Here is a 72,089-nt window from a genome sequence, read left to right as displayed (position 1 = left end):
ATATATTATTACCGTTATTTTACCTTATAAAAAAAAAGGCCGTATTATAAAACCGGGCTATTATATTCGTATAACGGATAAATTTGACGTTATTTATACGGCGTATTAAAAAAGTATTATTATTAACGTAATATAAAAAACGTAACCGTTTTAAGCGGTAATTATAATAATAATGGTAATAAAATTATATAATAATTCGCCCGTGGGTTTGTTTAAAATATAAATTAGTTCGAAATAAATTCTGTTTTTGTTTTAATTCTTACTCCTCCGTATTAACATATCGACGTTTAAAAACGTAATTATAAAGGGGTAGGCTAACGGCCCTGTAATTATTGGGTACCCAAATAAAGTTATTATTAAAACTAAAAAATAAAGGTATAAAACCGTTATTTGTTCGCGCTGGAAGGGAATTTATATAAGGGAGGGTCACTTGTGTCCCCTAGTTTTAATGCTTAGATCAAACCTCCCTGCGTTATAATCTCAAGGCTCATCCCTAAACGCGAGCTCCATTAATTAAACCGTGGTTTAATTCGTGGTTTTGCTTATACCTGTGGGTCCAACCAAAAATTACTTTGATTTAGGTTTGAGGACAATTTATTTATTTCGGGCTTAAATAAAGGTAATTTCGCCATTTTAAACAATTTTACTACGTAATAATTTTGCGATAATATATATTAAAAGCAATTAAATATATTATGAAAAATAAAAATTAGCAGGGTTTTTATTTTAAATTGAAAAATTCACGATATTTCCGCTCGATTAAAAATTTAATATAGGTTTTTTATTATTTTTAAATAAAGGTCGGTATTTTTTAAACCGTTAATAATATCGATATTAATTTTTTATTTTCCCTTAATTATATAAAATTCGTCGAAAATAATATATGGAAAATCGCAAAAACGAGGGTAATATTTACATATAAAGATATTTATTAACAAATAAAGGAATTTATTATTTTTAGTTCGTGGGGCGATATAATAACGTATATACGGTATAATTTTTAAAAAAAAAAAATTATTATTTTCCTAAACCTTTCGTTATATCGACGAAATTATATATACACCATATTTAAATATTTTTCCGTATATATTTTTTTTTAAACCAAATTAACGTAATTCCAAACAATTTTAATTTCGCCACCGGTTTAAACCACGGTTTAATTATTATTAATACCCTTCCGAAATTATATAAACAAATTAAAATATTAAATAATTTAATATTCCAATACAAATTTGTTTTTTTAATTGCCACACGTTTTTTAAATATATAAATATTACCTAATATTCCCCCGTAAATCTTTTATTACGATTAAATTAATTATATATACCGCGTTTTTTACTATATAATAAACGTTATATTATTCGCGAAAACGGATTACGGTAAAAATTTAATATTATAAACTATATCCGTTATTCGAAATAACGCGATTATTATCCAAATAATTTTATTAAATAAATTGGGGGAAAAATAATTCCGTAATATATAGCGGTATTCCGCCATTAGTTTTAAATTAATCGACCAATTTATAATAAATATAAATATAAATATTCCGGGCCAATTACCAAAATTTACCGTTTATAATACGATAATTTTTAAAATCCGTATATTATTTATAAATATATATATATTTTATTAGGTCCAAAATAAATTACCAATTATTAATTTTTTAAATTTTTACGAAATCCCATTTTCCACCAACGTATTGCGTTATTTACCATTAACGAATTTTATATAATTTTACAATAAAAAGATTTTAGGGAAACGTTTTTTATATTATATATAGTTCGTGTAATTATACCAAAAACCGTATTTATATTTAAATGTACCGTAATTTTTATAATAAAGGTTAAAATTTATATTTTCGATCAATTTTATTATAAAAGAATAATGTAATTTATCCGTATTTTTTTTAATAGGCCCGATATAAAAATTATAATATAATGTTTGGAACGTAAATTATTCGTTAATAATTATAAATATTTTTTTTCCTAACCGCGGATATTATTCTATTAACCGCCTTCCAAATTTCCAAAATTATCGTATATATAAATAATAAAAACCGTATTATTTAAATACGTTAATTTTTAATAAAAAACCTTATTTTCCGGGGTTTTAATAAATAAAACGCCATCGACATTATTATTCGGTATAATTTATCTACATTAAAAATTGACAAAACCAAAATTTATAAGGATTTTTTTAAACCGGAATTTAAAATCCGAATTATATTTGCGATTTTATTTTTAAATATGGGTATAAATATATAAAACGTGGAATACGTAATATAATATGGAGCGTTAATATTAAACGATCCCGCGGATTTGTGGTAAAGGTTTGGAAAAACCGCACGCGGGCTTAATTTTAAAAAAACCGCATATTTTTTTGCGTTTTATTAATATTTCGACATTTAAAATTTAACCGCGAAATATAAATTAACCAGGCCAAAATTTATAATTAAATTAGCCAAAACGCCCGCGGTATTACGAAAAAATGGTAATAATTTACAAACCACGTAATTAAATTTTTTAACGTATTTATAAACGCGATTTTTCCTTATAAATTTCTAAAATATATTTAAATTAAATTTAAACGAAAATAATAATTTATAACCGGTAAAATTCCCTTAAACCGGCCTTTTCGGCATATTTAAACCACGAATTTTTTTTATTAATCGTTATAAAATATAATTAATAAAAAAAAATTAAAATAATAAATATTAAATACATATATTTTCGCGAATATCCCTTATTTTCGGCGCGCCATTTTGGATTTTATATAAAAAACGATACCATCCAATATAATAAATTATTTTGAAAATTATTGTAACGTTTATTAATATAATATTGGGGTTTTATTAATTTTATTTGTAAGAAAATAATTGTATAAATTATTTAAAAAAGATTTTAAAAAAGCCTATATATTTTAATAATTGGAAAAATAGGGTATTTATTTCGTAATAATTACATTATTTCCAAACCCGCGACGCCTATATAATTTATTTTTATAATTGGCGTTATTATAACCAAAAACCGCCATTTTCGCCAAAATATTCGTTTATTTTTATAATAAAGCCTGAACGAAAAAAAATTTATTGGAATATTTTCCAATTATATAATTATATTTATAATTTAAATAATACGGCGATTATTTTTTAATTAGATTTCCCAAAATTTACGAATATGGCGTAAAAAATTACAAATTTTATATTTAATAAAAACGGGCGAAAAGGCGCGGAAATGTAAATATTGCAAGATTTTCGCAACCGGTTAATTAATTAAATAATTAAAACGGAAAAAAACGGCGTAAACGATAACGGATTAAACGATAAATATTATAATTATATATAAATTTGTTAATAATACGAAATTAATCATAAAATTATCGAACCAGGTATAATTTCGTAAAAATACGAGTATAAAATTCCGATTTTTTTTTATTAATAGCCTAATTTACTATTATATTTACGGGTAATACGGCGAATTTTTAAAAATTTTCCAACGGCTTTTCTAATATTGGTATTACGAAAAAATATTTATGGAAATTAATATATATTTTTTATATTTTCCATATAAATATATACGAAAACGTTAAAATATTATTTTTATATAACGGCGAAATTATTTTTTTAACGGTTTAATAAAAAAATAAAATATAGCCCAATTATAATAATCGTTACGGTATTTGTAATAATATAAAAATTGCGGAAAAACGGCCAATCGATTATATAAATTATATATATATAATCGTATTACGCCACGTTTTTATAAATAAATATAAATACGAAAGGAATTTTAAAAAAAATTAACGCCAATTTGTTTATAATTTCCAAAAAATAATATTTGCCCCGTTATATTTTTATTATATATATAATTTTATAATAACGCGAAATTATCCCGTATTTTATTTATAATCCGTTTTTTATATCCCATTTAAAAAAATCCAACGTTTTGGGTAAAAATAATTTATTTGCCGTTTTTATTATTACGGGGGTAAAAGGGTTAAACCCCTTATATACCATTTAAAAAAATCCAATATTTTAAATAGGAATAATTTTTTACCGTTTTTATTATTACGGGGGTAAAAAAATTGGGTACGGTTACGGGGTTTTTTACGCGAATAAATATTATTATATTATTAGTATTATATTAAATAAATTAGGTTTTATTTTCGCCGAAATTAACCGCCCAATCGTTTTAATTTTGGGCGTATATTTTGAAAATTTGAAATATTATATAAATTTAACGTGGCCGCGGCCCTATTTTTTTTTGGACGGATATTACAAATAATCGGAATATTATATGGGTTTTATATAACCGCGGCCCGTATTATTGCAACCGTTGTAAATAAATTTACCGTTCGTAAAAAAAACCACGGTAATATTAAAATTATTTAACGAAATAACGTTAATTTAATATTTTACGTTTTAAATATTTGGACAATTGCGGATAAATTTAATAGGAAAAAACACGTTTCCGGAATAAATTTTTATATTAATAAAAGATTTTATTTTTGCAAATTATAATAATTATTACGTTTAAACCTAATCGGGCCCACCGCCCTACCGGAAATATTATTTAAATAATTGGGGGCCCTATACCCTACCACGATTATAAATATTTTTTTTTTTTTTCCAATTTTTTTCTTTTTTTTTTATTATTAATTTGTTAATTATTATTAATTCGATTTTATAATTATTAATTTAAAATTATAACAATTAAACCAATATTTAAATTTATCGTTAAACGTAATAATTGTTATAATCGTAAAAATATTTTATATTAGCCGAATTAAAATTATTAGGTATTATTTAAATATATTTTAATTGGATAAAATTGTCCGTATTTACCCAATTATTAAAAAATTAATTTTATTATAACGAGGGTAGGGTTTTATTAACGCAGGCGTAATGTAATTATAACCCTTTTCGGTTAAATTTGGAACAATTTAGTTAATTTTATTGTAATAATAATTATAATTTTTGCATTAAACCCCAAAAAATTGTAATAATAATTATAATTATAATTGTAAATTGCGATATTTCCGAAAAAAGGCGGTAAAAAAAGTAAAAGGATTAACGCGTCCGTATAATTTATATCCGGGTATATTTTTTTAAATATAAATTTACCGACCGGTTTTATAATTATACCGCAAAAAATAATCCGAACGAAGATATTAAATTAAAATATAAAAAATTCAGGGTAATACAAACCAATTTACCGGATAGGTATAAAATTTTAAATTACGCGTAAAAACCGCGTTTTATTACAAAATTATTTTAATACGATAAACGTAACGTTAAATTTATTTTCCATTTTTAATTTTAAAAACGATAATATTACCGATAAAAGGGCCGGTGGTTTTAACGATAATAATGCGGGTTTTTCCAATACGTTTTAATAAATTAATAATATATAAATTAAATCCACCAATAATAAACCGGTTAATTATTTTACCATTAACGAGCCGGCCGATTATATTATTAATATGTAAGTCGATTCCGTTATTAACGAACCGGTTAATCCCACTAATAATAAACCGGTTAATCCTATTAATAACGAACCGGCCGATCCTATTATTAAAATACAGGTTAATTTTACCAATAATAAACCGGTTAATTTTACCATTAATACGCCGGTTAATTCCATTATTAATAAACCGGTTAATCCTATTATAAATAAACCGGCCGATCCTATTGTCGAAAACGGTATTAATTCCGGTACGGGTTTAATTAACGCGTTTAATTTTATTAACGAAAACGGTATTAGTTCCGGTATTAGTTTAACCAACGCGCCTAACCCCATTAACGTAAACGGTGCTGGCCAAAAATCGCCGTTATTTTAACGACGATTTAATAATATTATTTTACCCGTTAAAACCGTTTTTATAAAAATAATAAGGCTACGTTTTAAATCCGACGGTAATTTTAATAATAAACCGGTAAATTACGTTTAACCGGAATATTATTTTCCGTCGTATAAAGATACCGGTTTATTAAATTATTTACCCGCCCCGTTTTAAAAAAAATTCCAAATCGAAAAAAACGTAATATCGACGGTAATAATAATTACGGTTTAACGTAAAACCGGAAATATTAATATCGCTAAAATGGTTTATATCCATTTTTATTTGGGTTACGTTAATTATTTTAACGTTAATAATAATATCCGATTCCCGGTTTGGTTTGGAACCGGAAATAATATTTTTCGCAATATTTAAAAAATCCCAATCGCCCAAATACCCGAACGTATTTAATTAAACGTTGGAATTTCCGCGGCGAAGGCGCGCGTTAACGGCCAAATTTTGGTATATTATTTTAATAGCGATTTATTCAATATAAACGAAATTGTAATCGTTTTCGGTTATAAAACGACCAATATTTTAATATAATATATAAATATTTTAAATAAAAGTTTTTTACATTTTTTAAAAATTATAATAATTATTATATTTTATAAATTATAATTCCCCTTTTTATTATAATAATTATTATAATTTAAACTTTTTAATTTTTTAAATTTTTGTAATTATTATTATAATTTAAATTTTTTGGTTTTTTTTTTTGTAATAATAATTATAATTTACATTTTTTAATTAATTTTTATTTAATAGCGGACATATTTGGTTATTTGGCCTATTTTAAAACTAATAACCCTGGTAAATTTATTAAAAATAATAAAATGCCCGTTTGGTAAAAAATTTTGGTTTTTATCCCAAATATATTCCGCGATAGGGGTATTAAATTTATTTTTAACGATTTGGCCATTCGACGACGTTTATTCGCCATTTTTTTTATACGTTAAAACGATATTAACGCCCCCGGTTTAAAAATATTTGCGGAAAAATTTAAACCGGCTATAATTTTTATTATTTTCGTTACGATGTTATTTTATTTGCGGAAAATAATAATTGGTTTTAATTTCCGATCCGGAATTTTAAAATTTAAATTCGCGAATTTAAAATTTTATATATACGGCGATTTTTATATTAATAATTAATTTAAAACCTATTATTATTTTTTTTATTTTATATTTCGCCGGTAAGGTAAAATTATCGTCGGTAATAAAAAAAATTCCAGCGATTTCGGCGGGGATTACCGAAATTTATTTAAATTTAATATTAAATAATCGTTTATTTTATTTACCGCGGTTAATTATTTAATAATTACCGATAATATTATCGTTTTAAATAATTTTTATTTAATAAAATCTCAATATTGTTTAAATATTCGTTCGCGGATAAATTAAATTATCGACGTTATAAATTTGTCGGTTTTAAATTGTGTTTATTATAATAAAATAATAATAATGTTGGTTGTGGATATTTGGTCCCGTTTCAAACCCACCGAGGTTGGACGGTTGAAAAAAAAAAACGTACGGATTAGGTCTAAATATACCCGTTGGATTTACTAACGTTTAAAGGTATTATTAATAATTTATATTACGAGGGTTGTTTTTATTATTCCATTATTATTAAACCCAAAATTAATATTATTAAATTTTATTTTAAATTTTTTGGTAATAATTAATAGGTTTATTTTTTTAATTTTATATAAATTTAATCGATTATTACCGATTATTTGGCCGAAATTAGCCGCGGTAACGAGGAAATTTTTAAAAAGGCCCGCGTAAGGATTTTTAGGATATTATTGGCCTATTATATCCAATTTTTCATTTTAACCAAGGGTTACCCCTAGTTTGGTCGGGTATTTAATTCGGACGCGATTTAAGCTGCCGTCCAAAATTTGCAATTTTCCAAAAACGATTTTCCTGTTAACGGGTTGGACGTTAATGGTAAAGTAGGCCTTAATTATCCAAAAATTAAGGGCAAATACTTTTAATCGAATTGGGATTTTTCCGATACCTTTTTCGGTCGTTATTGGCTTTTTTATTAACTCGTTAATAAATTTTTTATATATTATTTATGGAAATTATAATTACAATTATAATTATTAGTTGTTTTAATTTTGTTTTTTCCTTTTTTTTAATAATTATTATTATAATTTTTAATTTTAGGGAATTAATTTTATTTATTTACAAATGTTTATACCTTTTTTAAATTCGAATAATCGGTTTTTAAAAATTGGTTATTTGCAAATAAAATAAGTATAGGTAAAACGACCATTTATTTTACGGTTATTTATATATAATATTTTCGCTGCCTATACGATAAAATTATTTAAAATTTTAACGGTTATTTTCCCATTTTAATTATTATTTCCGTTAATTTCGTTTCGTAAACTTTTAAAAAGGCCGTAACGAATTTTTCTATTTTCGACGTTAAATATTATTACGGTTTGGCGGAAACGTATATTACCAATCCGGCGCGGACGGCTGTTATTTTAACCCAATTGCAATTTTATAAAATATTAATAAAATTCGTTACTAATAAATCCAATTTTAAATCCGCCGGTACCGTAATTATTACGTTTTATTTAACCTTTTTTATCCGCGAAACCAAATAATTAAATAAAATTTATAACGTAAATAAAATATTTAATTTATAATATATAAACGAAATTATTAATACCATTTTTTAATTACGCGCCGCCGATATTAAAAAAATTAACGATAATTTTAACGTGGTTATTAATTTCCAATAAATTTTTTTTTCGTAATAATTATTATAATTTTATTTTTTAATAATATTTTATTTAAATTTAATAATTTTGTTAAATTCCGTTAACGTAAAAACGGCCGTAAAAACGATTTTTTTATTAGCGAAAATATTAAATAAATTCGACGTTTGGTTATATATTTTTTTATAAAACCTTATTTTAACGGATAATTGGAAATAAGGCCTAATATTTCCGTTACCGGGAATTTATAATATATCGCGCATTTTATTTCGTATTTTATATTAATTGGAATTTGGCCACCGCGATTCCGATTATTAATAAAATTAGGAACGTTATTGGGCCCGGTATATTAGTATGGGATAAAATTTAAATCTTTTTCGCCCGTTTTAAAGGTTTATTTTAAAAAAATATATTTTTAGCGACGTATATTTAAAACGGTAATAATTATTTTATCGTTTCGTATATTAATTTTAATATTAAAATTTCGTTAATAAAATTCGAATTAATAGGTTGTAAATAGTGGTTTTTTTATTTTCGTATTTTGGAATTTATTATATTTATAATAACGCCCGACGCCAAATTAATATTTATTATTTACCATACCGGTATTTTTATTATACGTTACGGTATAAATATTAAATTAACGTTACCGAACGGTATTATTATTTATCCCCGCGAAAAAATCCCTTTTTATTATATTATTACGGAAAAATTGTAATTTGGCCACCGATTCGAAAATGTAATAATAAATACGGAAATTATTTTAAAAAATATTTCCATTTTTTTCGTAGGCGAAAATATAAACGATATTAATACCGCCTTATTTAAAAATAATATAAACGGGAATAACGCGGATTTAAGGCGAAAAATTTCGTTTTTTTTAAATATGGGGTTAATTCGATTATTATAATTTTTAACGATAAATTATTTTTTTTAATTTATAATTTACGCCGAAAACGATATTTGGAATACGAATTTAACCGAATTAAATAAAATTTTGGCGTTAAAAAATGTGGAATTTAAAACTAAATACCGTAACGTTTAATAAAATTTTAAAAAAAGTTTATAAAAAAAAGAAATCCGCTTCGGATTAATTACCGTTAACGTTTTAATTTATATAACGGAAACGGTTTTTTTAATTGGGTTTATTCGAAAACTTATATTAATTTCCGAACGTTGCCTTTTTTTAATAGGGCCGAAATGGTTTATTTTATATTAAACGAATTTCCCTTTATTGCCCGCGTGGTGAAAATTTGTATAAAAAAAAAGAAAAAAGGTTAACGCGTTTTGGTTATAACGTCGAATTTATAGGTTTAATTGTAAATTATTTTTATTATAATAATAATTATAATCGCCTTTTTATTTTTTATTTATTTATAATAATTATTATAAATTCCAATTTTGGTTTTTTATATAACGATTATTATAATTTTAAATTTTATTATTAATTTTTTTAATTTAATCGTTATTATTTTGGAAAAGGCCAATTTCGGCGTAATTATTATCCGATTTGGTTTATTTTAAACCGAATATAATAAAATAATTACCGATTTTACCGAATCGAATTTTATTTTTAACGTTTGCGTTTTAAATATTAATATTTCGAACGCCGGTTTTAATTTACATGATAATTATTATACCGGTATTATTATTTTTTTAATATAAATCGTTAATATTTAATTGCAAATTTGTGGTTGGTGGATTTATTTGGGTTAATTTAAATTTATTATTTGGAGGATTTTCGAAATGCGGGGTACCTTTTTTAATTAAATAAAAAACCGGATATTCCGAAAAGTTAATTTTCCGAATTTTTTTTTTACGGATTTTATTAATATATATTAAATATTATTAAAATATATTACGCGTATACGTTTACCGGAAATTATTTTTTTTTTATTGTAAAATAGTTTTTGGCGTACGAGATAATAGCGGTTATATTTTTTTGGTTATTTAATTATTTTATTTAAATAACGGAACTTTTACAGCGTTTTAACCATTTTTATTCCGATAAGACGCGCCGTATGGGCGAATTTTATTTCCGTTTTATTTTTATGCTCGTTTTTAACATTTTTACCCCGTTTAACGAATAAAATTTAATCGAAAAAATCTTGGTATTTATTTTATTATTTAATCCAATATATATTAATTACCAATACCAGGATTAAAATGGTAAACGTAATACGATTAACGATTATATTAATCGTATATATTTATTTTATTTCGATTTTACTATTATAAATTAAAAATTTATAGTTAAATTAATAAAATGGATTAAAAATAATAACGGATATTACGAAATTGCCGAAAATATACGGATAATTGGGGCGTTTGTAAAGTATTTTAATATTTGGGTAATTAAACGTCGGAAAATTAACGCGTTTTTTAAAAAAAATATTTAAAATAACGGCGAATACGACTTTTTAACCGTTATTATTCCATTTTTTTCGTCGGTTAAATTTGGTAATAATTATTATAAAATTAATTTCAATTTATTTAAAAAACCCTATATACCCGTTTTGGCCGAAGGTAAAAAAAAGGGCGAAAAAACGTTTGGCTCGTTTACCCGAATTTCCATCCGTAAAAAAAAACGTGGCTTTAAAAATTCCATTTTTAAAAAAAAATTAACCGTTATTAAACGTTTTTTTTTTTTCTAATTTGTTTTTATTTTTTTTCGTGGTTTGGTATTGGGGTTTATTAATGGAAAAATAAAATTTATATATATATATATTATTATAATAAAAATTATAAATGGGGTTTTTTTTTATTTGGTTTTATTTTTGGGTTTATAATAAAAAAATTTAATAAAGGGGATAAAATTGGTAAAAGGACGGTTTATCGTTTTATTGGGGGTTTAAAGGGGGTAATATATATTTTGGTTATTATAACGGATTCGTGCTAAATGCACGTATTATATAACGTGTTAAAACGACGGGGATATACGTAACCATCCCTTATATAAATACCCTCCTAATACGAATAAATAACGGTTTTATATTTTTACCTTTTAATTTTAATAATAATTCCATTTGGAAACCTAATAATTACAGGGCCGTTGGTCTACCCTTTTATATTTATTAAAACTCGTTTTTTTCGATTATTTATAAATTTATTACTAATAATTAAAAATACCGTCCCAATAACGGGAATCGCCTTTTAAAAAATATGGCGGATAATTAATAAATTATAAAAAAAAATTTAATTTTTTTAATTAGGCGTTTTAATGGCGTTAATCGCGGCCGAAACCCTTTAAACCGCGTTATCGTTTCGACGGAAATTTTTTCGAAACCCCCTATTATACGCTAATTTATTAACGTTATTTACGGTTTAACGTTATATTATAAAATATAAATTACGGCGGAACGCGGATTTTATCGGTAATTACCGAAATTAATACAAATATTTTTGGGTAAATTTAAAATTTACCGTTTAAAAAATCGTCCGTTTTTATTATAAAATCGGCGGTAAAAATGGGGTTTATAATTACGTCGATTTTTTGGAATATTTGGAACGTATATACGATAATTTTTATAAACGTACCCAAATTCTTACCGAATTTAAATTATTAAAAATAAAATTAAATTAATTTTTCGTCCAATTTATTATAATTTTCGAAAGGATTTTAATAACGGCGGGCGGGTTTTTTTAATTGAATAAAATACGGATAAATTTTTTGCGTTTTAAAGTTTTGGCCCGAATTAAAAAAATATACGTAAAACGGGGTACCGTAAATAATTTATATTTTAACGCGGTGGTAATTTATCGCCAAATGGCCCAAAATTTGGAAATTTTCGATTTGGAAAAACGGTATAATTAATACCGTATTTAAATAATTATAATTCCGAAATTTATCAACGACGGGAATATTTTAATAATAAATATTAACGTTTTGGGAATAGGCAAATATAATTTACCCAAAAATAAACGTCGGTACGGACGTTTTCCGGTTTTAATAACGACGGGGGGCGAAGTAAAATAACGCGTTTTTTGGGTTTTATAGGAAAAATACCAGCGGCGGTGTAAATTAGGGGCGTATTTCCGTTACGGAAACATTATTTACCAAATAATAAATTATAGGTTTATAACGGTATTACGTCCAAATATAACGGTTACCGCGATATTATTTAAAAAATTTTAATAGGGAAATAAATAATTTTTAATACGAAATTTAATTAGGGATTTAAACCGGGTAATATAAAAAAAATAAAAGCCGTAAAAACGGTAAAAATAATAACCGACGGCGGCGAAAAAAAAATTTATTAAATTATAAATGGTTTATTTTTTTTTATCCCCGTTTTTTTAAATAATTTACAATTTATTAATATATAAATAAATTTAGGTTACGAATATTACGCGGCGAGAAACGAAAAATATACGGTTCGGTTACGGGTTAATAAATTTCCGTTATTTATTTCGCGTTAATTGGGCACCGTATTGGGTCGCGCGTCTTTAATAATACGGGAAATTACGAAATACGAAATAAACGTAAATAAATAAATAACGTTAATATTATTTTATATTATTCCGGATTTAATCCGGAACGTAATATTGGGTTTTTTTTAAATAATATATAAAAAATCTTTTTTTAAAACCAATTATAATAAATTCCGTATCGGGGTAATAAAGGGAATACTAATCCGTAAATTATCGGCGCGATAAATTTAAAATAAATTTACCGTAATTATCGGTAATATATTTTTGGCGGTTTATAAAAAAGCAAAACGAAATATCCCCGAATAAATAAAATTTGCAACGATTTTTTTACGCAAAATGGCCCAAATTTTAAAAATAAATACCATTATTATAAATAATTTCGGACCGATTAAATTATTTAGGAAATTGGCCGGTTTCGAAGATTTGTTCGACCAAATTAAAACGTTCGAATTTCCTTTATATAAAAAGTAATTTAATTATTATATTTAATTATAAAAAAACGATTAAAAATATATTCCGGTATTATTTTGGGGACGATTATACCATATATTTAAAAATTAATTGTTAAAATTACGGAAATAATTGGTAAATATAATGGATAAAAATTAAATCCGTATAAATTTTTTTTCGGCGGCGGTATTAATATTAATAATCCGTAAGGCGTCGGAAAGGTGGTATTTTTACGTCGATTACCGGGCATTTAATAATATTATAATATAAGATTATTACCCGTTACCGTTAATTAAAAAAATAATCCGTTTTTTAATAAAAATTAAATAATTTATAAAAATAAATGTGCGCGCCGTTTTTTATAAAATAAAAATGGTAAAAAGCGACGAATATTTAACGGCGTTCCGGATACGGTTCGGGTTTTTCAAATGGTTGGTATGTTTTTTTAATTTAATCGGGGTATTTATAACTTTTTAATATTACGTTAACGGGATATTGGAAATTATTTTGGATAATTTTACGTTAACGTATTTAAATAATATATTAATTTATTCGTTAAATTTTAAAAACGACTATTGGCGGAAAATCCGTTTAATTTTCCAAAAATTAAATAACGCCGGATTAAATTTGGATTTAAAAAAAAATATATTCGCGGTAAAAAAGGTAAAATATTTGGGATTTATTATTAAAATAAAAAAAGGGATTTAAACGGATCCGGAAAAAATCCGAACGATACGGAAATAAAAAATACCTATTCGGTTAAAAAATTTGCGAGGGTTTTTAAAATTTGTTAATTTTTACCGAAATTTTATCCAAAATTATTCCGTTTTAACCGAATTATTATTATTATTAATAAAAAAGGGGATATTTTTCCGTTAAATCCCAAAAATTAATAATATATTCGAAAAATTAAAAAAAACCTTTTTTTAAACCCTAATTTTCGCCCAATGGAACGATATAGTAAAAATTAAAATCGAAACGGATTATTTCGATTTGGTTTTGGACGGTTACCTATTTTAAAAAAAGGCGGACGGGTTATAAAAACTAATAATTTTTTATTCGGCGAAATTATTTTTAATATAAAAAAATTATACGATTTACGATAAAAAATTTTTAACGGTAATAATATATTTAAAAATTTAAAACGCGGAATTACGAAATATCCGTTAACCGTTTTTAATTTTAACCGATTATAAAATATTAAAATATTTTTTTAAATTAAAAAAAATATCCAAAAAATAAACGCGGTAGGTAAAAATATTTGCCAAATTTTATTATTATTTTCGTTTCCGTTTTGGGCGATGAGCGATAATTTCCGACGCGTTTACCAAAAAACAATAGGATAAATATTATAAATTAAAATTAATTACCGTATTATATTTTTTCCATCCGGTAACGATATTAATATTAAATTAAACCAGCCCCCGGTTTTAAACTAATATATTATTTACCACCCCGTTTTTATAACCGTATTTAACCGTTTTTTGGCAAAAAACGTTGCGGAAAAATTATATATATTACGTACGTTTAAAAACGGTTAATAATAACGCGTAACGTTTCCCCCTAAAAACCGAAACGAAAACGTAAATTGTAAATTACGCGGTTAACGCGTTAAATATATTTTTATACCGGGAACGTTTATAATTATTAAATTGGAAATTTTTAATTACCGTTATTTTTTAAAGGATTTATAAATTTTTTATCGTGGGCTATATAGGCCGAAATAATATTTTCGCCGTTTTGGTAAAAAATTATTATTAGGACGGAATGGTAAAATATGTAAAACAATTTATCCGTAATTATAATATATACCGAAAATTAAAATTTTTCCGACGTTTTCGATAAAAATTATTACAATTTTTACTAACGCCGGATAAATATTAAAAACAAATTTTTATAAATTTTATAACGGATTTATCCGGATACGATAAAACCGCCCCCCGGTATTTAATGGTAATAATTAATAAATTATTTAAATACGTATAATTAAAGGTAATATATTCGATAAAGGTAAAAGATTACGCGATTAGGTTTAAAACGGTATAATAGTAATTCCGGGGTTTTTCTAACCAAATTATTTTAAATAAAGGGTTAAATTGGGTGAACGAATTTTAAACGGAATTATATAAATAAATAAAAATTTAACAATTATTTTTTATAATATACCACCCTAAAACCGATGGTAATATAAAACAAATAAACCAAAAAATGCAATATTATTTACGAATTTATATGGCGTTCGACCAAAAGGATTAATCCAAATATTTAAACGCAGCCCAATTAATTTTTAATAACAGGAATTTCTTAATTACGGGTATTAATTCCAATAAATTATTATTAAAATTTAATATCGAAACTACCCCGTTCCGGTAACCCCCGTCGCCCGTTTTTTTTACAAACCCAAAAGGGCGTACGACCTATTTTATTAAATATTTACGCCAAAATACAAATATCGTCCAAATTATTATAATATATATATAATAATAATAAAAAATTGGGGCGAATTCGTTTCGGCGTTTAGTAAAAATATTTAAAATAAACGACGAGGTATATTTTAATTTTCGTAATATTTGTAATAATTAGCCGTATTACAAATTCGATTACGTTTATAAAAAATATATAATAATCGCGATATTTATATTATTAATAATTACGTTAAACGTACCGGGGAATATTTACCCGATTTTTTACGTAAAATTAATCGAACGCGTAATTACCGACCCGTTTTTTTTTTAATTACGTATTAATATTAGGCCGGGGCCGGTAATAATGGCGGACGAAAAAAAAAAAATAGGGAAAATAAATAGGAAATAAAGGAAATTTTATCCGTAAAAAACCGTAAAAAAAAAAGTTACGGCCGTATAATATTGGTTAAATAAATAAATTACGATAATTTTATATAAAAATGTTTAAAATATTTCGAAAACGTATAAATTATTAACCGATTTAAAATATAATAAAATAATATATATATAAATAACGGTGCGGGGGGTAAATAATTCCGACAAATTATTATAAAAAGTTAAAAAACCCGAAAATATATTTATAATATTAGGGTTACGTAAATTACGCGTTTTATAATATAAATATTAGGAAAAATAAAAAAAAATTTAAACTTTTAACGGGGCGAATATACGTTATATTAGCCCGAAAACCGGAAAAGATTTCCTATTAAAAATTAACGACGATATAAAGGCGTATAAAATATAATAAAAAAATAAATTCCACCTATTTACCTATTTACGGGATAAAAAGAAATCCACCCATTTATCCGGTAATTAAACTATTATAAAAATTCCATTACGGGTATATATTAGCGACGGTTATATTCGTTTATTTTTCGGTTTAATTTCCGGTTATTTAAATAATAATCCGGGGGCGAATCGAATTTAAAATTATTTAAAAAATTATTTTAAAAAAAATTCGCCTCCGGGGCGGAAATTTGCCAAAAATAGGAGGGAATTACGGTAAAACGGTTATAAAAAACGTTAAATTAATTATAAAAACCGCAACGACGAAAATCGCCGAACGCGCCGGTATTAGGGCGGCGGAAAAAAATACGGCCGAAATTATTTTTAACGGATTTGGAAATTTTAATATAACGGTAACGTTGGAAAAAATTACGGAAACGGATTAACGAACGCGAAACGGATTATAATTACCGGATAAAAACCGGCGTTTAATTTTGTTATTAAATAACGGCGAAAACGAGGATAATTACGTTAATTTCGCGTTAAACGGCGATAATTTTACGCGTATAACGCGCGTATATTTTAAAAATTTTAAAATAACGTTAATAATTACGTTTTTGGACGTTAATACGTTAATATAGAGGAATAAAAATAAAAGAAAAACGGGATTTATTTCGAAATAATTTATATTTTAAACAAATTTACGGGTAAATTATTACGTAATTTTATTATTACCGCCATTATTATAAATAATAATTATATTATTATTACCACGGTTATCGTTTAAAACGGTTACGTTTTCGATATTACGTAAACGATAATATTTTTTTAAATACGCCGTATAAACGACGTAAAATTTATCCGTTATACGGACGTAATGGCCCGATTTTATAATACAGCTTCCTTTTTTTTCGCAAAATATAATAATAGCGGCGATATATTAATTATAATATATAATTTTTTATAATTTACGAAATTTACGGCGGAAAAACGGATTTTTGGCGTATAGGAATTTTTTATAATTATAAACCGATTTTTTATTTTTGCAATATTTATTATAAACCGTACCGTTAAAACGGGGGACGTAATCGAAAATATTAATAATTTTTACCGCGTTAATATATAAAAAATAAGGCGGAAATTATTATTTAAACGTAATAAATAATTTATCGTTAAAATTATTTTTAACGACGATTACGTTTATAATATAACGGGATTTTTATACGATATATTAATAAAAAAAAATAAACGGAAGGAAAATACCGGTACAAATTTATTACGGGAATATTGGGATTATTATAACCATTCGATAAACCGAAAAAAAGTTAAAAAAATTTACCCTTTTTTTAAAAATACCGGTTATCGTACCATTTAATTTGGTAATAAATATAACGCGATAAAAATAAACGGCGGTATAATAATAAATATAAACGAAAAACGTATAAAAAACGGGCAAAAATTAAATTAAAGCCGAAAAAAAATTAACGACGAATTAAAAAATAAATTGCGAAAAATAAAACGTAACGGTAAAATTACGCGAAAATAAAAAATCGTAATTTAAAAAAAAAAAAAAGGTGGTAAAAAAAAATTAACCGAAAAAAAAACGAAAACGCGGAAAAAATAAATAGGGTAAAAAGTTTACTCGTAATTATAATAATAAATAAAAAATACGAAAAAAAAATAAATAACGGGCGGATAAATAAAAAAATTTATTTATTATTAAACCGTAAACGGGGCGATAAAAAGAAATTTACGCCCCGGGCCAATTTAAAACGCGTTTAGGTATAATCGCGGATTAAAAATAAATTAAAGACGAAATAAAAACGAAATAAAAATAAAATAAAAATGGAATAAAAAAGGGATAAAAAAGGTTTATAAAAAAGGAAAATACGCGAGGAAAAAACGGGTGGGAAATACGGACCACGGTTTTAACCAATATTATAAAAATGATAGCCCAAATAATTAAGTAAAACCGGTTAATATAATATCGAAATAAAAAAAGAGGTAATACGAATTACGGAACGCGATATTTTAAACCCGGGCCGATCCGCCCCGATTAAAAAGGGCGTCCAAAAAGGTTATATAACGGATTCGTATTAAATACACGTATTATATAACGTGTTAAAACGACGGGGATATACGTGACTTTTTTTTATATAAATATCCTTTTAGTACAAATAAATAACGGTTTTATACCTTTACCTTTTAATTTTAATAATAATTCCATTTGGGAATCCAATAATTATAAGGCCGTTGGCCTACCCCTTTATAATTATTATGGTTAGGATTATTATATGAATATATATTCCGATATTTTATTTTATTTCGTTATTCGCGGGGAAAATAATTTTCGGGCTTTTATTTACGTTTTATTTTAAATGGAAATTTGTTTATTTTTAATTAAGTTGCCTTTTATATTATGTTATTTATTTTTAAAATATTTATATCTTTTTTTCGTTAAATTTTACATATATTCCGTAAATTAATTTTTTTTTAATATTTATTATTTTATTTATATTTAATCCATTTGGCCTATTATTTTTTTTTCCAAATGTTTTTTTATTTTTTTAATATTTATTTGGTTTAACACGTTATTGGAACGTATAATATCTTGGTTAAACGCCGCCAATTTATTGTTTATTAGTTTTTTTATATTTAAATATAATAGGTCGGGGACGTTAAAATTAAAATTGGGCGTTATTTTATTTTTTTCGTTTTTTTAACCATTTTAAAATAATAAATACGTATAATATATAATGTCGTTATTGGTTAATATTATATGGTATTTATTATTAATGCGGATACGGGAAATGTTTTCCAAAATTTTATGCAACGTATTTGCAATTGGTTTTAAAATTGCGCAAATTATAAAGGTTTTTCGCAAATCGTACGTTAAATTGCGGTTATTTTTAATATTTAAAACGAAACTTTTATTAATATATTTAACTACCAAATTTGCTGGTTTATATTCGTTTTCGGCCGTGGTATATTTTAAAAAAATTCATTTTAAAATCGCCGTTCGTAACGGTTAATTTGTAATTTTTGGTCGCAATAGCCAAATTAAATATAATATTTCCGGTCCATAATTTTTGGTTTTATACCCGTAAAAAAATAGGATTAATTACGGTATTATAATTTTTAATATACCGTAATTTTCTTTTTGGAACGTATTAAATATTATTTATAAAAGGGCGATTATTTGCAAACAGCGGCGTTACGTGCGGAAAGCGAGGTTAATTTTGGATTTTAAATTCCATAATTTTGCATTTATTAAACCGTTAATATAATCGGTAAATATATTATTATAAACGCGGTTTATTATAAAAACGTATATATTAGGTGGCATATTGGTAAAAGCCTGTTTTAAGGCGTTTTTCAATATATAATTTTTTTTTAATAATTTATTTTGGATTAAAACGGTAATAATAATATATAAAATACGGGAATGGAAAATATTTTGTAAAAGCCGTAAAACGTGGTAAAATTTTTTTTTTATTTTTTTGAAATTTGTTGTTTTTTCCTAATCCCGTTATATTTATAAATATAATAGATATATACGTATACCAAAAATAATTAACAAAATTAAATTCGATATAAAAAATTTTTAATACGGGTAATATTTATTATTTTTTATCGAAAAATTAGGACGATTTAATATAGGTTTTTTATATAACGCGGATATATAATATTATTTTTTAATCTTTATAAACGAAAATCAAAACGGATAAATAATTAAAATGGGTGGTTTTTAGGTTTAGAAAATGTTTAAATAGGATTTTATAAATTTAAATAACGTTTATATAATTTTTTTCGTTTTTTATAATAACGGGAATTTAAATAAAGGAAAATATTGGTATAATTTGTGCGAATATAGGGTATTATAGGATTATATTGGGTAAAGAAAGGTTATCGGGGAATAAAAAACCGCAAATTTGGTTTAAAATATAATATTTGGCGTTTTTGTAATAAATATCCGGATATTGTAAAAAATTGGACGTTTGCAGCCATTTTTAGTGGAAAAATATAATGGCGTATTATTAAAATTACGTATATTTTTTAAATTTTGGCGTTAATATAAAAAGGTACGAGGTTAAATTTTGTATTTGGTTATATTTTTTATAACCGAAATTTTGCACTTTTTCCAAAAAATTAAAATTATTATATACGAAAAATAAAATTGGGTTACGGGCGATTTTTTTCAGGTTAGTTTATATATATATATATTATTATTATTATTTTTAGTGTTAAATATATAAAGAATTGTTATTTATTACGTATTTAGGTAATGGTAATAAATTATTACGTTTACCGTTTAATAGTTTTATATAATAAATATATTTTAAATCCGGATAACGTATTTATAATACGTTTTAAAATCCCGTTATATATAAAATATATCGCGAATACGCGTAATAAATAATTATTTTTTTACGGGGAATATCCGTGGGTTAAAATGGCCAATATTAACGTAATACGTTAATCCGTTAACGTTGGGGGGTTTATAGTTTTAAAAAGGGTATTCGGGGTTTAATATAGTAAATTCGCGGTTTATAATAATATATAAAACGGGCGGTGGTTTTAAAAATGCGAAAATAATAATATTATAAATATAAATAATATTGGGGCTTTGGTTAAAATATTTTGGAAAAATATATCGAATATTTATTTAAATTAATTTATATTATAAATATTTTTGGCGAAATATTTTTCCGTTTCCGGAAATTGGAAATTTATTGGTTTAAAATATTTAAAATTAAAAAAATATTATATTAAATCCCGGAATTTTTAACGAAATGGGGCGATATTAATAAAGCCAATTTTTTTTTTCGTTAAAACGGCATTTTACCCCGCTATTACGTAAACGTTTTTAAATGGTAAAATTTTTTAATATTTTTTTAAAATGGTATATTCGTCGTACGGCGGGACGGAAAATATTATAAATATTTAACGTTATTATCCAAACGTGGATAAATTAATAAAAACTGGTACGTCGGTTACCATTACGTTAAAATTTAAAAATATTTCGAATAAAAAGGATTTTGGAATTAGTTTCGGGAATAATATTATCGCGTTCGGAATTAAGTTTATTCGAAAATTAATATTATTTATATAAAAAACGCGTAAATTTTTATTTATTTTTTAATACGGGATTAGGTAATAAAAAAAGCGAAAATAAAAATAATAAGATATTTAAATTTAACGACGGAAGATAATATATTATTGGTTGCGTAAATGGAAATATTTCCGTAAATATTAAACTCGATATTATCGCCGATATGTTTTTTTTTAAAATATATAGCGAATTATTCGTATAAAATAATAAAAGGAATTTTGGTTTGGATTCGGTAATAGGTAATAAAAACGTAAATTTTTTTTTTTTTTTTTTTATAACGGGTGAAATTATTATTCGTAATATAGTAAAATTTATATTGTTTGCGACGAAAATCGACAAAATATTTTTAAATTAAAACGGGCGCGATTTTTTTGGCCAATTTAATTGGCCGAAAAGCCGTATGGTTAAAAAATATATGGAGCGTCCGGTCCACCACTGCGAAATAAGGGTGGTTTAGTTTAAATATTAAAATTAGAATATAATAACGAATATAATAACGATTTTATAATTAATTGTATAATTAATTATAAAAATAATACAAATTTCTACTATCCGCTAGCAGACGGTTATCTGCCATTCTACGGTTTAATTATCCCTATAAATAATCTCCAACTTTAAAACCTTAAAGCTACCTCGTAACCTCCCTTAAACGTAATACGATTAATAATTATATTAATTGTATATATTTATTTTATTTCGATTTTACCATTATAAATTAAATTAAAAATAATAACGGATATTACGAAATTGCCGAAAATATACGGGCAATTGGGGCATTTGTAAAAAATTTTGGTGTTTGGATAATTAAACGCCGGAAAATTAACGCATTTTTTACAAAAGATATCCAAAATAACGGCAGATATAACCTTTTGGCCATTATTATTCCATTTTTTTCGTCGGTCGAATTTAATAACGATTATAATAAAATCGATTTTAATTTATTTAAAAAACCTTATATACCCGTTTTAATTAAAGGTAAAAAAAAAACGAGGGAACGTTTGGTTCGTTTATCCGGATTTCCACCCGTAAAAATAAACGTGGTTTTAAAAATTCCACCTTTAAAAAAAAATTGGCCATTATTAAACGTTTTCTTTTCCTAATTTGTTTTTATTTTTTTTTGTGGTTTGGTATTGGGGTTTATTAGTGAAAAAATAAGGTTTATATATATATATTATTGTAATAAAGGTTATAAATGGGGTTTTTTTTTATTTGGTTTTATTTTTGGGTTTATAATAGGAAAATTTAATAAAGGGGATAAAATTGGTGGAAAAACGGTTCGTCGTTTTATGGGGGGGTTTAAAAGGGGTAGCATATATTTTGGTTATTGTGGTTAGAATTATTATATGGGTATATATTCCGGAATTTTGTTTTATTTCGTTATTCGCGGGGAAAATAACTTTTGGGCTTTTATTTACGTTTTATTTTAAATAAAAACCTGTTTATTTTTAATTAATTTGCTTTTTATATTATATTATTTATTTTTAAAATGCCTATATTTTTTTTTCGTCGGATTTCGCGTATATTACGTAAATTAATTTTTTTTAATATTTATTATTTTATTTATATTTAATTTATTTGGCCTATTATTTCCCTTTTCCAATTATCTTTTTTGCTTTTTTAATATTTATTTAATTTACCACGTTATTGGGACGTATAATCTTTTGGTTAAACGCCGTTAATTTATCGCCTATTAACTTTTTTATACCTAAATATAATAGGTCGGAAACGTTAAAATTAAAATTGGGCGTTATTTTATTTTTTTCGTTTCCCCAACCATTTTGGAATAATAAATACGTATAATATATAATATTGTTATTAATTAATATTATATGGTATTTATTATTAATACGAATACGGGAAATATTTTCCAAAATTTTACGTAATATATTTGTAATTGGCCCTAAAATTGCGCAAATTATAAAAAGTTTTCGCAAATTATATATTAAATTACGGTTATTTTTAATATTTAAAATAAAACTTTTATTAATATATTTAGTTGTTAAATTTGCTGGTTTATATCCGTTTCCGGCTGTGGTATATTTTATAAAAATTAATTTTAAAATCGCCGTCCGCAACGGTTAATTTATAATTTTTGGTCGCAATAACCAAATTAAATATAATAATTTCGGTCCATAATTTTTGGTTTTACATTTGTAAAAAAATAGGATTAATTGCGGTATTATAATTTTTAATATACCGTAACTTTTTTTTGGAACGCGTCAAATATTATTTATAAAAGGGCGATTATTTGCAAATAGCGGCGTTACGTGCGGAAAACGAGGTTATTTTTAAATTTTAAATCCTATAATTTTATATTTATTAAACCGTTAATATAATCGGCAAATATATTATCGTAAACGCGGTTTATTATAAAGGTATATATATTAAATGGTATATCGGTAAAGGCTTATTTTAGGGCGTTTTTCGATATATAATCCTTTTTTAATAATTTGTTTTGGATTAGGGCGGTAATAATAATATATAAAATACGGAAACGGAAGGTATTTTGTAAAAACCGTGAAACGTGGTAAAGATTTTTTTATTTTTTTAAAATTTGCTATTTTTTCCTAATTCCGTTATATTTATAAATATAATAAATATATACGTATGCCAAAAATAATTAATAAAATTAAATTCGATATGGAAAAATTTTAATACGGGTAATATCCATTATTTTTTATCGAAAAATTAGGATAATTTAATATGGAATTTTTATATAACGCGGATATATTATATCGTTTTTTAATTCCTATAAACGAAAATTAGGACGGATAAATAATCGAAATAAATGGTTTTTAAATTTAGGAAATATTTAAATTAAATTTTATAAATTTAAATAACGTTTATATAATTTTTTTTATTTTTTATAATGGCGGGAGTTTAAATAAAATAAAAAATGAGTGTAATTTGGACGAATATAAAATATTCTGGGATTATATTGGGTGAAAAAGGGTTATGAGGGAATAAAAAACCGCAAATTTGGCCCAAAATATAATATTTGGCGTTTTTATAATAAATATTTAAATATTATAAAAAATTGGACGTTTGCAACCATTTTTGGTGGAAAAATATAATAACGTGCCATTAAAATTACGTATATTTTTTAAATTTTAACGTTAATATAAAAAAATACGAGGTTAAATTTTATATTCGATTATATATTTTATAACCGAAATTTTGCATTTTTTCCAAAAAATTAAAATTATTATATACGAAAAACAAAATTGGGTTACGGGCGATTCTTTTCAAATTGGCTTATATATATATATATATTATTATTATTTTTGGTGTTAAATATATAAATAATTATTATTTATTACATATTTGGGCAACGGTAATAAATTATTACGTTTACCGTTTAAAAATTTTATATAATAAATATATTTTAAATCCGGATAACGTATTTATAATACGTTTTAAAACCCCGTTATATATAAAATATATTATAAATACGCGTAATAAATAATTGTTTTTTTGCGGAAAATATTCGTAAATTAAAATGGCTAATATTAACGTAACGCGTTAATCCGTCAATATTGGGGGATTTATAATTTTGAAAAAAATATTCGGGGTTAAATATGGCAAATTCGCGGTTAATAATAATATATAAAACGGGCGGTAATTTTAAAAATGCGAAAATAATATTATTATAAATACAAATAATATTGGAATTTTGGTTGGAATATTTTGGAAAAATATGTTAAATATTTATTTAAATTAATTTATATTACAAATATTTTTGGCAAAATATTTTTCCGTTCCCGGGAATTGGAAATTTATTAATTTAAAACGTTTAAAAATAAAGAAATATTATATTAAACCCCGGAATTTTTAACGAAATAGGGCGGTATTAATAAAATTAATTTTTTTTTTCGTTAAAACGGTATTTTACCCCGTTATTACGTAAACGTTTTCGGATAATAGGATTTTTTAATATTTTTTTAAAATAATATATTTACCGCGCGGCGGAACGGAAAATATTATGGGTATTTGGTATTATTATCCAAACGTGAATAAATTAGTGGAAATTAATATATTAGTTACCGTTACGTTAAAATTTAAAAATATTTTAAATAAAAACAATTTTGGAATTGGTTTTAAAAATAGTATTATCGCGTTTATAATTAAATTTGTTCGAAAATTAATTTTATTAATACGAAAAACGCGTAAATTTTTATTTATTTTCCAATACGGAATTTAATAATAAGAAAAACGAAAATATAAGGGGTAAAATATTTAAATTTAACGACGGAAAATAATATGTTATTAATTACGTAAATGGGAATATTTCCGTAAAAATTAAATTTAATATTATCGCCGATATATTTTTTTCAAAAATATATGGCGAATTATTTATATAAAATAATAAAAAGGACTTTAATTTAAATTCGGTAATAGGTAATAAAGGTATAAATCTTTTTTTTTTATATAACGGGTAAAATTATTATTCGCAATATAGTAAAATTTTTATTATTTGCGACGAAAATCGACAAAATGTTTTTAAATTAAAACGGGCGCGATTTTTTCGGCCAATTTAATTGGTCGAAAAGCCGTATAGTTAAAAAATATATGGAACGTCCGGTCCACCATTACGAAACAGGGGTGGTTTAATTTAAATATTAAGATTATTTGCGTTATAGGGTAAATTGGGCGTTTTATATTCTTTTTAGCCATACGGTTTTTCGACCAATTAAATTGGCCGAAAAAATCGCGCCCGTTTTAATTTAAGGATATATTGTCGATTTTCGTCGCAAGCGACGGAACTGCACAGTATACGCACTGTGCACGCACTGTATGCGCATTGGCGATACAATTAAAATATTGTATGTTTTTTTATTTACAAATATTTAATTAAATAAAAATGGTATAAATATAATACAAATATTAATATAAAGCTTAAAATTAGGGCTTTTTAACTGTTAAGCCCTTATACTTGTAATTATTATAATTGAATAAAAATAAAAATATATAATAATATTATTATTTTTAACGCCCTATTTAAAAATTTATATATAAATAATAATATATATAAATTCTTTATCTTTATATAATAATAAACATATTTATATTAATACCCACGTAAAATCTTTTCTGCCAAATTATCGTTCGTTAATTTTTTATTTATATAATTATATATTAAATTCAATAATTCATATAAATATTTAATAATTAATATATTTATAAATAATAGGTTTTATAATAAAAAGATTCGACATAATAAACCTTTATACTAATTATATATAATAATATAATAACGTTTATTTTTTTATTTAATTTAATATAAGTATAAAATAAAATTTAAAAATATATAAATTTTATTAAATTTATATATAAAATACGCAATTTAAATAATATTTAAGTTTTTTTTCAACGTGGACGTTTGTTTATACCGGTTATTTAATCGTTAAAATCTTAGTGTTAATATCGTTAAAACTGGTAAAATTATAAACCCGTTTTAATTACAAAATAAATTAAAAATATTAAATATTTTACCTATTCAAATATTTAAAATCTTATATTACGTAATATATTAATAAAAATTTATATATATAATATATACGTATATATTACCCCCCACGTGCATAAATTTTTAAATTATATTTACAAATAAAATTATAATTAAAAAAAATTAAAAAATTCTAATTTTTTTTAAAAACCCCACCTCCATTTGCGAATTAAAGCCACCCATATCCCAATTCGACCAATATAACGATTAAAAATATAAATTAAATCGTTATTAATTATTTTGCTATTTGCTATATCCAACGTACAAACCGTATATTTTTACGATTTTTATTTAATTAATTATAGGGCCACGTTAAAGATTACCCACGATTCCTTATCCAGCACCCTTTTTTAATCCACACAGCGTGAACACTGGTAGATACGGTTTCGAGACTTTTACCCACCCAAAGCCCACCCAACCCCGTCCAGCCCCATATTGCACCTGTAAATTACATTTTGCCATTAGGCGGTGAAAATTTTGCCGAAGGCGGTAAACCCGTTTTTTCGGCCAATAATTATATAAAGCTATTCCCAATTCCCAAACTACACCATTTATTATACCCACCTACTGCAATACCTACCACCTACCACCTACCGCAATACCTACCACCTACCACCTATTGCAATACCTACTATCTACCGCAATACTTACCACCTACCGTAATACCTACCATTTACCGCAATATCTACCACTTACCGTAATACCTACCACCTACCGCAATACCTACCATTTACCGCACCATTTACCCCTTTAAAATTCTGCCTGCCAAATAATTCAAATTACGTAACCACCCTAATTTTAACCCTTGATCTTGATTTTAATCCCTGTTGGCCAGGCCCACTGTTGTTAATTCATGCACTCTGTCCAATTTGGCCGAAAACCCCACCCAAAACGTACCCAGTGCAGACATCTGCTGTGTGGATCAAAAAAGGGTGCTGGCTAAGGAATCGTGGGTGATCTTTAACGTGGCCCTAATTATAACGGAATGTCGATCGCCAAATTGACGAAAGTACCTCCATTTGCGACGAAAATAAACAAATTATCCTCAAACCTGAACCAAAGCAATTTTTGGTTGGACCCACAGGTATAAGCAAAGCCACGAATTAAGCCACGGTTTAATTAATGGAGCTCGCGTTTAGGGATAAGCCTTAAAACTATGGTCCACTATTGCGAAACAGCGGTGGTTTAATTTAAGCATTAAAACTATTATATTTGTGGGTTTAATTAAAGATTACTTTGGTTTAAAACACGCGATTTTTTCGGCCAATTTAATTGGTCGAAAAGCCGTGTGGTTAAAAGGTATATAAAACGCCCGGTCCACCATTATAAAGCAGGGGTAGTTTAATTTAAACACTGAAAATATTTGAGGACATTGTTTCGATTATCGCCGCAAATGGAAATAATTATATAATATAAGCACTATGCACGTATTAAATGCGTAACGGCGATATAATTAAAATATTATATATTTTTTATTAACGAATATTTAATTAAATAAAAATCGTAAAAATTATTATATATAAACCGTTAAAAAGCCCTAAATTAGGGGTTTTTAATAAATTATAAAATTTAATAATAATAATATTATTATTATTAACGCCTTATCTAAAAAATTATATATAAAAATAATATATATAAATTTTTCATTTTTATAAAATAATATATATAATGGGCCACGTTAAAAATCACCCACGATTCCTTATCCAGCACCCTTTTTTAATCCATATAGCGTAAATATTGGTAAATATAGTTTCGAAATTTTTACCCACCCAAAACCCACCCCACCCCGTCCAACCCCATATTACACCTGTGGATTAAATTTTGCCATTAGGCGGTGAAAATATTACCGAAAGCGGTAAACCCGTTTTTTCGGCCAATAATTATATAAAATTATTTCCAATTTCCAAACCATACCATTTATTATATTTATTTATTATAATATTTACCACCTACCGTAATATTTACCACCTATTATAATACCTTCCATTTACCACATTATTTACCCCTTTAAAATTCTCCCAATTAATTTAAATTACGTATTTACCATAATTTTAACCTTTAATTTTAATTTTAATCCCTGTTGGCCAGGTCCACTGTTGTTAATTTATGCATTTTGTCCAATTTGAACGAAAACCCTACCCAAAACGTACCCAGTGCAAATATTTGCTATATGGATTAAAAAAGGGTGCTGGCTAAGGAATCGTGGGTGATTTTTAACGTGGCCCTATATAATTTTATTAACATCCACGTAAGAAGTTTTTTCTATAAATTATTCTTCGTTATTTTTTTATTTATATAAATATTTAATAATTAATATATTTATTAATATAGGGTTTAATAAACTAATATGTGAAGGGGTAGGCCAACGGCCTTGTGACGGTTGGGTTCCCAAATGGAGTTATTATTAAAGCTGAAGGGTAAAGGTAAAAGACCGTTATTTGTTCGCGCTGGGAGGGTGTTTATATAAGGGAGGGTCACGTGTGTCCCCGTCGTTCTAACACGTCATATAATACGTGCATTCAGCACGAATCCGTTACATTATATAATTATATACTATATTTATATATTGAAAATTTATTATGATAAATATAAATAAAATATAATATTTACTTTATTTTACATTTTATTATATAAAAATTATTAATATAATATATTTTTAAAACTTAATCTTACGTGGACGTTTGTTTATACCGATTATATAATTGTTAAAATTGGTAAAAATATAAACCCGTTTCGTTTACAAATTTATTAAAAATATTTATTATTTTACCTATTTAAATATTAAATATTTTATATTACGTGATATGTTAATTGGAGTTTATATATAAAATATATACGTATATATTAGCTCCCACGTGCAAAACTTCAAAATTATATCCAAAAATAAAAATATAATTAAAAGAAATTAAAAATATTTCAAAGTTTATTAAAAAACCAACTTCCATTTAAAAAATTAAAGGTAGTTATATCCTAATTCGACCAATATAACCATTAAAAATATGAAATAAATTAGTATATTTAACGTATAAACCGAATATTTTTACGATTTTTATTTAATTGTTTATAACGGAGTGTCGGTCGCCGAATTGGCGAAATCACCTTCACTTTAGCCGAAAATCGATAAGTTGTCCTCAAACTTAAACCAGAGTGATTTTTGGTTGGACCCACAGGTATAAAATAAAGCCACAAATTAAGCCATGCTCTATTAATGGAGTTCGCGGTTTAGGGATGAGCCCTGAAATTAATGGAGCGCTCGGTTCACCCTGTAACGCAGGGGGGTTTTATTTAAGCATTAAAACTATAATAATTCCGGTCGGTATTTCGAAGGTTTTTTTTAAAGTTTTTAATCCAAGGCCTATCAATTTATTACTAAGAATATTTAAAAAGCAAACTTAAATAAATAAATGTTAATTAAAACGTTTAATTTTGTTTTTTTAATATTAGGTATGGAAATCTTTCTAACATAATCATACGTTTACAATTACAAAATTATTTCAAAATTTAACCAGTAGCATATTTAAATACTCCCCACCCCTTATTTTCCCATTAGTCTTTCTTATTTAAACATCTAACGTTTTCATAACATTCAATAGCTATTTCAAAATGCAATTTTCCAATAGTCTCAGGGCTCATCCCTAAACGCGAGCTCCACCAATTGAGCCGCGTGGCTTAATTCGTGGCTTTGCTTGTACCTGTGGGTCCAACCAAAAATTACTTTGGTTCAGGTTTGAGGATAATTTGTTCATTTTGGGCTTAAGTGGAGGTAATTTCGCCAATTCGGCGACCGACACTCCGTTATAATTAATTAAATAAAAATCGCAAAAATAAACGGTTTGCACGTTGGATATAGGAATTAACGAAATAATTAATAACGATTTATTTTATATTTTTAATCGTTATATTGGTCGAATTGGGATATGGGTGCCTTTGATTTTCAAATGGAGGTTGGGTTTTTAAAAAAAATTGAAATTTTTTGATTTTTTTTAATTATATTTTTATTTTTAAATATAATTTAAAGATTTTTGTACGTAAAAGGTAGTATATACGTATATATTATATATATAAGTTTTTATTAATATATTACGTAATATAAGGTGTTAAATAATCGAATAGGTAAAATATTAAATATTTTTAATAAGTTTTGCAATCGAAACGGGTTTATATTTTTACCAATTTCAACGATATTAACACCAAAATTTAAACGATTATATAACCGGTATAAAGAAACGTCCACGTTAAAAAGAATTCTAAATATTATTTAAATTGCGTATTTTATATCCAAATTTAATAAATTTACTAATTTTTAAATTTTATTTTATATTTATTTTAAATTAAATAAAAAAACAAACGTTGTTAAATTATTATATATATTAAATATAAAGGTTTATTATACCGAATTATATTTTTATAAAACCTTTTATTAATAAATATATTAATTATTAAATTTAACGTATATTTATATAAATAAAAAATTAACGAACGATAATTTGGAAAAAAAAATCATACGTGGATATTAATATAAATATATTTATTATTTTATAAAAATAAATGGTTTATATATATTATTATTTATATATAAATTTTTAAATAGGGCGTTAAAAATAATAATATTATTATTTATTTGTATATTTATTTACTTATAACGATAATAAATATAGGGTTTTAACCGTTAAATAGCCCCAATTTTAAATTTTATACCAATATTTTTTTTATATTTATACGATTTTTATTTAATTAAATATTCATAAATAAAAAAATACACAGTATTTTTACTGTATCGCTATTGCACGTACAGTGTTTGCACTGTGCGTATACTGTGCGATAACCTCCACTTGCGGCGATAATCGACAACATGTCCTCAGACTAGAACGGGCGCGATCTTTTTGGCCAATTTGATTGGCCGAAAAGCCGTGTGGCTGAAAGGTACATGGAGCGCCCGGTCCACCCTGCAACGCAGGGGGGTCTAGTCTGAGCACTGAGACTAATTCTCCAACCTTTTCAAATCGGTTCTTTTTATAACCCTTGAAATTTCTACGGCGGCCTCTATACCAATTCATCACTCTACGAACGATATTATTAGTAATGTCGGTCATAAGCGCGTTAATTTCAATGTCGCAGCTGCTAATAACCCCGCAATTAACGCCAAGTGCTTGGGTAATTTGAATGCACCTGGTATATTCGCCCCAGAAGGTTTTCCAACCTCTTCAATTACCTTATAAACTCTCTTACGCGTTTGTTGATACGATTTTGCTAACGGATGTTCCTAAGGTACGGATATTGTAACCAATCGTGCAAAGGTTAATGGGCCAAACTACCTCAAAACGCGTGGTTTATTTGGCTCAAGGCGATGCAATGATTGCAAAACCGATCCCATAGGCAAATGTTCTGAACATTGTGTTAACTGTCAAGATCAAACGCAAAATTTCGGATGCAATTGCTTACAACATTGCGTATTTTGCCAAACGGACATAGAGGTTGGTAAATGTATACCATATCATTGTCCAGGATGCACCCCCACTTCTACATGTCAGCCACATCAGAAAACTATGGAAGGGTTTAGCGAGGAGGAAATAAAGGATGTTAAAAGCGGAAAAAAAGATCCAGCGGATATTCGCGATTATAGCAGGGCTATCAATTATGTAACACTTTACAAATAAATGCTATTCGCGTTTATATAGTTGATAAAACATGGACAAATACAGGACGAGCTTAAGGCGCAACGGGAGAAGTTTAAATCGCAATTTCACTGCCAAATAACATGTCTGCCCGTGAACCAAGAGATATGAGAGTTAAAGTGACCGAGAGTGCCCCTTTTTGGATCTCGTTTGGAGGGCTGACCAAGGTAGGTCAGCTGGAAATGTGTGAGCAAAATCTCTAAACAAGGGTCGAAGATTTCCATGACCGTCAGGAACATGAACTTCTTTAGCTGTTTTAGTTTGTGTGTACACGAAAAGGTCTTGGTCATTTCCAATTCAGGGTTGTTAATGGGTGTGGTCATTGGAACTCTAGCCCTTGGTAGCCTTGATGTCTGAGAGCTGGCACATCTTGTTGGACTATGATCCTGGATAAACGCGACCAGATCGTCCATCATGGCGTGCGCACCGGTCTTGACTATTGACACGGACGGGGCTCGTGTCGACGCATGGGCTGACCACATCTGGCAGCGCGGCTCGGATCCAGGTTTGAAGTCCAAACACGACGTGCTGGACGCCGGTGGGCTTGGCGCTGGAAGGCGCACAGGAGGCGGCGAAGAAGTTCGCCGGTGTGCTGTTCGTCTTTGAAGCATCTACCACTTTAAACCTCTCAAAAGGCTCCTAGGATCTCGGCAATCTTTCCGCACTTTAATTGATGAGGGATCGGAGTGATCATCGATTCGACAAGCAACCCTTGGCAGTATCGAAGAGAAGGAGTCGGCTACGAATGTATCTGGTGCATGTAGCCTGCGAATGACACCTTCGGGGCTGGCAATTGGCCCTGGATGCCGGACAAGACAGCCTCGACTAGCTGGGTGAGGGCAAGTCCGTCATACGGTGCCTGCGGCAGACGGAACACGAGTTGCCTTCCGGCAGCGGGGAGAGGAGGAACAGAGCAGAGCTTCTAGAAAGATTTGCCGAGTTTAAGTCCTTGAAATTCCGTTTTGCAACACAGATGAGAGGTGCTGAGAGGGTCTACGTTCTGATGCAGAGGGAGGTCGAGGGGAATTCAATCGAGGATGGCTTGCAGGAAAAGGAGTTGCCGTCTTTGATGAAAGCCGCTCATAGTACACCGCACTGCTACCAATGACCTGAAAAAGTTCAACGATACGTTTACGCCTCAATACAAAGGGGAAAGTCGAGATAGAAATGGTAAGCCCGGCCCAAGGGTGTCGAAAGAACCTTGTGGATACAATCCTTTTTAGAAGTTCGTCGTGGGCAGGGGATGAAATAAAGCGGCTCCTTGGACTTGACAACTGCAAGATGTTGTTTGAGGGCTGGTAGTGCAACAACCAGAGAGAATGGAGTTCACTCGATATATGTGGACCGGGCAGAATGAATAGACTTCGTCACAGGCAAACAGCAGCGGCCTTTCGAGGTGAACGGGCTGATTTATTTGTCGGCACGCTTTTGTTCAGGTACTTCAAGATAGGGCAGTCGGCTGTCCCCTCGTCTCTTGTGTGTACAATACATTCCAGGTTGTCCAGGCGCATAAGACCGCTCTCTGAGCGGACAGACAAGCTGCTTGTAGACCTGTTGGACCTGTGATTCCAAATGGAACCCGAGAGTCTTGGGACTGCTGCCCGCTTCTATCAAGTATGTCTCGACGACTTTTGGGAGGTTTTCGCTCCGTGGTCTCGCCAGCTAACGCTACCAAACAGGTCTGCAATTTTCAGCGGAACAATTCAACATCGGCCATGGACAAGAGAACCAATCGGTGTGGAGTGAGCGTGACGTATCCGCAAATGTCACGTCGCTGACCACGGTCTCAGGCTGGCCTCGGATAAAGAAGGCCGAACGCATGGGCATGATAGGCTGACCCTCGGCGAGGTTAGGTGGCAAACGACCTCGACTTCGCAGACCAAGACAATGCCAGCGGGGGGCCTTGACCTGCCTGGCACGTGCCCGGACGATGCCTCCAAGTTCAATGTCCTTGACGCGGTTGACAGGACTGGCAAATTGGTAGCCGTTGGGGAGGTGCACCAGGCACAGCAGGCCGCCCCTGATCGGCGACTGCATAACCGCGCTTCAAATGATGCCCCAGAACCCGAATATAGCAAAATAGATATTGAACTCTTCGGTCTGATAGACTTTGGACTATCCGACCGCCTTGTCAAAGGCCCGCACGCGCTCCTCGTTGGCCTTGACCGACTGAGAAAACCACAGGTCCGCCTCCAGCTCAACCTTGGCACCGTCTAACCACAGCTCCTGGTACACACAGTACAGCTCCTCACCTCGCGAGTCTTCCTCCTCGTGCACCAGCGAATATGGCGTTTTTGAGTGGTATTTCAAACGGAAATTGACAGGAACTCCGACGCTGAGTTTAGCAGCGTACAAGTACAGGCTCGCGCTTATTTTGTTGGAGAATATGGGCCTTTTGATCTCGAGAAGTACAGCATCCTGTTCAGGCGAAGTAGACCTGCGAATAGTTTCAAGTGCACTAAGTACCTGGATGAGAATGGAGCCATCCTTCTGATCGACTGGGCATTTGACTTTTTCCACCCAAAGTGATTCGGTTATTGTCCACAGCGGATTGAACTCAACTAATTTGGTCCCGCAAAATATGTGAGGGGCCTGGAGAAGGGCCTGCCGCCAATACTGGACGGCCTCGGCGAAGATAGCCAGCCGGAGGGAATCGCCGTCGAGCTTATCATAGGCCTTCCTGCCCTCATTTTTGTCACCTCCTTGTCGCTCCCGTCATGATCACCAGCCTTGTGCGTCGGGTGCGGCGTCAATGCCAGTCTGGGAGATACCCAGCCTGCGGCACAGCGTCTACATCATCGCGGTAGCTCTCCGCAAAAAGCCACTTAATCATGCCCTGGTTGATGCTGCCGAAGGGTTCCACGACCTCGCAAACGCCGCGCGTAGCGGCAGGGTCTTACAGGATTATGGTGCAACCGGCGTCACGTCCCATGACGGCCTCGAGGCTCTTCAACTGCCACAGCGAGTCCTTCTTCAACCATGTCTCGAAACTGGAGTCGAGGGCTGGCACGAAAGGCACCGGCTTCTTGCCACGCGCCTGTCACTGTGCCAGGTGCTAGTGCACGCAGTTCCTCACCGCCTGACATCTATCTTTGCACAGCGAGAGTGAAGTTATTTACACAAACTCATAAAGGACTTTGTGGAAAAGAACAGGTGGCTAGATCCGGCTACGTCAGCCACGTGGTTTAAACCGTATTGTAACATGCTTGTTGACTTTTGGTTAAAAATCAAGAAATTTAGGTTCAAAACGCAAAATGGTTGCGGAGTTGACTTGACGATATTTTTCAACAGCTGGGTTACCCACTTGCAATCCATGTAAAAAGCAGTTACTGTTTATTCGCGGGCAGACATGCGTGTGGGTAGATCACGTGTGGTAACACGTGATCTTAAAACACGTAGCAGAGATTTTAACCGATCTCTGCAGGATTGTAAATAGTTACAGAACGATAAATAATATGCATGAAAATACCGTTTATTTTTATTATATTGTTTTTACCGATCGTAACGATCATTTTATTTCTATTAATATTAATTAATATTGTTAATATAGGTAATATAAATAAGTTAAATAAAGGTATTTAAATTGTTAATTTTTTTAGCTAATATTATATTTGGGGTTAATAACGAAAAATATCATAACAATTATAAGCACCGTATACCAACGCGTTTAAAATTTGTGGATTATTGTTACGTAAATTTTTAAAAATACCGGTTAAATCGTTACAGTTTAAACTTTTTGGAACTTTTACCACCCGGGTTATACCGTTAACCAAACCCTTATTCCAAACCGTTATTTTAAAACGAAAAACGGCGTTATATCGGATATTAATACGATAAGTCCAGGTATACCGCCTATATTATTTATAATACCAAAAATATTCGAAAATTTTAACGAAAACGAGTTTTTAAATCGTATATTTAAAAAATTGGGGATCCGTTCCAATAATTAAAAAAAAATCGATATAAAGGCGTTAAAAACCGGGTTGGGAAATTTATCCGAATATTTAAACCAAATAATAATTACGTAAAAAAACGTATAAATTATTAAAATAATTTGCGATTTTGAAAAACTTATAATATCCAAAAAAGGTAACCGGTTATTGGAATATTATATTAAAAAATTTAAAAGTTAGAAAAAAAAGGATTTTAATAAATATAATAAAAAATTTATACTAATTTTAAAGGATTATTTACAAAATTATAAAATTATAATGCCAAGTCGAAAATACGGAAAAATAGGCCGAAAATTAATAAATATTATGGAAATTGTAAAAAAAAAACCGCAAACGGTAATTATATAAAACCGTAATTTTAACGAACCTTTAATTAAAAAAGCAAAAAATCGTATTTTATTATTTACCAATTTATAACCCGTATACCCCACGTCCAAAATAAATTTTTAGGGGCCCGACCCAAAATTACGGTTATTATCCAATATATAATACGATTATATCCACCATTTATTTACCGTTTCCGGGGAATAGCCGTTTAATAATATAAAGCTATTTAGCGAAAAATATAAAAAAAAGCCCTAAAATAAACGGGCAAATATTTAAAAGGAATAATTAATTACGTACGAAATTTTTTAAACGTATAATCGTTTTACTACGGTATAAAATACCATTATATATAAACGTTTATTATTTATTTAAATATCCAATTAAACGTTTTCGTTTACCACGTTAAAATTTTTTTTACAAATTTGGAAAAAAAATAATAATTATTTAGGAAATTTATACAATTTTTTGGATAAAAAAGTATTTAATTTTACAAATATTTACCAAATAATGTAAATCGAAATTTCCCAAATATACGCCGTATTTCCGTGGATTTTGAAAGGAAAAATTAACGATTATTTCCGAATATATATAAATAAAAATAAAATTTTTAAAAATATATATTTACGTTTAAAAAAAAGGTTTAATACCGATTTTATCCGCTAATAATATTATTTAAATTGGAATTTAATTACATTTTATTCCGTAAAAAATAAACCCGAAAATATAAATAAAATCCCAAAATAAATTTTGGAATTTTTTTTCGATAAATTATAACGGTATTAAAAAATTATGGGATTAAATTATTAATTTAAATACCAGTTCGTTAATAATACGATACGGGCTATATAAAAAATACCAAAATTAAAATTAATATTTATAAATACGAGGAAAAAATCGTACGAAAAGTTTTATAATTAATTGCGCCGGTTTATAACCATCGAAAATAAATTATAAATTAACGGCCAATATTTGGTTAATTGCAAATACCAAATAATAATTCGAAACGAACGGTTATTATACCGCAAATAATTGGGTTTAAAAATTTAAATAAAATTAAAAATTAAACCCTAAAATAAAAGGGTGTAAAAAAAAAAGATATTATATTTATAAAAAAAAAAATTGCAAATTATAGAAATATACCAAAAAAAATAACGCGTTAAAAAAAACGTTAAAAACGCGAATAAAAAAATTATAACCAAAATATACGAAATTATAAAACGTTTTTACAAAACGCGGAGGGATTTAACGAAAATTTGGGTAATAGTAATTTAAAAATATTAAAGGGTTATTTAACAGAATTTATAAACGAAAAACCCATTATAATTAGCCATTATATAATAATATAAGGGGTAAAATTTTTAACAAACGGATTTTTTAAATATAAATTTAACGCTATATAAAAATAAAAGATAACGCAATTAGCTAATCGCCTAAATTATATATTTATATAAATCAATATAAAATGGGAAGGTTTTTTACCAAATACCGGCGCGGTTAAATATTTAACGGCAGGATTGAAACAGTTTATAATATTGTAATAATATAAAATAAACCTGTATATAAACCAATAACGTATTGGAAAAATACGTATACGTTTTGGCCAAAATGGCGTGGTAATATTAATAGGGATTACCGATATATTTACCCCTATAAAGATAATTACGTTTTATATTATAAAAATAAATATACCGTTTTTAATATTATTAAAAAACATAAATAAATTATAAATTTATTATAATAACGTCCGAAACGAAATCGTTTACGGTAACGGTAAATAAATATTTGTAAAACGGAAAAAAAGGCATTTTTAATTTTATTTGGATAATACCGCGTAAAGGATTATATTTTTTACCGATTTTAAGATTACGGGAGCGTTTTTAACCGAAAAAAAACTGCGGCGAATTTATAAACGTTTTGGGCATTTTTTTGTTAATAAATTTTGGCGCCTATTATAACGTATAAACGAAAACGCGGATTTTAAAATAATTTAAATAATTAATAAAATATATTATTTTTGCCAAAAAAAAGGAAAATTACCGCAACGTTTTAAATTTATTTTAAAAAAAAATATCAATTTTAATTACGAAATTATCGTTAATATTATATATTTGGATGGGCGGTTAATATTTTATATAATCGATACGAATATTACATTTTAATTAACCCAATTTTTGGTTAATATATTAGCCAAAAAAACGTGGAAAGCGTTAAAATAATATTGGATTAATATTTATTTAAATCCGCCAAACGTATTAACGTTCGACCTAAGGCCTAATTTCCGTATAATTAAATTTTACGCAAAAATACGTTTTTTAGGGATTATATATTATTAAATCCCTATAAAGGTATATTGGGCCGTAAATAAAATCGAACGTTTTTATATATTTTTAAAAAAAGCGTATAAAATTATCCGGGTAAAATACGGTAACGATTATTTATAAAAAATTACTTTTTAAATAACGGTAAAAACGGTTAACGATATCGCCGGACCGAACGGGCTAATACCCACGTTATTAATTTTTGAAATTATACCAAAAATAATTATGGATTTACCGCTAATGCTTACCCAAATAAAACGCGCGGAAATAATAAATAAAGTTATAAATAAATTTCGAAAAATTATTGCAAAAAAAAAATTAAACGACGCGTTAATTATTAAAAACGGGTTTAATATAGGGGATAAATTACCGCGTACGTTGGCGTTAAATAACGAAATACTAATATACCGCGAAAAAGGTAATTGGAATGGCCTTTATAAAGTTATTTTTATTATTAAAAATACCGTACGAATAACGTTACCTAACGGCGATTCCAAATTTAAAAATACGTACGTTAAACCCTATTATAAATACCAAAAATAGCCGAACGATATACCGGGTAATTAAACCGAATTTACGTATTTAAAAAAGGTTTAATTACGGCGGAAAAAACGTCCAAAAACGGCACCAAAACCCCCGAAAAAACCTTTTAAACCAACGCCAAATCCCTTTGTAAAAACATTTATTATATTATAATAAATTACCTTTAAAAATAATTTTATAATTTATATAACGATTAATTTAAAAAATTAACGGCGTAATATTAGGCAAAAATGGCCCAAAATATATTATAACGAAACGTTTATATTAATTAAAAAAACCCAATTTAAAAAATTAGCTATTAAATATAAAGCCGAAAGGAAAATAATAACGCCAAAGGCTTTATTCGAATAATTAAATATAACGGAGATAAATATTTTGTTAAACGTAAAAATATTCGAATTAATGTACGGAAATAATATATATAACCGGATTTTTGGTGTTAAAATAGTACGGAAAATTAAAAAAACAGCAGATTACCCGTACGAAAAATTACGTTTTATTATTTAAGGGTATAATAATAGCGAAAAAAAGAATTTATTAATTTAGGCGCCAACGATTATACGGTATAACCAACGATTAATTTTAACGATCGTATTTATTATAATGGCGTAATTCGGCTACGTTTTTATAATTAGGGATATTAGCCAGGCGTATATTTAATTTAAAAGCCAATTCGCTAGGGACGTATTAATAAGGATTTCGAAGAAATTATTATATAAATACCCGCCGGGGATTTATTTTAAAATTAATAAACCGTTATACGGGTTAGCAAAATTAAAATTATATTGGTTTAATATTTATTAACGTTATTATAAAAAGTAATTAAATTGTATAACGTTTAAATACGATATTTGTTTTTTAATTACGAAAAACGGTCCGTTTGGGCTAATAGGTTTGCAAATAAATAATACGTTAAATTTAAAAAATTCCGAATTCGTTACGTGCGAAAAAATAAAGTTTTAAAAAATAAGGCTGTTAATAAAACCGCAAAAAATATTGCAAACGGAAAACGTTAAAAATTTTAACGGTTGCAAAATAATATTGCGAAACGGCGATGTATTAATATAATAAAAGGGACAAATAAATTGCCTGGAATTAATAAACGTGCAAACGCCAAATTGCAAATAATAATATATGGCCTAACGGGCCAAAAACGTTTATATTTTTATTACCTGCCAGCCCGAAATTGTATTTAATTTTTTAATGGCCGTACAAACGGTTAACCCGTTAAATATAAAAATCGAGGCGTTTAATAAATAATTACAATAGTAAATTAAAAACCAATAAAAAGGGTTAAAATATATTCCGTTATTTATAAAAATAACGAAATTATACGTATTTGTAAACGGATTATTTGTTAATTTAAAAAATTTAAGTTTATAAATAAGTTATATAATTTTATATGGTAACGAAATTAGCTATAAAAACGAAAATAATTTCGAAATATAGGGTAATATTGTACACTGGTTTTTTACCAAATATAAACGCGTAACGCGTAGTATTTTAATTAGCGAAATTTACGGTATAATAAACGGCCTAAATATAAATTTTATATTAGCGCGTACGTTCCGAATAATTTATAAATGTAACGGCCTACCGTTTTTAAATTTCGTAATTTGTACAAATTTTAAATTATTATATAATTATTTAATGTAATTCGGAATTATTGCAAAAAAAAGATTAATAATCGATATTATGGCGATTAGGCAGTTATACGAGGGACGTAAAATTTAAAAAATCCGATAAATTAATGGATTAAATAACCTTACAAACGTTATAACGAAAAAACATCCGAATAACGCGTTAAAAAATTTAATATTAACGAATAAATTACGGATACGTGTAAAAGGTTGGGTATAACGTAATTAATAAAAAAATGCGAAAAAAGGTTATAATATAAAATATAATATAAATAGGGTATAACGTACAAATTAATATTTACCTTTTAAAAGGGATACGAAAAATAACGATTTTTTAACCCCCGAAAGGGATTCGCAAAAAATAGCCAATAAATTAAAATAAGATTTTTATAAGCCGTAAAACGGTCCGTTTAGTTTTTTTTTTTTTTTTCGGCCAATATGGCCGTTACGGCTACGTTACCACCTTTTTTTTCCTTTTTTTAAATTTCTAATATCCTTTTAACGACGGGGCGTTATTTGGTAATCGTTTGAAATATATATTAATATTAAATAAAAAAAAAACGGTAAATATTATAATTTATAATTTTATCGTTTTTGGCGATAATCGCTAAAAAACGGACGGTAAAAAAACGGGCGAAAGCGGGGATTTTTTCGTAAAAATACCCGGAAATATATTTATAATATCGCCCAAAAAACGGATTTGTTTCGCGGTAAACCGCGAAATTATCGGATTTTTATTTGCCCGCGAAAATAAAACGTAAATAGCCCAAATAAAATTTCGGCCGAATTACGCCGGCGGCCGGACGGGGGCGGGGGGCGGTAATAATAAAAACGCGTATTATATATAAATTATTAATTCCAAACGATTAAACGAAAAATAAACGGAAAAAAAAATACGTATATTTATTTTTGGTTTTAATAATCCGACCAACGGGCGTAACGGCAACAGATTTTTTACCTTTACGGGCACCGGTAACGGTAGCAGATTTTTTATTTTTACGGGCACCGGTAAAAATAATAACGGTAAAAATAACGGCAGGGGTAGCGGTAAAGGTAGCGGTAAAAACGGGGGTAACGGCGGCGGTAACGGTGGGCGTAAAAGCCCCAGGGCGGCCCGAAGGTAAAAAATGCCGGATAGGGCCGGCGGGCGTAAAATTATTGGCGGCGCGAATTATTAGGTTAAAAAATAATAGTTTAATTATTTTTTAATTTATATTAACGACGATATATTTATTAAATAATTATTAAAAATAAATGGCCTATTTACAATAAATTTAATAAAACGTAAATCGAAAGGTTAAAACGAAAAAATTACAAATTAAAAAAAAACGGTCTATTTATAAACGGATTAAAAAAGGATTAATAATTATTATAATATAAAATTTCCATTAAATTTTCGTATTATGGTTGGTTATTTACAATAAATTAAACGTTTACGTAAATAAAAAATTATTTTATTATTGTTAAAAAATAATAAAATCCCTTTTATTTATCGGGGAACGGTTAAAATAAAATATTCGTTTGCAACGTTAAAAGATTTTATAATTTTCCAAACGCGTTATTTTTCTTTTATTTATTTATTAATAATTATTTACGGGTTTAGGGGGTACGTATATTTACAATTAATATAAAAAATAGCCTATATTTATTCGCGGGTAAATATGCGTGTGGGTAAATTACGTGTGGTAATACGTGATTTTAAAATACGTAATAAAGATTTTAACGGATCTTTGCAGGATTGTAGATAATTATAAAACGATAGATAATATGTATAAGAATACCGTTTATTTTTGTTATATTGTTTTTACCGATCGCAGCGATCATTTTATTTCTATCAACAGTTACAGCTTTTTGACTTCTTAATCTCATCGACGATGCAACCAAAGCGCGGCTTTTCCAGCAAGCTGCGCTGGGCGACAAAAATGACATCGGCCATAATATTAATGGAGAGATAACTGCAAATTTCACTCATATTGGCCGTGGGGCCCCAACGCCTCTCATGTTTGTCTCTTACGGACTCCTTCGCGTCGCCGCTGAGAACCTTGACAAGGGTGAGAATATGGCTTACTATGCGGTGCTCATAGCTGCGTAAGGTGCGTTCAGGCACTCCTTGCGCGAGAATGAGGCGGCGACGGGCGTGTTCACGGCCGCCGATGATGGACGGGGTATTTGTGGCGCGGTGAATCAGAGGCTCTCACCCCTAACCTTTGATACAGGTGGAAGGGGATGCAAAGTTATAGATGTCACGCATGCCTGTTTCGTTGTTGAAAATAAGAACAATTTGAGGCATAGCAAACACTGTCCGCTTGTCTGATGTTAGCTCATGCGTGTGGTAATTTGTTTTGATGGACATCGACTGAAAATGAAAATAAAACTGATCATATTTGAGATGGCATTTCCACATGTCCAGGTGAAGATAATTCTTCCACAAATATAATAAGCGCCAAATGAGTCTGTGCTTTTCGCTCAAATCGGGCCGGGTATTTTCCGAATGGCTGGAAGAATATGAAATATATGAATAGTGTAGGCGAATTGTTATAGTTATTTGGTTAATATCTGGCCGCTAGCAGGCGTGCTGATGGTCAAATTAAACTCACATATTCCAGGCTAGCGGCGATACTGGCCGCAAGGAGAGCGAAACCTGACAAAGCCATACGAGGCTGGGCAGACGGACAAACGTCAGGAAGAAGGGCTTCAAATTCCGACATAAAACAGTCGAAACGCAGGCAGCAACAGGAAACGGCTCAAGACCGGTCTGCCAAAGGTTGTTCGGCTCCGGCTATTTATGAGAGAACTGCGTATCCACTTCCACCTAATTAAACTCAATCCATACAAGTCCTCGTGACTTGCCTCTCAAAGATCACAACCTTGACCCGACTCGCCTCGCCATGCTCTAATACCTCGATTTGAAACACCCAGGCAATGTCCACTCGGAACAATATCCTTCTACACGAGGTAAGCCTTCTTGATTTTATTCTGCACAAAACCGTACCATGGCCTCGGGTCTCCTGAGCTTATTTCCAAGAGGAGCCTATTTGCCTTGTGGCATGTAATTATTGTTAGTCGTCTTAAAATCAATGTAATATAATCCCCAATGTTTCTATAAAGTAACCGAGCAAGGAAGAAAGTTACCCCTCCCATATAACTGTCAGTTTGACTCTGATTCTGCGCCAACGTAGTAGCAATGTCGGCCGTAAATCATATGTTCGCCAAAACGCCCAGTACCACTAAACTCGGTCCACATCCACCGGGCCTTATTACCACTGCGACCACAAAAGCCGTACTATTTCGACCTATACAACAACATAAGCTTTCGACTGTGGCCGGTCAACCATCCAGAAGGAGATCATTGCTAATCTCAGCAAAGAGTTTGGCAATGTCCCCAAGTAGCTGAAGAGCATTTGCATCTCTGAAATGGCCACGAGCCTATCCGGTGGCAAGCTGGGTGCCTCCACAAAGGCCATGGTATCCAAACTGGTGAGCATCAAGCTGCGCGGAGCTATCACCGTGTCTTCCCTGAGGAAGACTTCGGATGCGAAATGAGCCTTCAGAGCCCGGCCTGCAGGATGAGGCCCTGCTCACCGCCGTGACCATGCAGCCAGAGGCCAGGTTGTGTGGCACCAAGTAGATGGAACATTTTGTCGCACGAGGGACCGCATCTGTGCTGCGAGACATGGCTAATGGCCCGACCAGCCTCGGGATCGCGCAAGACTCATGATCCAGCACTTTGACGGATCCTGTATCGTCGACGGTGCTGGAGGCCTTACGAGACGAGCTGCACGGCCATGAACAGGCGGCGGCCCGCGCGTTGGCCGGCCTGACGGCCGGCGATGTTGCCACGACGGTGCAGGACCAGGAGATCAAGACCCTGCGCGCTGTCTTGGACGATTAGCAACGTCGTCTTGATACGTGGACGGCCGAGTTTGGCGCCGCTTTCGAGGCAGTTAATGTACCGTCCCTCGTGAAGTGTTTGCAAAAGCCCCCAATTTACGACTGGCGGTGGAACTGGGTCATCCGAGACGTCCTGGAGCTCTTCGCTAAGCTTGCTTTTGGCGTCGAAGTCCCGGAAGGAGGGATTGACGAACCGAGTCGCGGCGTTGGAGAGGAGCTGCGACAGCCAGATGGTGCTGCTCCTCGATAATCTGCTTCAGAAATCGGCTACCTCACCCAATGGGCTGGCCTTTTTTCCTTGTGAGGTTGTTGGGGAACTGAACATCAAATTTGGGGCTGCAGCCCAAAAGGAAACGACTCTTTTCAAGCATGTAGTTACATAAACGTCTCCCGCGTTGCGGTGTGGCCCTAACGGCAAGCTGATAGTGGAAGAGAAGATCTGCGGAGTACATTGCGACAAGTATAGCAGATGAGAATCGCCCATCTTCTCTGACGTTTCAGTGAGTGCGATCCTGTCGGATGTCTCGCTGAACACCATGGCTTTTGAGATTTCCATGTGTACGCTCCCGTCCGAGCTCAGCGGTTTCTTCACCCAGTCGGCTCGCTTCAGTGGGGAGCCCTTCATCAAGACCTTTGGCAGTTGGGACGGCTGGTCACGCAACAAGGAGCCATCAGACAGATACATTTTGCCAATACCGGCTTGTCTGATATTTCATTTACCGAAAAAACTGTGCTTACTTCCGCCACATACAAAGAAAAGTGATTCAGGTCTCAACTATTCAGAAAATCGCATTTTTGGCGACGACGCCGATTCCACGGGGTCACTTACAGCACGAGTAGCATGCGACCCTAAACAGGTCGAAGAGGTTCTGGGTATCAACGTAGTTTTGCTTTTTTTTTCTTTTTTTCGGCCTTTCAGGTACGCTTGCCATGTCTTTCACCTTCAGCTGGAGACTCGCCATCGTGGTTTTGTGCGTCAGTATGCTGCATGGTTTTTGCGCAGGTTACGTGAGTAATGCTGGTGTTTGAGGAATGAAGAATACACCAAGTACGAAAACTGGTTCACTGATTGGAATTAAGCGCCCTTCTAGTTCCGCCTTAGGTGCGAACTTGGTTTTGAAATGATGGACGCTGAGGTGCGCTTCTTCGCTCTAAACTGACTTCTACTTTATCCACTTGCATCTCTATTGCTTACTATTGCCGACCACTCCAGACAGGGACTCTCCGAGTCAAGCAGCTGGGCGTTGGAAAGCATCGGTGCTTTTAGAACCGTTACTGCACTGACACTCGAGGGCATTATAGCTACCTGCTATGTGGACCTCCTGTCACATCACATTAAAAAAACCTATTTCAAGGCCACTTTTTTAACACCACTTTTCGCCCTCATCGATTCAATGAGCCTTGCCGCCAAGGGTTAATTTCACGTACATTAACCCGCTGATTGTAAATTCCCGAATTGACTGTCCACTTTTAAGTTTTACGTATACTATTCTGCCGTCATCAATGGGGCGCAAGCGGCAGGAAACACCCTAAGCTTCGGGCCCAACGCGGCTCAAGCAGGGAGATGCGGACAATAATATGAGCATTACGGAAAAAGTGCAAGATTGTGCCTGATGCCGAAATTAACGTTGAAATGCACTTTTGCAACCTATCATTCAAATACCCTACCCGAAATATCAATATGTCAAAGAAGCTGGACTTGACTAATGGTAAAGGTCAATTTATCAGTTTAACAGTATCCTCCGCACATTCGATTCTATATTAAAGCCTATTTACATTTGATACATTGTAGAGATCCAACTGAAATCGCGCATCCACAGCCTCCCAACAAAGACGCCAATACAAGTAGGAATCCTAAAGTCGCTGCAGTAGTTGGGACACTTGTACCATTTTTTGCTCGCATAAATGTTGTAATTGCCGACGATCTAGTCAGCTTAGCTGCCATCTGTTTTCTTCTTCAAAGTATCATTTGATCCGTGCGAATGCTCTCATTCGGGCCTTTCAAAATAAGAAACAAAATAATTATTATTACACAAGAGACCAATTCTTGAAAAATGCAAGCAGATAACAACGGAATTTTTACGATGGGGCGGGCGGTGTGTGAAATAGTTTTTCCGTCTATAAATAGGAAGTAAATTACTTTTTTTAAAAGAATATGCATAAGATGATCTGGAAAGAGAACAGGAAGTTTTTGCATGAAGAAATAGTTAATTTCGAAAGCGTTTGGCCTTTTTTGCTCCTGTTAAATATCTGCATTGTCTTTCAGATTAAACTCCACTTTTTTATTTATATTACAACCTTTAAATTTCGGTGATTGCGTTATTAGCTACCCGGCTAAAAATAAGCGCTGCAATTTTAGCAATTCAAGAGTTAGGAGTTGGGTTATCTGCTATACACCTGGTATCTCAACCCCCCTGCGCCTACCAGTGAACTCACTGTACCGGCTGCAAATTCTTACCCAGCTGGCCCTTCCGCGAAAATTTAAATATAGTTTGTAAAGTTGTAAAGGTGCTTCTGCAATACCAATGTAAAATAGTTTATCGGAAAATCATTTGCAGCGGGGCAACGCCTCTGGACCTGCAAGCCGCCACTTCCAAGTTGGAGAGTATACTATGGTGTCGTGCGAAAAAAAAAAAGCTCTCCCCTGCCACCGTACGTGTATGCGTGGGCCTTGACCAGCCTTACTGTTTGCGGGAGGAATTAAATACCTAAATTATTTTTTCCCCCAAAATTATTACCAAAGTCGGCAACTCCCGCAAGGCCCACATCACTGGACGACAGTGCCAGGGGAGGGATTTTTACCCTTACCACCTTAGTATTACACTACATAACGTTATCAGAATCACTATTATTAGGAAATTATAGCACGTCGGAGTGTTGGTTAAAGGTCAAACGGCACCTAAGGTAATATCTAATCCGCAATTAGCAACCCCCCATTATCACCAATTACCCAGGTAGGTGCCTGTTTAGGTATGCATGATAACTTATGAATCAGTCACACTTTTTAATAGACTGCATTTATCTTGCCGTTATTCTTGGAGATTATAGTTGACATTTGTCAAGATCCTGTCAAATTTTGTCCCATGAGCGATTAATGTGTTTAATTCTGCGTTAATGCATTTTGCGTATTTCGGATTGCATATGTGTACTGCCTCTCTGTGGTACCCATATAAAGGGTGCAAAGACCTACTATTTACACTGTTGTCTCGAATTATCAGAATCACTTTCAGTTTAAGAACCATCACTTAACCTACCGATCTTTAATCCTTCAAACCCTTCATTCGGCCTTTCTATTTCTATCAATTCACCAACCAACTAACAAGCTTGAATATTCGAATTCAGATACCATACACTATCTCGAAACTTGTCAAAATGCAGCTTTCATTCTCTGCAATTGTCATTCTTTTGGCCTTCGGTGTCAAGTATGCATCGGCCGGCAAGCACCACGACCTAGTTTGCGTCCGGGCCGAACCTGGAAACAGGAGTGAAGTCGCCACAGAAGCCACAGGTTGTGCCTGCAACTTCCTGAAAAGTAAGGGAGAATGTTCCGACTGCACTATATATGAGGAAACCTGCCATTCGGATGCCAAGCTGCTAGACGGCGACAAGTTTAAAAGAGCATGCACAGATCAATGCACGAACTATCTAGCTACTGGGTCTTCTGCACCCCCTGTCTGATATGTCACATTCACCTCGAGTCGGAGTGATTAATGGACGAGGTTTGATTGGCCGGGTTGGACGGGTACAGGGACAAAGCAAGACCAGGGCGATTGGGAATTAGTGAGAGCACTAGATTAGTATAGTCGCAGATCTGATCAATAGAAGCTCGTTTATTCCAAAAAGGCTTTGACTTTTAGGTTTGCCTGTTCGCTAACGTCTGGAATTGTTTGTGCTGGCGGGCCAAATAAGCGACCGCCAGGACAGATGGTGTCTGTACTGAATCAAAAGTAGCAGCGATGAAACTGGACGGCGGCGGCGGCGGAGGGCTGCTTTTCGGATGGGGGTAGCCGCGCAAAATTGGTTCCCTCGCGGCGGTAACGTGGAATTGAGATCCAGGGCAACCAGCTTGTGTGCTGCTTTCTCCTCCAGATTTTCATCATCTTGGAGTGTAGCAGGCGGTAAAGCATCCTGGGTCCGTTCGATGCTCGAGCCACCATCATCTGAGCACAGCCAATAATCACCTTCGCTTTGTCTCTGGACCGTCGTCTCCAACTCCGGGTTTCAAATGCATTTCACGGCCAGTCAGGTATCGGAGAACCTCCATGTATCAGGCAGTATTAGCCAAGATTGAGTAACTAAAGAGGAGAGAAAGAAATCGTAATAAACGACGCATTGGAAGGATGCGATTAAATCCAGGGCTAGTGGGCCCCCTTTGCACGTATTGCAGTCTAAAGCAATCAGGGTTTCTTTACGGGTCTAGCGGAAGGACGGTGTAAGTCGCTTCGCCACAGGGTTCCTCGGTAATATCTTCTACACACGGAGCCACTCTGCTTCGTCTATCTTCCCATTACCCTGCCTGAATAATTCGACCGCCTCAGCTCCAGTATGGCCTCATAAATAATGATATGGAGGTACGTATCAGTGTGACCAGACTGAGAGGTACGTGTCAGCAATGCTCCTAACCCAGCCACTCATCCAACCGAAAATACATGTCAAGCAACACACAAGGTCTGGGGTATATTTTGCACTCAATCTGGGAAGGGCGCGCGAATTACTTCTTGTCCCGATGGGAAAGGCTTCCTGTATGATGCCGGATGCAAATTTGAGCGCAGCGTCGTCTCTCGCCAATGCTCCAACCAAATCCCGGGTTGTATGTACGGCGTACTTCTTTGGCACACGCCCCCTCCCTTAAATGTCGGTATGTCCATACAAGTGCCTTTGCATGGGCCGAGATCATGGGCAATGGACTTTAGAATCGCCAGTGGAGGATCCGATAACGATGGCCGCTACTACAGCTTTAAGCCACCGAACGCTCTTAGCGAACAACCAAGAATACACGTCGCCGCCCGCTATTTTTAGCCCCTCCCCTTGATAGTTTTGATGACAAGTTCTCAGTTATGCAGAAGGCCCTCCAAGGCCCGCGAGTCGGATTCTGCGCTTAATGCGATGCCTGAAACCCTACGTGTCCAAGTGTCCTTCCAATAAGCCTTTGGAACGGGGAAAGAGGATGCAAGCCACTGGCCAGGATTAAGCCGGGATGAAACCAAAAATGGACATTCAATAATTTGTGCTATATAGTTTTAACTTTTGGGGAACAAACTCAAATAGGGCCTCTTCACAAGCAGCGCCGGTTAACGCTACTAGGACTTGTACTACCACGGGTGCATGCGAAAAAAAGACCACCCCTTGCCACCGTATGTGTATGCGTGGTCCTTTACCAACCTACCCTTCGGTGGGGAGCTTCAAGTACTTACCGCATAGTAAATTTATTTTTTTGCAAAAAACTATTCCCAAAATCGGGAACACCCACAAGGTCCACAGCGCTGTGCCAATTGTTCGGGGATGGGGAGTTTCACCCCTACCACTATATTATAGGTCTGGTAGTTTTAAAAAGGGGTTATTTCAGACGAAGTCATGGTCCTGGAGATCTCTATTAAACTATCTGATAAGTCAAAATTAAGGAATAGGGTTTGCAGCATTGACACCCGAAAATGGTTGGAAGGACTACGGTCTTGACTGCAGTTGCATGGGCCTATCCAAGTGAGGATGTTTCACCACATGCTCTGCGGGTTCAGTAGAAGCTCTAAATGGGGCATTACCGTGGGGTTTAAGGTGGCCGATTTAAGGCGTTAAGTATTGTTGAGTCGCGTATAAGCCTTTTTTTCGCACATGATAGGCGGCCTCCAACATAAGTTTTTGACTATACTTTGGCTCAACCGCCGACAGTCGCGCGTCTAACGCTTCGTCGGGTTATGTTCGCCTTATTGTTAACTACATAAGAAGGTCTTCACAATTTATTGCTGTTTTGGGTGGCCCCGCAGACTTCGTCTCGTCTTGGTTGGTGCCGACCAAATCCGATTGGGTGAATTTCCCTACATTTGCTGAACTCAATAAATTCCGCGGGTATTCTTTTCTTGTAGGAAATTGAGTGGCAAATCACCGGGCGGCTGTTTGGCTCTGCCACATGTATGTTTAGACTAACCGAAAAAAGAAACGTTGGTCGCGACCGTAAGAGGAAATGCCGCAGCTTTTCATATTTCTCCATCTGCCCGCGAGGACTTGTCTGTCCGGGTCTGCTTTATTAGATGGTCATCATCTGGTAGGTTGTGTTTCTAAGAAATACCTTGGACAAGAGTTTGTTTGAACAATCGATCATTTCTCCCCAAAGCTTGCTGGTGGAAAAGCACATTTAATGTAGTTTAACCTGATAAATAAGTTTCGGTAAGAAAACGGAGCAAAACGACCACATATATCGGCGAAAATTATCATGTCTTCAATCCTTTATGATACTGCTGGTCTCACAGGCATTTTGGCTCGCCTTACGGTGGACCGCGATGCAGTTTATGCGGCGTCCCTTATGAAGTTCTCGCTGGTTGTCTTGACCATATATCTTGTACAGTTTTTATACAAGGGCTAACGTTGCGTACCCCCTGTTCGGCACCCCCCCTGTTCGGCACCCTGAAAATCTAACAACGAAATGCCTACTTTTATAAGCTGATTTAAATATAAAATTATCAACGGACAAAAATACAATCGTTTTCACGCTTCTCCGGTTCATTAACCTCTTCTTCATCAGCTAAAGGTTCCAAATTTTCTATATCCTTTTCCTGCAATCCAATAATGTTCTGTTTGTTAACCAAAAGCTCGTTTGGATCCGGAACCACCCTCCTCCTTTTAACCGGCCGTATTGCCTCCAGTTGTGCTTCCAATAAGCTGATTTTTTGCTGGGCGCTAGCCAAAAGGGTATCTTTAGCTTCGAAGCTTTTTTGGACTTTTGCAAATAAAAGACGTGAAGTAGCGTTGGTTTTGTTGGATTGGGAAAGTTTTTGCAGTTGAAATCGGACATCTCGGGTCGTTTTAGGGGTTTTCCAAATAAGTAAAGACGGGTCGTTAATTTTTTGGGCTGGGCTTTCCGGTGTTTTATCCCTTTGCAAACCGTTGTTTTTATCTTTTATAACGTTGGCATTGCTATTTTCTAACAAAAAAGGGCTTAAAAGTGGTTTAACCAAGTTTACCGGCCATAACCCCGTTGTACGCCAACCAGATTGAATGGTTTTTGCTATAAATGCTTTTAATCTGGCTTTTCGATAACAAAGTAGGAAATTTCGTTTTCCAATAATTGTTAAACAGCAAAATTGGCTAACAAATCCAAGTTGACGTCGATAAGCTTCTTTTAACGGCCCAAAAACCGATAGATCCAATGGTTGGAGAACGTGTGACGAATAAGGGGGTAAATATAGGAGTTAAATATTGTTTTGCAAGCAAAGAAGCATAAATTCGTCCGTTATATGTGATCCATGGCCATCCAAAAGTAATAACCGCTTTTCAGGGGTTAAAGGTTGGGTATACGGAATAAACACTTTTTTTAACCATTCGATAGCCGTTTCGTTATTTGTCCACCCGTTTTCGGTTGCGTAAAATTTCCAATTATCGAAAAGGCTTAAATCCGTCGGAAACCATTGTTGTTGTACGTTTTTTCCCTTAAATATAACAAGGGGAGGGAGGGCAACGCCCGTAGCCGATATACATTCGATTATAGTCGTCCAACCCCGCGTTCCGGGCTCTTTCCGTTGCAACGGCCGGATCCCGTTAAGCCCTAATACCAGGCCGTTAGATCCTTTACCTTCCATTATACCGGTTTCGTCCATATTCCAACGGTTTTCCGGTTTAATAGCGTTAATAACCGGGTTCGTAATATAAAGCCACCAAGATTTAATTACCTCCGTAGTAGCGCCATTAACCCGGGCATTATCTATTCGACGGGGCCTTTGGGTCTTAAGGATTGGATAACGAGCCAAAAAACGAGTTATCCAACGTTTTCCAAGGCCTTTTGTCTCTCCGGCGGCTTGAAGAATTCGTTCGGCAAAAAAGCGTAATTCTTGATGCGTTGGCGGAAGCCCTAAAGCTGTTTGGGTAAGTACCCAATCAGCCAAATGCTTTTCCTGTTCCGTAGAAAGCCTTTGAAAAGGGCTTTGTGCTTTTTTATAAGCTTGAGAACCTTTAAGTCGACTTTGAAGTGTAGACCTAGGTATTCCCCATTTTCGGGAGGTTTTTGCAATTGGATTGCCATTATTGACGTCGTTAATTGCAGATATAAGCTGTTTTTCAGTATATTGCTTCATTGGAAAATGGAGAATCAAGATTAGAAAAAAGTAAATCCAAAAGTGAAAGATTCATCGAGATATTTATAATAGAAGTTGGAGGATAAAAATAAAAGTGTTGTTATTTTTGGGTGCCGAACAGGGGGGGTGCCGAACAGGGGGTACGCAACGTTATCGAGTACGTAAGAAGTTTAAAGAAATCGAAGCTCTGGGAATTGTGAGTATTAGTCCTGACCTCAAACTTCAAAGGCCCATTCGTATACAAAATGCTAATTAGAATCTTGTGGTTTCGCAGCCATTGCTACCGCACTCCTGGTTTCTTGGACACTTGTCCATCATGAACGAGTTCCGCAGGGAGCATCCGCCTGACGTCAATTTTAATCACTTCCATGTTTGGATCGTTCAAAATTACAAGCGGTTCTTACCGTCTTTGCAACACCCGCCCGCGGGCCTGTACCTCGACCTGTGGCCCGTCCTCTCAGCCCCAATGTTGTTCGTATACAACCCACAAACTTCGGCGCAGTTCACCTCGACCAGAAACACACCCAAGCACCAGATCGGGCTCGACTTCCTTGCTCCCCTTACGCAGATGCAAGACGTATCCACACTGCAAGGTTCCGAGTGGAAAAGGTGGCGTAACTGGTTAAATCCTGGCTTCGGCTCTAAGAACGTAACGAGCATGATGACGGAGGTTGTTGACGAGACAAAGACGTTTGCGAGATGTCTTGAGGCGAGGGCCGGCAGGGATTATCAGTGGGGGCCTGTGTTCCAGCTGAAAATGTTTACCGGAAAGTTGACCTTTGACATAATTGCTCGTGCCGTGTTGTAAGTTTCGAGGCCATAGTTCGAGTGCTATATCAATTGATGTTCTGCACAGAGGGGACAACTTGGTCTGCATCGAGGGTTCAGGACTGACATTGTTACAAAAAATAGAGACAAAAATCTCGGCGAACAGTTAATTGAGGACAATAGCGTTCTTAAGAGCACACTTGAGGACCAGCTTCGCCTGATGGGACAATCCCAAGCATTTAGCTTTAGCGGCTTAAAACTATGGGGTGATATGAAAGTGGCGCAGAATAATAAAGTCATTTACGACATACTCGTCGAAGACGTTCAGCGTGGACTGGACGAGTTCCGTTATGGGACGAGGGGCAGCAAAACAAAGACGATTCTATACTTGGCACTCAAAAACCTCAGTGAGGAGGCCGAGGAGGGCGGCATCGGTCCCGACCACCCGGACATGGTTAACGTTATTATCGCCAACCTCAAATGCTTTCTGGTGGCTGGGCATGAGACGACCGCAAGCGCCATGTGCTTTATGTATAAAGTGCTGCAAGACTACCCTGAGCATACAGCTAAAGTGCGCGCTGAGCACGAAGAGGTTTTTGGCGACGACCCAGATGCCGCTGGCGAGGTACTCAAGGCCAAGCCGCACCTCCTAAACGCAATCCCTTACACTACTGCCGTCATTAAGGAATCTTTACGAATGTATCAATTGGCGTCCACGCTGCGTGCCGGAGCGCCGGACTTGTACCTGACGGACCCTAACCTCGGCATCCAGTGTCCTACCGATGGCTTTCTTATCTCGGACGGCGCCGCCGGCATCCATCGAGATCCGGATTTGTGGCCAATGGCGGAAGAATTTATCCCGAAAAGGTACCTGGTACCTGAGGGTCACGAGCTTCACCCGCCCAAAGAGGCCTGGCGTGCTTTTGGCCGCGGTCCCAGGGACTGCATCGGCAAAGAGATTGCTATGGTGGAGATGAAGATTGCGGCGGTGCTTACGGCGCGAACCTTGGACATTGAAACAGCTTGGGATGAGTGGGACGAGAAAACGTAAGTTTTATTAAATTTCTTTCCGGGCCCCATTGTTTACCTTCACTGATTTCAAAAGCTTGTTAATGCTGACCGTTTGGTACGCTTGGCCCTGTTAGTGGCAATTATACACAAAGGGACTGGAAGGTGTGGGGTGACAGGCTGTACGTGAGCGGTGACGGTGTCGGTAAGCCTAAGGAAGGCATGCCGGTGCACGTACGCCGGAGGAGGGCAAAGAAGCTGCCAAGTTGAGGGACGTGCAGTGGCGGGTCGCGAAGTTTTGTGAAGAGAATCGATATTCTTACTTCGCATTACTTCGCTCATAGAAGTTGCCTTTCTACTCTGTAACCGTTTGTTCCACAACCGACGGCTTAAACATTTGACAGAAAAGGACTCTAGAGCGTTAGAAAAAGTTCTCCATACAAAGCACGACGTTCCCAAAAATTTTATTTCTACTCCCGAGTTACCACCAGTTCAACTTTTGATCCCAAACGAAGTTTCTTCCTCGTTGTGGAATACTTACCGATCTAAGCTTTCTGGTTAATATTTGAGGATTAAACGGCTGGCAACCCGATTAACAGGAGTTCAATTGCGACCATACGTTTGAACGGAGCATAAACTACAAAAGCAGGACACTTACGCAACAGACATTTAAATGTACGAAAAAAAGGAAGAAACGAAAAAAGAAGTCAGCTTTTTCATCCGTCTTATTTTTAACTTACTTGGAAAAGACGATGGTGGTGGAATACGTCTCGGGGATTCCAAAAGCGGGAGAGCGATCAAAATTCCGGGTAATCAATGGACGGAAAATAGCTCGTGCCCCCGAAAAACTAGCCCCAAACTCTTTTTATAGTGCGCTAAGTATTACTTGTAGGTCAAGCTGGGCCATTTATTTTTTTAATTGCCAAATTCGTTCCAATACATCAGAATCAAGTATTGGGAAACCATTCTAAATAAATTTTCTCGTCCTGTTCCAACACGCTTATAAAAAGCCTTTCCGTCCCTATACCCTCAAAAATAGGGCGAGCTAGCGTTGACAAACATAGCTTTCGCTTCCTGAACCAGCAGTAACTGGTTGACTGAAAAGCCATCAATGTTTGAAATACACAATATCCAAGCCTTTTATTGGTTTATACACAGCAATGGCCTATTTTTGTCAGCCATGCTGCCCCGGGCCGCAGCTGTATTAACAATCTACTGGATGTTGATTTACATATATCGCATAACGTTACACCCACTCGCGAAAATCCCCGGCCCAAAGCTGGCTGGCATGACCTTTTGGTACGAGCTTTACTACGACCTCTACCCTCACCGGTGCCGCTATCTTTTTAAAATACGTGAACTACATGAACGATACGGCCCCATTGTCCGCATAAACCCTATACATGTCCACATAAATGACCCGGATTATATCGATGAGATTTACACAGCCGGCAATAAACGCCGCCGGAACCGAGACCCGTGGTTTTTACACATATCCAAGGCGGGCATGATGACATGGTCGCTTCTGCACACTGAAGACCACGATCTGCACCGCATACGCCGCGCCGCTCTGGCGCCATTTTTCAGCCGCCGCGCCATCGTTGCCCTGCAGGGCCTAATTATCGACAAAATCGAACGGCTGTGCTGCCGTTTTTCGGAGCTTCACCAATCGGGCGAGGTCGTTGATATAACGTATGCCATGGCGGCACTGACCATGGACGTTATTAGCGCTTATTCTCTCGGCATTGACACGGATTGTCTGGGCAAGCCTGACTGGTCGCCGAACTGGCTCGACGCTTTTAGGCAGGCGGGATACATACGCCCGCTCGCGCGGCAGTTTAAATGGATTATCAACCCAATTTTAATGGCTATATCGCCTGATTTTATCCAGCGGTTCGATCCCGCCACGGCCGAGCTTTCCAGGACTATTACCTATCCGCTGGAAAAAATCCAGGCCTCTGAACGGGAAAGGCAGGCTGCAGGCGGGGAAGCTGCCAAACTATCTACAAACACTCGGACCGTATTGCAAAACCTACTCGAAAGTGATTTGCCGCCCGAGGAAAAGCTGCCCGAGCGTCTGAGCTGCGAAGTTGCAGGTTTGTTGGGGGCGGGGACGGAAGGGACAGCGCGGACGCTTGCCATTACGCTGTTTTACATTTACGACAATCCCAAACTGCTCAAGAAGCTTAGAGAAGAGCTCCGGACGGTCATGCCAAAGCCAGATTCGCATACCAGTATTGAGGCACTTGAGAACTTACCATACTTTGTAAGCAATCCCGGAGAGAAAAGAGAGCAGGAACCAGTCGTCCTCCCAAATTCGTCAGAAGAGATAAGAGATGTCGAGTGTTGGAATACTAAAAAAAATATAGAATGCAGCCATGACGGAGGGCTTGCGCATGTCCCACGGCGCGTCGAGTCGAATGCCTCGCATTGCCACGGACGAAGATCTTGTGTACCAAAAATGGGTGATTCCGCGTGGGGTACGTTCATTTTCCCATCCGCCGCTCCGAATGTAACGACTTCTAACACAAAAATCACTCACCTTACCCAGTACCCCGTCATGCAATCTATGTACCTCCATCACACCAACCCCAAGATCTTCCCGGCCCCTTTGGAATTCAAGCCGGAGCGCTGGCTAGAAGACCCGATACTCAAAGCAAAGTATTTCTTGGCGTGGGGACGGGGAGCTCGCAACTGCGTCGGTATGAAGTAAGCTTTGCTCATACCTATGTGCACAGTGGGCATTTAAGAACTAAAGTCTAGGAAGTGCAAATATCCGTATCACGGGCTAACGCAGTATTTCAAATTCGTAGTCTCGCGCATGCAGAGGTGTACCACGCTGTGGCAATCTTGATTAGCCGCTTTGAAATTACTTCGTATGACACCGATCGCAAGCGCGACGTGGAGGTGTCAAGGGATGGATTTATCGGGATGCCTGCTGCTGACAGTCCTGGTATCAGGGTGAGGATCACTGAACAATTGCAGGTATAGTGGATTAGACCGATGGGAAGAGAAAGTCGAAACCAAGGCAAAGAAAGGTGAACTAAGTTTGATATTTGTATGCAAAGTGCAAATGCTATTATTTTGGATATATTTCTCGGGGTAAACCCCCAGACTCTGAATTTGGAGTTTAGTATTTGCTTTCAAAACAAGGCGTTTTGGAGTTTTCAGTGAGTCTTTGCTAGCTGAACTTGAGTGATCGATGGGTGAGCCCCCTCAATTTCACAGTTCAGTTAAATGCCACCATATTTAACGCAAATTTCACGATTTCTCCTGCTTGGGATTGTGCTTGTCAGACTTTTATTCTCAAATCGTTCGGGATCCTAATTACGGACTACAACCTTCCGGAGCTTCTTTTTTCTTGCCTTAAACCATCGTGGAGTCTGCCTGTGGAATGCCCAGCCTCTCTGCCAGCACTATCCAAGCTGCCACAAAGAGTAACATTCTAAAAGCCTTGGGATCTGGCCTGGATAAGGAACCCGGATCCACAAACGCAGTACGCAGACACTCTTTGACGACTTTCCAATCCACAAACCCCAACGCAGTTACCGCCCTTTCAGTGAGCAGACCCTCCAGCATCCTGCAAATGGGTCCGTCTCGTGGCCAATTCAATGGTGCAGAAAAGGCGTGCTTTTTCCGGTTATACAACTCCTGCGTGATAAAGGGCTTGGCGGCTTGCCTGAGAATCCACTTTTCCGACAGCAAATCTCGGGTGGTCTTCATATCTTTTTGCCACCAAAAGCTATCTCCCGTCCCGTTCTGGTCTGCCCCGTCGGTCCTGGGCGGCCCTTCGTAATGCATCTTGACAGATGGCGGTAGCCGGTTCACGTACTCGGTCAGGTGGTGGTCCAGGAACGGGGTGCGCCCCTCGATGCCGTGCGCCATCTCGACCCGGTCGCCCAGGCAGGACAAAATCATATTGCTCATGGGCCCCTTGATGTAAATATATTGCGCCGCGTGCAGGGGGTGCCATTCGCCCCGCGATATGGCCTCCCGTCCACCGTCGGGCCAGGAATCCACCACGATTTCACGGCAGTCGAGCGATGCGTGACGGTTGCGCGCCCACGGGGCAAACAATTCCTTCGTCGGGTGCCACGCCAAAGTCGCGCCGGTGAAGATGGACCCATGCGTTGCCATCGCGGCCCTGCTCCCGTCGTCGCCGCGAAGGCCATGGTCGAAACCGCCGCCTAGCGGGAAGAGCATGCGCATCTCGTCTTCGGCCGAGCGCAGCAACACTTCTCGGGCCTCGGTGGCGTCCTCTTTGCTGAGTGGTTGATCCAGCATGGAGAGGTCGGGCTCGCGCAGGAGCTCCGGAGGAAAGAATGGATAGCCCGCAAAATGCTCGTCGGCACCCTCCCCAGTTAGGACGACCTTGACGCCGTGGATGCGAGGGAGTTCCGACAGGGCAAACTTGGCCACTGTGTTGAGGTCGAAATGGTGGTGCTCCGAGTGATAGGCGGCATCGGCAAAGCACGTGGCCAGCGTGGCCTCTTCCATATCTGCCATTTGCATGCTCACGCCGAGGAACGCGGCCGTGCGGGCCGCTATGGGCGACTCGTCGAACCCAGCGTCAGTCGGAAAGCGGATACAAAAGCACTTCACTTTTTCAAACAAGGCGGAGGGAACATCCCCGACGGATACATGCTCCTTACGCATAAGATGCATCACCATGCCTGCTATAACCGAGGAATCTATACCACCGGAAAGGTAAATTCCGACAGGCACGTCGGCGCGAAGACGAAGGCGGATGGCGTCAAGCATGTGCTCGCGAAGGCCTTCGACCATTTCGTCCACTGTTCTCTTCTCAACTTTATGCTAGTCTCCGTATCAGATCTGTCTTTGCTTCTTGCTTTGGTGTATGCTCGAAATACTCAGACGTGAATATACAAGCGAAAGGGTAACTGGAAGACTGGAAGAACTCACTTTGTTTTCAAACATTACATCCCAATATTCATGGGTAGTGATATTCCCATCGGTGGCGTTAATTTCCATCCACGTCCCCGGAGCCAAACTGACTACACCTTTGAACAAGGTTCTGTCATCTTGTAGCCACCCACCCTCGATAATGGAGGTTACATCCCACTCAGGCTTCCAGCCGAGGGGCAAAAATGCCTTGGCCTCGGAAGCAAATAATAGTGTCCTGGTGTTTTCTTCAGCCCCACCAACAATTGTCCAAAAGAGCGGTTTAACGCCAAACCGGTCCCGGACCGCGATGACCTTCTTATGTGCCTCGTCATACAGAACGAATGCAAACTCACCACGGAGATGCTCCAAAAACCCCGGTGAGCCATATACCAAGTACAGGGCGACAAGAACTTCACTGTCGCTGTGGCCCCGGAATTGATATCCATGCTCGCGGGTGACTTCACCCCGCAGGCGATCAAAGTCGTAAATCTCGCCGTTGACCACGGCGTGGACCGTTCCGCACCGGCTGTGCAATGGTTGGGCACCCGAGGGGGTGAGGTCGTTTATACTAAGGCGGCAGTGGCCGAGGCCTGAGCTGGGCCGAAGGGGCTGAATTAGTCGACGTCCAACAAATTATTCCAGTTTTGTAGACTTTTTGGCTATATATTTTGCGATGCGTAAACATGAGGATGCATATTACCAATGCGCTGATCAGCTGAAACCCAAATTCCTTTAGCATCCGGGCCTCGATGTGAGATCTTGGAGAGACTTTCGCCTAGCCTAGTTCTGAGATTTCCAGGGCTAGGGTTACCGTAGGTAGGTCCGTTCGATGCATTGAGAGGTACCTCAATGCGAGGCAATGCAACTGCTACAGAGATGCCACACATGATAGTTTTAACGCTATTATCGGCTACACTCGCGAGAGTGAGTACCGGAGACTTATAACACGGCGAACGAAGTTTTCAATGCTCGATGTCAATGTAGCACAGTCCACGCGTGACATTGTCAGAGAAGAGGAATTTAATTTTGTAAAATACTTGACGCTGTTATCAAGGTATGACGGGAATTTCAAATTCAACTCACACTGGGTGTTCTTCATCACCTTGATTTTAAAAACCTGGACCCAGGTCTCACTGAAGCCTAACTAAGTCGTTATTTCTTTACTAGGACTAATTCCCTTTGGAGTGCTGCGTCCATCTAATGTACCCAAACTTAATAACTACTCGTCGATTCTTGTACTAAGCTTTCGGACAGATCGTCACAGATGCACCGGACTCGGCGTTGCCTATTCTGGGCCACCGATTAGCTTTTCCAGGCTTTTTACACTCCGTCTGTAAAGTCTAAACTACTGCCAATTGTACTTGTTTGGCAACGTAACATAGTGACGTCAGTATTTGTAGAATTATATGAGATGGCGTGTCGAGTACAGTCGCTGACAAACGCACAACAGGCTCGTCAAGCTGGATGGCAAATCGATTAATTACAAATAATCCGGTTACAACGGAGCAGGAGCAATATTACGCCGTTCCGCAAAAGGGAGCAGATTACACGAGGAAAAGGTCGTGTATCTCGGGGCTCCGGTGTCCAAATATAGGTCGCCACATGTGTGTTGAACCTTTAAATACGTTTCATTCCGTAGACCCCCTTTAAAACCAAGCTAAAGAGGTCAAGCCACTTACAGGAAAGCTCTTCCATATCAGAGCTATCATAATACATCATCCACATAGTCTGCGCAATATCTGGGTGCTCGTAATCTGAAGCTACAAGGCAACATTTAAACATCTGCAACAACCCTTATCTATCGTCGGCACCTCACTAGATCGGTAAATTCGGCAGATTGTTATCATGAACCAGGACGTATCTTCGAACGAGATTCTCAGACACTCAAATGAGAAGAAACTGGTATCTCCGCCGAGTAACAACACAGCACGTCTTGGGGACTCTGGGTCGGTAGAGCTGGCGCAGCCAATGAGATGGAGACTGGCAGCTCTCCTTGTCGGCCTGGTCTTATCTCTATTCCTATGTGGACTAGTAAGTATAACGCATACGTTGGATCTGAGCCCTAGCGATGTTTGCAAAAACCCGGAAGCTCATGCTGTCACCAAAAAAAGGATGTTGTCATTTTGGCGACAGCGATCCCCAAGATCACTAACGAATTCGCATCTCTCAACGACATTGGGTGGTACGGCAGCGCCTTTCTGCTGACTTTATGCGGATTCGATCTTATTTTTGGCAAGCTCTACGCCATCTTCTCCATCAAATATACATATCTTATCTCCATTGCCGTGTTCTTAACTGGATCTGCTATCTGCGGCGGCGCCCGTACCTCCAAAATGCTTATCGCCGGCCGCGCCATCGCCGGGCTGGGTACGGCAGGTATCCTGACTGGGACCTTTGTCATGATTGGCATTGTGATACCCGCGCCACTCCGGCCAATGTATACGGGCATAGTCGGTGCCGTTTACGGTGTGGCTTCGGTTATTGGGCCTTTGCTGGGCGGCTTATTTACAGATAAGCTGAGTTGGCGCTGGTGTGTAAGTATTTTTCTGTACATCGAATGGGGCAAAATCTTCTGGGGCTGCTAACAAGCCTCAATCACAACATAGTTCTGGATCAATCTTCCCATAGGAGCTGTTGCGATACCGATAATAATTTTTTTCTTGCACGCACCACCTGGCGCAGGTTTCGGACCCGAGGCAAAGACCTGGCCCCAGAAGCTGCAAAAACTCGATCCTATCGGAACCATGCTCCTCCTCGTTTCGATCACCGTTCTTCTGGTCGCCCTCCAATGGGGCGGAGGCCTCTACTCCTGGAGTGACCCGAAAGTATACATGCTATTTGTCACTTCTGGGATCCTCGCGGCAGTATTTGTGGGCGTCGAGATCCGCGAGGGGAGCAACGCCGTCATGCCAATCTCGATCGTGACCAAACGCACCGTGGCGGCCGGGGCCTGGCTAGCCCTCTGCAGCGGCGCATCTGATTTTGTCTTCCGGCAGTATGTGCCCATATGGTTCCAAGCAATCCAGGGCGTATCTGCCGTGGACGCGGGAGTCCGCAGCATGGCTATGATCCTTTCGACGGCCCTGTCGTCTGTCGCGGCGGGCGCGCTGACTTCGGCGACAGGCTACGCGAATCCATCCATGATAATCGCGGTCATACTAGCCACCATTGCGGCCGGCCTAATGACGACGTGGAACATCACCACGACTCCGGCGCAGTGGATAGGATACCAGGTGATGTACGGTATAGGGGCCGGCCAGTGGATGCAATCGCCCATCATGGCAGTACAGGCGGTCTTGGACCCGGTGGAGCTGCCGCAAGGAACTGCCCTCGTCGTGTTCCAGTCGGCTTTTGGGGGCGCCATATTCATCTCAGTAGCCCAGGCGCTCTTTGTCAACATCTTCTCCTCGGGCCTCGCTGCCAATCTGCCGCAGGTCAACGTCCAGACCGTCATCGATGGCGGTGCGACAAGCATTCGAGATCCTGGCGTGCTTCCTGAGGGGCTTTTGGAACCTGTTTTGTCCTTTTATAATCAAGGTCTTACCCATTCCTGGTATCTCGGAGTTGCATTGGCATTTGCCGCAGCGGTTGGGGCGCTTGCTGCAGAGTGGAAGAGTATCAAAAAGCCAGATGAAGAGGTCAAGGATGATGAAAAGAGCAACGGATGGACCGATCAGGTCAGAGAGACTCCTAAGGTTCCTACTGCTGATTAACATTGAAGCTGGATTGTTGGTTGTCCTGGTGGCAAGATCTTCAGACCCACTTCTACCATGTATATGAATGTGTGTTTAGCGCTGTCGTCAGACATACGAAGTGCTGGTTCACTGTCAGATATGCCAGTAGGTAAATCACGTGTATAGACTCAAGGAGTGCAAAAAGAGATGGGACTCCCCCAAGCCATCGGGGAAATGTCTACACGCTTAGCTTTTTCACCTTCACCTTTAACACTTCTTCACATGTCGCTCCATATCGGCTGCGATGGTGAAAAAGACATCGACGCGTGGATGGGAGTTACGCCGGGCCATGGGAGATTATCCATGATGCGTCCCCGTAGAAAAATACGTTAAATAAAGTATTCAACCCACTCCTTTGCATTTGTACTATAGTCAATATTCCAAACCCTCGTAACTCGGGTCTTACTGAGAACTGGATGGAGTTGGATCGGATCCTGGCAAAAGAAATTGGTCAATCTTTAACCGCATCTTTCGGTCGTTTGTAAACAATGGTGGAGTTCCCAGGTTTCTTTGCCTCTCGTAAAAAGAGGACCTCCGCCTATTTAATTTGAGAGCTAATGTTGGAGGGAGGAGATACATGGTAAAAGTGGACCAGCTTCGCATGGAAGTCCCCAGTTCTTAAAAATAAGAAACACGACTGCGTGTTTCCTTTGTTTCCTAACAAAATAAGTGTACCACTGCACCACGATGGCTAAGGAATAAATTCAATGTAAATCGTTATCATGAAAATGAGCGAGAGAAGAAACCGAGGCCAAACGGCTTCCCTTGTAACGTTGCGATAAGGATAGGGTGCGTTGAAGTAAAATGGCGTCTTTCGCTAGCAGTAAGCCGAGGAGAAAGAAAGAAGACGAAGGGTTATGGGAAAACAAAGGCCAGACCTGCAAGCAGCAAAAAGCTGGCACCCTGGGCTCTGACTGGAAAATTTCCTTCTCGCAAGCGGTCTCATCAACTGATTTGAAAGAAAAACGTTGTCATCTCCCATGTAGTTATTTAGCAGCGGGATGATGTCTAAGTGTACACGACAACCCAATTAGGCGCCGACAGGTCCCTGACATAGAACAGCTTGGCCAATCTGATGAGGAAGGATAGAGATAATGAAAATAATAATTAGTTGGCGTTCCACAACAGGATGACCGAGAAAAGAGTAATAAATTTGGACTACACTCACGATAGGGAGCACACAGCAGCGAGCACGCTGACCCTTCGCGGCACAGATGGAAGTAAAGCTGCTGGCCGAAGTTGGAACAGATTGGGCTGGTAAGGTTATCGAAAGTGTTAGTAGAAGCTGGTTTGACTTGGCGAAAAGAGTTTGCAAGTTTTTCCTGCTCTGCGTGACGGTGACTAAAAATCTACGAGACAAGAAAGCGGGAGAAAAAGAAACTCACGAACGGCGCAGTCCAAGTTGGCAACACCGAGGATATCGGTGGCGCAACACTGGGCACTGCTGTAAAGGCCTCCGTTGCCCTGGCATGCATTGTACTTTCCGCCGCCGCCGCCGTTCTTGGGCGGGTCGGTAGGTAGGGTCATGGCGATGCCGGCGAAGAGAGCGATTACGAGGGTCTTGATCTGCATTTTATTCAGATGTGGACTGCTTGGAAAGAGGGATCTGTGTGGGAAGATCTGGCAATGAGGTTTGCAAAACCTGGGTGCTTGGAAAGAGCGTTCCTGGAGACTTGGAAAGCTGAGAGATAAAGAACCTGCTGAGGACGAAGAAAGGGAGATTGATGGTAATTTGGAGGGAGGAAGGAAGATTTATTTATACATAGGTTCTGGGCTCCCAAAGACTCTCTTTGTATTGCTTTTCATGCTGCAACGCCCGAATGTCGTATACTGCGTCTGCTTAGCGATCGTTACTGACCTGAACGATAAAGGTAGGGATCTTCATTAAAGAAAACATACTCAGCTCCCGACTGTACGTGTTGAGAGTGAACTAGTATTTTCACGTTTCCCAAGACATCTTGGTCTTGAAAACAGGAGGGCAACGTCCAGCGATCCACACAACCTCCCAAGCCACAGCATGCCGCTAAAGCGCTTTTAATCTGCTGGAGCTTCGACCCTGGTACAAAGCCCGACCGATGTCTAGATATTCCACAGCAGGCCGCACATCCACATTCGTTACACCATGCCTAGCCGAACTTGGCTCGCTGCGCTATGACGACTCATTACTGGACTGAGCTGTGCGATGGTGGGAGTCAAACAGTAACCCGGGCTGGTAGAGCGGTTTTGAGCCAATTCAGAAGGCCTGAACAACTTTTGCCGGGTGAAGCCAGACCTGGTAAGGCCTCTGTGAGGAAAGGATAGAGAATTCCCAGTCCAGACCAGTTACAGGACTACAATGTCAATGAAACAGGAATTCTGAGAGCCGCACCGATTAAAAGCATCTCCGTGGAACGGCTTACCGACAGCCCTTATGACAGAGCTGGTAAAGTTTGCACATGGCTGCCCCTTTTCCGGCTGTTTAAAGGGTGTGTTAAAATGAGACACTATTATGGCAACATTGTGGACCATGGTCACAATTAACCCCACACTTGTCAGGTTCGAGACCAAAAGCACATTATGTAGGGTGGTATGGAAACCAATGCTCCTTTTAGCATGGCTGAGATTACAATGACATGCTCCAAAAGTTCCGATAAAATTTACGCGCAGCGGAAGCAATATTGGCGACGGCCGAGGGAGGCTTTTCGTTTTTCTAGCCAGAAGAACCTGTATGTGGCAAGGATGAATAATTTACGGTGGGTGTTAATAGGCCTTTCGTTATACTAATCGATTAACAAACGTTATTATAGGATAACGTAAGTATACTATGCATATTTATTTAACATTTTAAAAAAAAAAACTTCTAAAACTTTTTTCCGTTTTATATTATTATTTAAATAAATAAATCACGTGTAATTAGCCCGTGCGGCCAAACCCGTAATTTATTATTTAATGAAAAAATAAAATGGATAAACTTTTTTTTTAATATCGGCAACTGTTTTTTTACGCGTTTTATAATTTAAAACTTGTTTTTTATAATTATTAATAATTTGCAAATAACGGAAACGGTTGTATAATGTTTGTGGAACTTTTCGAAAACGGTTTAAATATTTATTCGTAATTTTAATGCTTAAGCTAAATCACCCCTGCTTTGTAGTGGTGGACCGGGCGTTTTATATACCTTTTAGCCAGACGGTTTTTCGACCAATTAAATTGGCCGAAAAAATCTTGCCCGTTTTAATTTGAGCACAACTTATTAATTATCGCCGCACGTGGAGGTAATTACACAGTAAAAACACTGTGCACGCTCTGTAAATATAACGGCGGTATAATTAAAATATCATATATTTTTTATTAACGAATATATATTTTGATAAAAATGGTAAAAATATAATAAACAAATTATTATAAAACCTTAAATTAGGGTTATTTAACAGGTTATACGAGACATTCTTATTCGCCGCATAAAAAATAAAAAAGAATAAAAATATTATTATTATTTTAAACACCTTGTTTAACAAGTTATATATAAATAGTAATATATATAAAGTCTTTAATTTTATAAAATAATAAAAACACTTTTATTAATATTAACGTTTTGAAAATATGTGTAAAATATTAGTTATTATTCTTTTTTATTTATATAAATATACGTTAAACTTAATATTACATATATATTAAATTTTTATATTTAAAATTTCTAATTAATATAAAATAAATTATATTATTTACTTTATTTTATATTCTCACAAATAAATTTTACGTAAGCGTTTTTTTATATAGATTATATAATTGTTTAAATTTTAATTTTATTATCGTTATAATTAATAAAAATATAAATTAGTTTTAATTACAAATTTATTAAAAATATTTATTATTTTACCCACTCGAATATTTAATACCTTATATTACCTAATATATATATATTAAAACTTGTATAAAAGATAAATATACGTATATTTTATTCCCCACGTGTAAAAGCTTTAAAATAATATTTAAAAATAAAAATATAAGTAAAAAAATCGAAAAGTTCCAAAACTTATTAAAAAACCAACCTTTATTTAAAAATTAAAGGCAATTATATTTTAATTCGACCAATATAACCATTAAAAATATAGAATAAATCGTTGTTAATTATTTTATTAATTCCTATATTCAACGTATAAACCATTTATTTTTCGATTTTTATTTAATTAGTTATAACGGAGTTTCGGTCGCCGATTCGGCGAAATTACCTTAATTTAAACCGAAAATCGACAAATTATCCTTAAATTTAAACCAAAATAATTTTTGGTTAAACCTATAAATAAAAGCCAAACCACCAATTAAATCACGGTTTAATTAATACAGTTCCCGTTTAAAGATAAGCCTTAAAATTAAAATAATAAGCAAAAATACCAAACTACAATATATTATAATAAAAGTAATTATTTTAACGCTAATTATATAACAGGTTTTATATATTACGTTCCTAATCTTAAATACGTTAAAATTATATCCGGCGGTAAAAATATAATTTTGCAATTTTCTCAATATAAAATATACAGTGATTTTGCCCCAGATAATATTTATTAGCACTTTTAATATTATATAAGAGCCCGAATTATAAAATATAATGGGCCGGAAAAATAAATAAAATAAATATTATATAGGAAAATATTATAATAAACAGTGGAGAAATTTGCTATATAAATATTTTAATACCCCTTTAAATAAAATATAAAGTATATAGTATATGGGAAAAATATGTATAGTTTCCTCAGGGGCTTATATATATTATCGTTAATTATGAGAGACATTATATTTAACTATTATTACTCGGCCAGTTTTGGAGGTTTTTTTTTGGGGCCGAAACCACGCAGGTGGAAATGGTTAATTCTCCCGAATTCACCTGTTATAAAATTTATATTATCCCTAACATATACTTATTAAATAATTATTTAATAATTATAATAAAACGTGTTTTGTTATTCCTTTATAATTTTATTGGCGTGGCGGGTTTCCTACTTCCTTTGAAAGGGTGACTCCATTTATTCTTTTTGGCACAGGCCTTTTTAAAATTTAATTAAAAGAAAAGCCAGACATTTTTATAATTCGTTTAATTGTGGATTTTATACTGTAAGATACTAAATAAATGGGGGGAAATTTCGGAAATGTGGAGCAGAAAAGTAAGAAGTTGAAAAAACGCAACATAAAAGAACTTGCTATGCCTGGGAACGATGTGAACAAGCAATACGAGCAAGTTATAAACAAATAATGAAAGTTTTAGATTGAGTTCTGCGACTTTCTGATAGCTACCTACTGCGAAAAAAAAGAGGGGAAACACCGATTGTGCTGCTTATCGCCTTACCACGCCACGCGACCGCATATTCCACCCGTCCATAATTTAATAATTGCCCCATCTCACAATCAAAATTCCCTCGGGCAGCCTTTTTCCAAGTTCCCGGTTAATATCAGACTTGCAGTTCTCGTACATAACAACAATCTGGTATGTTTCTCCTTGATATTTTATGTTCACTGAAGAAACAGGATGAAGGGCAGTGACCTCTACCTCCGCATAGCCGCTGTTGGTCCCCACAACCGTGCCCACAGGAGTGGAAAGGTTGGATTCATTTGCAAGGTATATGGTACAGATCTTAGCTGAGGCGGCAGTGGCATGGAGGACAGCCAAGGCGGCAGATAGAAAATAGTTCTTCTGCATTGTCGTTAATTGACTAATTATATCTAGGGTATTAGTCTTATTTGGACCTTTAACCAAAGTTAATAAATGGAGGCCTACACGAAATACATACGTATAATGGTAAATATAAGGTTATCCGGAAAAGAGGAACTGGAAACAAAGTAGGGTGTATTGGAAAGGTTGAATGAGGACTGAGGGATGGGTAATTGGTAAATGATGGGAATGAGGAAGTGAACATTATATATAATTTCAACGTTAGTTAAAGCGGATATATTTTACGTATTACATAAAGTTTTCTGTCCATTTTGTTTAAGCTTTCCGCTAATTATAATATTTTAAAAAGTTTCTTTCTAGATAAAAATATCTTGTAAAGTATGGATAAAATATTGCCCAGTGAAAAACTTCCTTTTAAACTTATAAATATCCAAAAAGGGTTTTTGGTTAAAACCTACGTAAAATAATTTAAAAATAAACCATTTCATTTTTTAAAACGTATAGTTAAAATAATAGGTAATTTAAATTTACTTTGGTAATATGGTTAAAATTCCCTACACGTAAGTGGTGATAATAATATTATATTTCTTATATATATCCCTGATAATAATAATATTCTTTCTTAAAAATAATTAACTTATTAAACGGTAAATATTAAAACCACCTTGTGGAAAATTAGGTTAAAGAAGGCCCGCGTATATAATTACGGGTATAAGGGAGTTTTATTTTCGCGTAATACCATAAAAAAAATTAACGCCATAATTATTTTTAGGCATTTATCTTTTTTTAAAAATAATCGGATCGGTGAAGTTTAAATTTATTAAACGTGAGATTGTTTATCCAAAATTTTAACTTCGATAATAAACTGTCGCTAATAAAGCCGTTTTAAAAGCATTACCAGCACGCCAGCAATTAAAATAAAAAAAACTACCGAATTCCATGCCGGAAATAATACGAAAAAAATAGGGGTAAATTATAAACACTTGGACCATGTTCCAATTTTATGACGGTTACGCCAAGCCGCGCCACAGTTTAACGTTACTATATAAACTTAATGGCCTGGAGTAACCCCTGTATCGTGCCAAGCGCTAACCTTAATATCGAGATCGAGACCCTGCACGTAGCGCCGGTCAGCTTAAATTAGATTGAAAAATGTATAATGTAATGCGAACAATGCCTTAAAAAGCGTTTCCTATCTCCATGTTCCAAAATGTCTAGGATAATAAACTTGAAAGCTTTTATAAAGGAGTTAATAATTCTTTATTGGTAATTAGTTTAAAAGAAATAAGGAAAAGAAAAGAAAAGAAAAGAAAAGAAAAGAAAAGAAAAGAAAAGAAAAGAAAAGAAAAGAAAAGAAAAGAAAAGAAAGTTTAAATAGGTTCGTTTGCTTTAATTTTACGCAAAATTCGGACCGATGTAAATATTGGTTGGGTGTTATAATGTTAATCCAAAAACCCGGCCATATTACCAACGTTATATTAGGTAAGCAGGTTATGGGGGATGTTACGAGATTAAAGTAAGATGGATCAGGACGGTGAATTTTTATTTTAACACAGATTTGTAAATAATAACATGTTACTAATAAGGAAACTTATTAAATATTTAACAACGGTTAATAATATTTAAATAATTGGTATTCCGAGGAAATATAATTATGATGCCCAAACCTTTTACAAAAGGTTAAATAATGTACCCCACCAATATAAATAAAGACATTATATAATTACAAGCGCGAAATGTGTAAAGCGAAATACCCAAAAACAATTTTAACTAGTTTCAAGGCTTGTCCCTGGACGCGAGCTCCATTAATTAAGCCGTGGCTTTATTATAACTTTATTTATACCTGTGGATTTAACCAAATATTTAAATTCAGGGCTTATCCCTAGCCACGGTCTCCATTAATTAAGCCGTGGGTTAATTCGTGGCTTTATTTGTACCTGTGGGTGTAACCAAAACTTATTTTGGTTTAAGTTTAAAGATAATATGTCGATTTAAGGTTTAAATGGAGGTAATTTCGCCGATTCGGCGACCGATATTCCGTTCTAATTAATTAAATAAAAATCGCAAAAAAACGGTTTACAGGTTAAATATGGGAATTAACAAAATAATTTATAATAATTTATTTTATA

The 72,089-nt window shown here is 34.2% G+C and overlaps 12 protein-coding genes across 12 annotated transcripts; 7 read left to right on the top strand and 5 right to left on the bottom strand.

The window, feature by feature from the left end:
* Positions 1-33,355: 33,355 nt before the first annotated feature.
* On the top strand, positions 33,356-34,049 carry PgNI_05144 (uncharacterized protein; the record flags this gene model as incomplete). Its single annotated transcript, XM_031125181.1, has 2 exons — positions 33,356-33,535; positions 33,771-34,049. 2 exons carry the CDS (start codon positions 33,356-33,358, stop codon positions 34,047-34,049), a joined length of 459 nt encoding a protein of 152 aa, XP_030983255.1.
* A 302-nt stretch (positions 34,050-34,351) lies between these two features.
* PgNI_05143 (uncharacterized protein) lies at positions 34,352-34,978 on the bottom strand (the record flags this gene model as incomplete). The annotated part of the gene is made up of 2 exons (XM_031125180.1): positions 34,352-34,603; positions 34,721-34,978. 2 exons carry the CDS (start codon positions 34,976-34,978, stop codon positions 34,352-34,354), a joined length of 510 nt encoding a protein of 169 aa, XP_030983250.1.
* On the top strand, positions 34,514-35,158 carry PgNI_05142 (uncharacterized protein; the record flags this gene model as incomplete). The annotated part of the gene is made up of 2 exons (XM_031125179.1): positions 34,514-34,620; positions 34,732-35,158. 2 exons carry the CDS (start codon positions 34,514-34,516, stop codon positions 35,156-35,158), a joined length of 534 nt encoding a protein of 177 aa, XP_030983251.1.
* PgNI_05141 (uncharacterized protein) lies at positions 35,057-35,427 on the bottom strand (the record flags this gene model as incomplete). The annotated part of the gene is made up of 2 exons (XM_031125178.1): positions 35,057-35,378; positions 35,408-35,427. The coding sequence occupies 2 exons, from the start codon at positions 35,425-35,427 to the stop codon at positions 35,057-35,059; spliced, it is 342 nt and encodes a 113-aa protein (XP_030983248.1).
* A 266-nt stretch (positions 35,428-35,693) lies between these two features.
* On the top strand, positions 35,694-36,050 carry PgNI_05139 (uncharacterized protein; the record flags this gene model as incomplete). Its single annotated transcript, XM_031125177.1, has 1 exon — positions 35,694-36,050. The coding sequence occupies one exon, from the start codon at positions 35,694-35,696 to the stop codon at positions 36,048-36,050; it is 357 nt and encodes a 118-aa protein (XP_030981822.1).
* A 9,098-nt stretch (positions 36,051-45,148) lies between these two features.
* PgNI_05138 (uncharacterized protein) lies at positions 45,149-46,298 on the bottom strand (the record flags this gene model as incomplete). Its single annotated transcript, XM_031125176.1, is given in 3 exon segments — positions 45,149-45,476; positions 45,490-45,864; positions 46,027-46,298. The coding sequence occupies 3 exon segments, from the start codon at positions 46,296-46,298 to the stop codon at positions 45,149-45,151; spliced, it is 975 nt and encodes a 324-aa protein (XP_030981821.1).
* A 2,687-nt stretch (positions 46,299-48,985) lies between these two features.
* Positions 48,986-49,291, top strand: PgNI_05137 (uncharacterized protein; the record flags this gene model as incomplete). The annotated part of the gene is made up of 1 exon (XM_031125175.1): positions 48,986-49,291. One exon carries the CDS (start codon positions 48,986-48,988, stop codon positions 49,289-49,291), a length of 306 nt encoding a protein of 101 aa, XP_030982523.1.
* A 4,860-nt stretch (positions 49,292-54,151) lies between these two features.
* PgNI_05136 (uncharacterized protein) lies at positions 54,152-55,941 on the top strand (the record flags this gene model as incomplete). Its single annotated transcript, XM_031125174.1, has 3 exons — positions 54,152-54,699; positions 54,808-55,710; positions 55,827-55,941. Coding segments are annotated over 3 exons (1,566 nt in total), but the record flags the coding sequence as incomplete, so codon positions are not given.
* A 910-nt stretch (positions 55,942-56,851) lies between these two features.
* On the top strand, positions 56,852-58,632 carry PgNI_05135 (uncharacterized protein; the record flags this gene model as incomplete). The annotated part of the gene is made up of 4 exons (XM_031125173.1): positions 56,852-57,937; positions 58,041-58,151; positions 58,223-58,380; positions 58,485-58,632. Coding segments are annotated over 4 exons (1,503 nt in total), but the record flags the coding sequence as incomplete, so codon positions are not given.
* Positions 58,633-59,037: 405 nt separating this feature from the next.
* Positions 59,038-61,463, bottom strand: PgNI_05134 (uncharacterized protein; the record flags this gene model as incomplete). Its single annotated transcript, XM_031125172.1, has 3 exons — positions 59,038-60,486; positions 60,595-61,166; positions 61,277-61,463. 3 exons carry the CDS (start codon positions 61,461-61,463, stop codon positions 59,038-59,040), a joined length of 2,208 nt encoding a protein of 735 aa, XP_030982512.1.
* Positions 61,464-62,421: 958 nt separating this feature from the next.
* On the top strand, positions 62,422-64,289 carry PgNI_05133 (uncharacterized protein; the record flags this gene model as incomplete). Its single annotated transcript, XM_031125171.1, has 3 exons — positions 62,422-62,607; positions 62,688-63,110; positions 63,183-64,289. The coding sequence occupies 3 exons, from the start codon at positions 62,422-62,424 to the stop codon at positions 64,287-64,289; spliced, it is 1,716 nt and encodes a 571-aa protein (XP_030983146.1).
* Positions 64,290-65,318: 1,029 nt separating this feature from the next.
* On the bottom strand, positions 65,319-65,882 carry PgNI_05132 (uncharacterized protein; the record flags this gene model as incomplete). The annotated part of the gene is made up of 3 exons (XM_031125170.1): positions 65,319-65,382; positions 65,479-65,564; positions 65,700-65,882. 3 exons carry the CDS (start codon positions 65,880-65,882, stop codon positions 65,319-65,321), a joined length of 333 nt encoding a protein of 110 aa, XP_030983144.1.
* Positions 65,883-72,089: the final 6,207 nt, after the last annotated feature.

The sequence above is a fragment of the Pyricularia grisea genome, chromosome I (genome assembly GCF_004355905.1).
Source record: "Pyricularia grisea strain NI907 chromosome I, whole genome shotgun sequence".
NCBI lineage: Eukaryota > Fungi > Ascomycota > Sordariomycetes > Magnaporthales > Pyriculariaceae > Pyricularia > Pyricularia grisea.
The sequence above is the reverse complement of the archived record's forward strand: the minus strand, read 5'-3'. Positions and strand labels throughout refer to the sequence as shown.